Source organism: Nicotiana sylvestris, chromosome 11 (genome assembly GCF_000393655.2).
Source record: "Nicotiana sylvestris chromosome 11, ASM39365v2, whole genome shotgun sequence".
Lineage (NCBI taxonomy): Eukaryota > Viridiplantae > Streptophyta > Magnoliopsida > Solanales > Solanaceae > Nicotiana > Nicotiana sylvestris.
In genome coordinates, this window is record NC_091067.1 from 69,290,696 (window position 1) to 69,362,784 (window position 72,089).

The window sequence follows — 72,089 nt, forward strand, 5'->3', positions numbered from 1 at the left end:
CCCTTCAAATGAAAGCTAGCATTGTCCTCAATGCTAACTAACCAAAATAAGCACAAAAATGGAAAGAGTGGAAAAAGAAACTCCCTATTGGCCCTCCGTCTACATAGGGTCCTGAGTCTGGGTCCCTGGGTCCTCGATCTGCTCGGGAACCTATGACTGGATCCTTGAAATCTGTGTATCTACTGGGACCTGGGCCTGGACTGAGTCCTAGGCCTGTACTGAAATTTAGGGCTAGCTAGAGGAACCTCCCTGCGGGTCCTCCAACTCTATAATAGCATCGTCAGTATGAGGAATCACCCTCTTCCTCTTAGGTGTCCTCTCTGTCTCCTACTCTGGCTGGGGTTGGGATGTGGGAGCTGGGTCATGCAATAACAGATCCAGAAGAAAGTGATCAGCCTTCAACCTCTCTACTTCCACCCTTAACTCCTTCACCAACTCATTTGAAGCACGAGTCTTTCTCATTTTCTTTGCCTCCTTATCAAGCTCCTTCAATGCCTTTCCATGAGAATCAATAGCATCCATGATCTATTTCTGGTTATTCAGGAGCTTCTTCTGGTTGTAGGACCTGTGGCGGAGGAGGTACTGACTATGCTGCCACTGAAGTATATAGTACAGATAGCTTAGAAGTGGCTGTCTGCATCCAGTTGTTGATACTGGCAAGGGTCTGGCTTAGGCGGTGGTTGGTCAAAGGATATGCAGTGGATGAGGGGATCTCTGGAGCTGTAGAAGTGGAGGGTCCTGGGCCATGTCTGCTGTGGCAGAAGGAGGCTGAGTAGGAGCCACTACTACTACTGGCTCTTTAGATTGGCTAGTTGAAGTAGTGACTTTACCCTTAGGGTCCTTTTGGTTGTCGGGACCCTTGGTGCTGTACTAGGAGAACGATGCCTTTGCTTTCACTTTCACATTGAATCTCCGCTTCTCCGCATCTAGGTCCTCAAAGCACATGATCAGGAAATTGGGGAAGGGGTAGGATCTATTTCCTTCGTTCACGACCCATGTAATCACCCTCGACATCACATTCCCTATGTTGATCGGGTACCCTGCCATGATGGATGCCACCAATATTGACCGGGAGATAGGAAGGGAGTTTTCGTGAGTGGTGGGGTCTAGACGACTACACACAAATGTCTCCCACCCATTTGCTTCAAAGTTAAGGGTCCGCCTCAGAATTTTTACCCCCGCTGTCAACCATGCTGGAGTGGTACCTTGGATTGCCAAGTACCCAACTAGCCACGTATAGGAATCCTACCCCAAAGCTACCTTGTCTAAATACAAGGCCTCATACTTCTCCGGGAAGCCCGGGTAATCATTTATCATCTTGCCATCAAATTTCACTTTCAGATTTCGCACCTTAGTCACTGTGGTGCCCTTTTTTATTTGGAAACATTAGTGTAGAAATCCCTGACTAAGTGCTCATTGGCATCCTCCACATGGCCTATGAAGTAGTCCCAGTCTGCTCTCTCCCTGAACTGCCTCAACATATTGGGGTTGTGAGGTAAAAGGTCCCGAGTGATGAATTTCCGCTCAGGTATTAACTTTCTCTCAGGCCACCATTCTCTGAACTTGTGGTAGGCCACCTCACTCACGAACCTGTCCTGCCATGCCTCCGGGTTCCTAGTTCTATTTTCCCCTCCTACTTGGGGCTCACCGCCTCCTACTTCTTCTCCTTCTTCTTCTATAGGACACTCCCTAGATAGTGAAGCTGTATGTGAGGTGGAATATTCATTGTTACTGCTTGCAGCTAAGCCCTCAGACGACTCAGAAGATATGCGCACTGATGGTTGGGCAGGGTAGAGCCCAGAGGTGTATCCCTCAATCTGTTCCTCTCCGACCAGTTAGGAACATACTCTGGCACGTAGTCTGAGTCATATGCCTCCCGGGAAGGCTCATATTCACTCCCGGATTGGTCAATAGCTCTATCAACATCCTTTATGAGCCTTCTGGTGTTTTTGATGTTTTGCTGGGCTTGCAGGGTCAATCTAATCATTACTTGTCCCCTAATCGGGAGGACTCTCCTTTCCTTTTCTGTTTATCGCCTTTGCCCCATGATTTCACCATGATTTACAAAGAACATTCACTTGAGTTTTGTTAGTATCAGCAGAATCAGTGAAGCATTGCAGAATAAAATTACAGACATTCAGAATTTGCAGACTGCGGACCACACAAAATGAAGTGCTGCTACAAAGAAGCTACCGCAGATCGCACAAACTGCACCGCGGTCCGCACTGCGGTGGGGATCAGACTACCCACTCTCTGAATCTAGGCACCTTAGACCACACAAAATGTATTGCGGTCTGCATTGAGGCACCGCGGACTGCAGAAAATCCATTGCAGTCGCGGTCCTCAATCACTAGCTTTCAAGAATTTCACCACCGCGGTCCGCACAAAATAGCATTGCGGACTGCACAGAAGCACCACCGACCACACAACAGCCACCGTGGTCCGCGGTGAATACCCAATAGCAATACCAACCTAGGGTTCAAAGTTTTCATGTTTTTAGCCCAATTTTTCACCTATTATTAATCTTATAGGTGTTGAATCAGTGTTTTAACTAATTTAGTCCTAATTTAAACATTATTAAACAAACCTAGGGTAAGAATTAAAAGAAAAAAAGAAGAAAAACTAAGAAAATTAAAAGTTAAAAGAAAATAACAAAGTTAAAAATTAACAGAAGTGAGATGCAATGTTGATTAACTAGACTTAGTAGTTGAATTCGTGCAATTAGATGAGATGAACAGTGATTTTTTAGCTTTTGAGTGAAAAGGGTCGAAAAGTTTAAACTGAGGGCCTCAGGTCCTATTTATAGAAAAAGGAACTGGGGCCTATCTCACCTACCCACTGCGGACCACACAAAATGGTACTGCGGTCTGCGGTACTCAGAAACAAGTGGCACTAGGGAAATGACTACTGCAGACCGCAAGAAATACAATGTGACCATAGTGGTCCTTCGCGGACCGCACAAAATGCATTGCGGCCGCGGTGGAAAACTTCAGAGACTTATCATCTTTGACCAATCAACTCTGCGGTACGCATCTAGTTTTTGCCCCCACAATAAGGCCTTTGCGGCCGCATAAAATGCATTGCGGTCCACATATTAAACTTTAGATAGTGTGCATTTTTCCAACTTAGTCTTGCACTACATCAAAACAATCCTACAGCAACTCACAACCAGTTTGTCCAAAAGTAAATCCTATGCTACAAAGAAAAACAAAAAGAAAGACACATGGGTTGCCTCCCAAGAAGCGCCTGATTTAACATTGTGGCATGATGCAGGTTACCATCAAATCACTTTAGATGGAGCAGTGCCACCACATGGTTGTCATCAATATTGCTCAAGTAGTGCTTGACCTTGTGCCCATTAACTCTGAAAACCTCCCCATTTTTGTTCTTCAAGTCAAGTGCACCAAACGGAGTCACAAACACCACTTCAAAAAGTCCACTCCATTTCGAATTAAACTTTCCCGGAAACAGACGTAAACAAGAGTTGAACAAGAGAAGAAAATCACCCACTTTGAACTCCTTGCCACGAGCATATTTATCATGAAGGTACTTCATTTTGTCCTTGTACAAGGACGAACTAGAGTAGGCATGTAATAGGAACTCATCAAGTTCATTAAGCTGCTCCACACGAAGATTTGCTGCCACATCCCATTCAAGATTCAGCTTCCTTAAAGCCCACATGACCTTGTGCTCTAACTCAACCGGTAGATGGAAAGCTTTCCCAATCGCTAACCGGTACAGAGACATACCAATCGGAGTCTTGTAAGAAGTCTATAAGCCCATAGAGCATCATCCAACTTATTTGACTAATCGGTCCTATTTGTATTGACTGTTTTTGACAATATACTCTTGATTTCCCTGTTTGAGACTTCAACTTGGCCACTCGCCTGATAAGGAGTAGAAACTTTGTGATTGACACCATACTTTGCAAGCAAAGTGTCAAAAGCTCTATTACAAAAATGAGACCCCCTATCACTTATGATTGCACGAGGAGTGCCAAACCTAGTAAAAATGCTCTTCTTGAGAAACGCACCAACACTCCGGACCTCATTGTTAGGTAAAGCCACGACTTCAACCCACTTTAAAATATATTCAACCGCCACAAGAATGTATGTGTTCCCACACGAGCTAACAAACGGGCCCAAAAAATCAATGCCCCACACATCAAAATATCAACTTCAAGAATGGTATGAGAGGCATCTCATCTTTCTTCAAAATTCCACCTGCTCGTTGACATTCGTCACACATCTTCACAAGTTCGTTTGCATCTTTGTACAAAGTTGGCCAACAAAACCCGCAACTAAGAACTTTTGAAGCCGTCCTCGCCCCGCCATGATAGCCACCATAGGGAGAGAAATTATAAGCCTCTAAGATACTCAATTGCTCCTCCTCCGGGACACACCTTCGGATCACACCATCCGTGGAAATCTTGAACAATTACGGCTCATCCCAATAGAAATCCAAACTATCTCGTTTAAGCTTCTTCCTTTGGTTAGAAGAGAGATCACACGAGATTATACCAGTCACAAGGAAATTATCCACGTCCGCAAAACATGGCATACCATTCATCGACACTGAAAGGAGTTGTTCGTCGGGAAATGAATCATTAATCTCAAGGCCATCACGAGTCCTCTCTTCCTCCTCCAAGTGGGACAAGTGGTCCACCACTTGGTTTTCACTACCCTTCTGGTCCATAATCTCCAAATCAAACTCTTGAAGTAACAAGACCCATAACATTAGTCTAGCTTTGGAATCCTTCTTCGTCATTAAGTACTGGAGTGCGGCATGATCGGTGTGAACTATGACCTTGGCACCCATGAGATACGACCGAAATTTCTATATTGCAAACACAATAGCCAGAAGCTCTTTCTTAGTTGCCATGTAGTTCACTTGAGCATCATTCATTGTCTTGCTTGCATAGTACACCGGATGAAATATTTTGTTCACTCTTTGACCCAGAACTGCCCCAACCGCAACATCGCTCGCATCACATATGAGCTCAAAAGGCAAGCTCCAATTTGGTGCGGTGATAATAGGGGTGGTGGTCAACTTGTGCTTGAGAAGTTCAAAGGCTTGTATACATCTCTTATCGAACGAACTTGGCATCTTTTTCCTATAACTTGCATAAGGGATTCACTACCTTCGAGAAGTCTTTGATAAATCTCCGGTAGAACCCCCCATGCCCAAGAAAACTTCTAACTCCCTTAACAGAGGTAGGGGAGGGAGCCTTGAAATCACATTAATTTTTGCTTTGTCCACCTCTATACCATGCTTTGAAATTTTATGCCCAAGAACTATGCCCTCTTCAACCATGAAGTGGCATTTCTCCCAACTAAGAACAAGATTGGTTTCTTCACAACGGGCCAACACTCTATCAAGATTTTTCAAACATTCCTCAAATGAATCACCCACAACACTAAAGTCGTCTATGAACACCTCCAAAATATCTTCCACCATATCGGTGAAAATGGCCATCATACACCGTTGAAATGTAGTCGGTGCATTACACAACCCAAAAGGCATCCTAGAAAAGGCAAATGTGCCATATAGACAAGTGAATGTGGTCTTCTCCTGATCTTCCGGAGCAATCAAGATTTGGTTGTATCCAGAATACCCATCCAAGAAACAGTAGAAGGCATGCCTAGCAAGTCGATCTAACATCTGATCAAAAAAAGGCAATGTAAAGTGATCCTTGCGGGTCACTTTATTCAACTTGTGATAGTCCAGGCATACCCTTCACCCGATGACGGTCCTAGTAGGAATCAACTCATTTTGCGAATTTCCAACCACGATCATACCACCCTTCTTCGGCACACATTGCACCGGCGAAGTCCAAGAGCTATCAGAGATGGGGTACACAACCCCGACATCTAACCACTTGATCACCTCTTTTTTCACAACTTCTTGCATTTCCTCATTCAACCTCCTTTTATGTTCCAATGAGGGATTTGCATCATCTTCCAGAATAATCTTGTGCATACAGAATGCGGGGCTTATCCCCCCGAATATCAGCTAAAGTCCATCCAATTGTCTTTTTCTGCTTTTGAAGCACCGCCAATATGGCATCAACCTGCATGTTAATAAGACAAGAGGAAAGAATAACTAGCAAAGTTGAACTAGGGCCTAAGAACTCATACCTGAGGTATGGAGGCAACGACTTCAACTCCAACACCGGAGGTTCCTCGATCGAAGGTTTTGTTGGTGGAGTCTTTCTATTCTCAAGGTCTAAAGAGAGTTTCCTAGGCTCATAAGAGTAAGATCCCATTCCATGTAAAGCATTCACACACTCCACTCGGCCTTCATCGCCATTCACATCAAAATTCAATAATACCGCTTCTAGAGGGTCCTCCACATTGATCATCACACTTGTATCATCAACTATAACTGTCGTGACAAGGTCTACGAAAGAGCACACCTCAAAACTGTTGGGCTGCTTCACTGACTTGCACACATGAAAGACCACTTTCTCATCACCCACCCGGAAAGTGAGTTCCCCTGCTTCCACATCGACTAAGGCCTTCCCAGTAGAAAGGAATGGCCTTCCCAATATGATTGGAAATTCATAATCTACCTCACAGTCCAAAATCACAAAATCAGCTAGCAATATAAATTTGTCCGCCCGGACAAGAACATCATCAATAATACCCAATGGTCTCTTCATAGTTCTTTCCGCCATTTACAATCTCGTGGAAGTCGGCCTCGGTTGCGAAATACCCAAAGTCTTGAAAACTGAATAGGGCATCAAGTTGATACTTGCCCCCAAATCATATAGAGCTTTAGCAAAGTCTGCACTCCCAGTGGTACAAGGGATGGTGAAAGCACCGGGATCTTATAGCTTCGGGGCCATTTAGTGCACTATTGCACTAACTTGGTGGGTCATCTTGATAATTTCACAATCCATGGATCTTTTCTTTGTCACCAAGTCGTTAATGAATTTCGCATAGCCCAACATTTGCTCTAGATCCTCCACCAAAGGCACATTAATGGATAAGCTCTTCATCATGTCAATAAACTTTTTAAACTGATTCTTATTTTCTGCTTTGCGATCCTTTGAGGATAAGGTGGAGGTGGCCTTGGCAAAAGAGCCTTAGTTTTAGGCACAACCATTTCCGGCATGTCTATTACTTGTTCCCTAGACGGGTTCATGTCATTCTGAGTCTACACCTCAGCATCTTGAATATCAATCCTCACTTCTTCATTCACGTTCTCATCAATCACATTTTCAACCACCAAATGAAACTCATCTTCTTGCAACTCAACTTCATCACTCAAAATTTATTTTTGTTTGGAGGCATTCACATCACTGCCTCATCCACTCCTTGTAGTTACCGCCATAACATTATTGTTCCTACCCTTGGGGTTAACTACTGTATCACTTGGTAGAGCCCCCTTAGGGAGAGTATTTAAGGATTGAGAGATTTGGCCTAAGTGAACCTCCAAGTTTCTGTTCAAACATCATTTCAATTCTCCCCATTTTGTTGTTAGAAGAACTAGGACCTTGGGATAGAAATGGGGATGGATTGTTCGGTTGTTGATACATTGGGGGCCTTTGAAAGCCTTGCCCTCTATTTCCTTGATTACCATTGTTCTAACCTCCCTGATTGTTGTTACCACCCTAGTTGTTGTTGTTGCCATTCAATTACCCTGATTGTTCTGATTTCCCCAATTGGAATTTTGGTTGTTGTTCCCCCAATTACTATTCCCTTGTTTTTGTTGATTGCACCAATTGCCATGGGTCTCCATTGTTGTTGGTTGGAAGAGTTGCCTCTTTGGGCTTGGTAGTTATTTACGTATTGCACCTCTTCATTCTGCCCATTATAACCATAATCTTGGAATCCACCACAATCATTGTCAAATTTATCCAAACTCCATTGGTTTTGTTGACCTCTTTGTCTTCTTTTGTTCACTAGCATGTTGACACCCTCCGTAGCATTTACTTGGCGCGGATTTTGAACCTATTGTAACTTTGCCTTTGCTAGCTGGTTCATTGTAGTAGTCAGCTCTGTTATAGCCTGCCCATGGTCATGTAGCTCTTTGTGCAAGTGAGTGATCGTGGGGTCACCCTATGACACATTGGCTCTACTTTGCCAAGCGGAGGACGTGTCAGCCATCTCGTCAAGAGTGTCACAAGCCTAATCATAAGATAGCTTGATGAAGTTATGCCCAACAAGTTGGTTCACTATGCACTGGTTTATTGTGTTAATGCCCCAGTAGAAGGTCTGTTGGATCATTGCCTCAGTCATATCATTGTGGGGATATTCCTTTACCATGGTTCTATATTGCTCCCAAATTTCATGTAATGGTTCGGTGGGCTCCTGCTTGAAAGCTAATATCTCTTCTATCAATGTTGCCATGTGCCCCGGTGAGAAATAATTTGCAATGAACTTATCTACCAACTCATCCCAAGTAGTGATGGAATGGTTGGGAAGTCGCTCAAGCCAATCCAATGCCTTCCCTCTAAGTAAGAAAGGGAATAATCTCAACCGAAGTGCATCATCGGATAGATTAGTTTGCTTGCTCCACCAGCAGGTATCCACGAAACCCTTGAAATGTTTGTAAGCATTTTGATTGGCAGTGCCCGTGAAATACACACGCTGCTCCAGCAATGTCAACATCACATTTCTAATTTGAAAATTGCCCGCCCGAATTCTAGGTGGGACAATTGCACTAGCATATCCTTGATTGGGAAGCACTCAAAGAGCCACTCTTGGAGGTGGCGGGGGAGGGTCTGGAATATTATCATTGGCCTGGCGGCCTCTCCTTTCGCCTTGAGGTACAATAGGAACCTCATCATCAACATTGCCATGTACCTCCTCCCCCGGCGGAAGATGTCCAAGAGGTGGGTTGTTTGCTGTCATTTTGTACTTGAAGTTGTGACACACACAAATTAGTAACATAGAAGGAAAGAAGAAAAATACACAAAAATATTTAGATAGATAGCCGAAACCGTTAGCTCCCCGGCAACGGTGCCAAAAGGTGATCGGTGCCAACCCTGCACTACTACAAATTAGCGAGAGTGGTCGAAGCAGCTTTTACCCGAGATGGTTGAGATCAATTTCCATAGGGAGCTAGAAATGGGAATTGGGTTCCTATCTAAATTGGAGATGCATAATTGCACTTCTAATCATAATTGGTCTTTTGATTACTTCTAATTTTATACTAATAGGATGCTAATTTAAGCTAAGAATATGATACTTGAAAGGTTGTCTAAATAGTTAAGAAGACACTAGGGAAGTGCCTTTCTCCTAGGTGGATACTTTATGGGTTCTCGAATCTAAGGCAAGGTTGTCATGTTAGGGATTACGATATAACCAATGCACTAAACTTCTCACTCTAAACTTCTCTTAGTAGTTTGAGTGATTTTGCCCTAATTGACTTTCTCAAGACCAATTGGGTATGATAATTTGTGCAAGCAATTGAGGTTCAAGTCGGGTATTACTATCTCTATGTTTAACCCTTTAATTAGGGCTATCAATCTCTTGAATATGCCCCAATTCTCTGTTGGACTAATTTTCCTAGACTCAGGTTCTCTTTCTCAAGAAGAACCCAAGTCAAATAGGCACAAATTAGTGTTTGCAACCACTAATTCAACATTGAAATCACAAATTAGTCCAAATATCAAACACCCATAGAAATTCAAGCCTTAAAATACAAGACCTATCAAATACCCACACTAGGGTTGAGCCACAACCCTAGCTAATGGGTCTAGCTACTCATGATAATAGAAGAAAACTTATAAATAGACGAAGAAAAACCCATAATATTTAATTACAAGCTAATACTTGAAGATTCAATGATAAAACTACTCTAAAATTACTCAAAATGGTTAAGAAACCCTATTCACGAGCGCAACTGAACGGTAATATATAACTGATGACCTAAAAAATGGGAAAAGAAACTATTTATACTAGGCCTAATTTTCTAGACAAAATACCCCTGTGGGGGTTGTACGGCACAAAATTGAGTGCGACACAGTGAGGCTTATTGGCTTTAAACTTTGCTCTCTGAACTAGGACACCACGGGGCGCACGAAATGCACCACGGTCGTGGTGGCTTCTATTGCGGTCCGTACAAAAAGGACAGCGGACCGCATTGGCATTAAGCTCCAAAACATCAACTCTCTGAACTCCTTCATTACGGACCGCGCAATATCGAGTGCGGCCGTAGTGAGTCCATTGCAGTCCTCACAAATTGCTTTGCGGCCACATTACTTGGGTTTCTGAAATAAGCACCTCTCTGGATCTCCTCTCTGCGGACCACACTAAATGGAGTGTGGCCGTAGTGGACCTGTTGCACTGTGCATGGACTTGTTCTTGGTACTTGTGCATGTTTCACTCCTTTTTGAGCTGGTTTTGACTAATTGTCACCTTCTTGTCCAAACCTTGCAAACAAGTACAACATGTAAGCCTTTGGGACTATTTGGTACTTATTTTTAATCAAAACTCAAGTAAGAAGGAGTGTAAAATGAATCATACTCCCTAGTTATCATGTACCGTTGGGGATTGTGACTTAGTCCATCCTGTATGTCTGTTAAGTCGCGTATTTGATTGAAAACTATTTAATATCATTGTGTTTTGGAAAGTATTACCATATTTTGGGCTGAATGCCATATTTGCACCTTGTGCCAACTGTTTTGGACCCTTAGGGGATTTTTACTACTATTCCTCACTTTTTTAACTTCATACTTGTACTCAGTCATGCTGTATTATACTATTTTTATAAGTCAGCCATATTTACTCTGTTTTGACATTTTAAATGATATTTTGGGTTGAGCATCATGTTTTACTGTTGCCCGAGTGGCTCGAGAGATTTTTGACTTAGTGAGGCCGATGGACTGTGTTGTGAGAATATTATGGGATCGGGCTGCGCACCACAACAAGTTGTACCTTTCATGATTTTGAGGCCGAGGGCCTGATTTGATTACTCCACGAGATGGCTTTTTATAATTATTGGGAAGTAGGAGCCCCTCTGGAGTTTGCACACCCCCCGTGAGTGCGGGTATCCAGTGTGAGATGTGATATTGCCTGATGGGTTGTTGTTGTTTCATGTTATTGCCCGAGAGGCTAATACAAGTGATTGTGAGGTAGCCCGAGGGGCTGGTTCTGTTGATATTTTGCCCGAGGGGAAGTCGTGGTACTTATTTTGCCTGAGGGGTTGTTTTACGTTTCTATCCTTTTCTCACTATTTTCATCACTCGTTTGAAACTATTGAAAGATGTTTTAAAAAGGGTTTTCTGAATTGAGATGTTTTCACGTGTTTTACTGCTTTACTACATTGTTCTAGACTTATACTGTTTTATTGTAGCGTTATGCTGTGGTTTACGTGTTTTCTTACTACTCAGCTGCCTTTACTTTTATTACTTACTGAGTTGGCGTACTCACATTACTACCTGCACCCTATGTGTAGATCTAGGAGTCTCAGGTCATGCTAGCGGGTGTTGATTTGCCTTATAGCAAGCTTTCGGAGTTGACTAGGTAGCTTCTTGGTGTTTGAAGCCCAGTGTTTCTCCTTTCTATCTTTATTCCGCTTTGTATTAGCTTTGTTTCAGACTATGTAGTCTTTTCATATTTCTAGACATGTTGTAGTTGCTCATAACTGGTGACACCTCGATGTCGGGCTGTGTTTTGTTTCTGCACTGTTCTATTATACCTTACAGTTTTGGATTTTAGCTTATTAATGACCTTAAATTACTTATGATGATTGTTTGGTTGGTTTTGGGGTTTGTGTTGGTTGGCCTAGTTTCACGATAGGTGCCATCATTACCAGGTTCGTTTTAGGGTTGTGACAAGTTGGTATCAGAGCCTAGGTTACATAGGTCTCATGAGTCATGAGCAGGTTTATTAGAGTCTCGCGGATCGGTACCGAGACGTCTGTATTTATCCTCAGGAGGCTATAGAACCTTTAGGAAAACTTCATATTCTTGAATTCTTGTTGTGCGAATCTGTTGAGCCGAGTACTAAACTTATGTTATTCTATTCTCTCATAGATGGTGAGGACATATGCTTCCGGTCAGGATGGACGACCACCAGTACCACCAGCTGGGGCCACCAGAGGACGAAGATGGGATCGAGGCCATGGTAGGGGTAGGTGTGTAGCCTGCACATCAGCTAGGGCAGCACCTACAGATCCACCAGTCGCCCCAGTTCATGATCAAGTCCCAGTTGTGGGCGCTCCAATAGCACCGGCTCAGGCGCCGGCTGTGCCTATTGTGATTCTAGGCCTTTAGGAGGCCCTGGCCCAGATTCTATCAGTGTGCACTGGCCTAGCTTAGGCGGTTTCAGTTACTACAGCCGCAACTACTTCTTAGGTCGGGGAGGCACTTAGACTCCCATTGCTCACACACCTAAGCTGGTCGTGCAAGGATTTCAGACACCGGGGGCACCTCCAGCCTAGCCGATTGTAGTTGCTCAGGACTATGTAGCTCCTGTAATGCCAGAAGACGAGCAGCGCAGATTAGAGAGGTTTGGTAGACTTCAGCCTCCGATTTTCAGTGGTACAGAGGGTGAGGATCCCCAAAGTTTTTTGGACAAGTGTGAGAGGATTCTTTGTATATCGGGTATTCTAGAGACAAACGGGGTAGCATTTACTACTTTTCAGTTTTCTGGAGTTCCCTTCACTTGGTAGGAGGCTTATGCGAGGCGTAGGCCTATTGGTGTAGCGCCCCTTACCTGGCAGCAGTTCTCCGTTCACTTCTTGGAGAAGTATGTGCCATAGTCCCAAAAGGAGGAGCTGCGCAGGCAGTTCGAGCAGTTGTGATAGGGTGATTTGACTGTGATGCAGTATGAGATGAGGTTCCCAGAGTTAGCTCGTCATGCTGTTTTGTTGGTTCCGATGGATAGAGAGAGGATCAGGAGGTTCGTTGATGGCCTCACGTATCAGCTTCGGATTCTCATGACCAGGGGGAGGGTGTTAGATGCTGCTTTTGAGGAGGTTGTTGATATTGCTCGCGAGATTGAGTCAATTCGTCGCTAGGAACGAGATGAGAGGGAGGCCAAGAGGACACGGGGATCTGGTAGTTTCGGTGGTGCCCCTTTGAGAGGTCAGTTTTAGCACGGCAGAGACCGCCCATTAAGGCATGCTTAGTCGGCCACTCAGGTTATCGTGGGGAATTATCAGGCCATGGTTCTCACAGTTCTCATCAGGTCCATTCATCACTCAGCGCCCTTCCAGTCCAGAGTTCGTCCCGTGCTCCATTAATTCAAGGCTTTTCTATGCCAGGTGCATCTTCTAGTTATCTCGGATCTAGGGGTTCCCTTCAGTCCCTGTCTACAACACCAGGGAGTTGTTATTAGTGTGGAGAGTTGGGTCACATGTGAAAGCAGTGTCCTCGTTGTCTTGGAGGTTCATCTCAGCAGAGGAGTTAGCCATCGACTTCGGCACCAGTTACTTCACAACCCACCCAGTCAGCTAGGGGTGGAGGACAGTCAGCTAGGGGTCGCCCCAGAGGGGGATGTCGATCAGGTGTTGGTTAGGCCCGTTTCTATGCACTCCTAGCTAGACCCTGTTATGCCCCGCAATATTACGTCGATATTTTATTCCGCAATATTATATTACGATGATGTTACGCTTCGCATTATTAAATTACTATGATATTGCACCATGTAGTATTATACGTTGAATTTGTTGTAAAGTAATTGATATCAGTCCAAGGAAAAGATTATTTGGGGATTATAAGGATTATACTATTTTACAAGTGATGAATAAATTCGTGAAGGTGAGAGGGGAAGCAAGTCAAAGAAAATAAATTTTCGTCCAAGTTTGAAACTTTAAGATAAAATGCGGTCCGAGCTATAATACCCGATATTTATGGACTAGTACCATAAAAGGTATCACATGACCATGATAGTGAGGTGTATAAGGTGTGTTAAAAGTGAGTAATATTTTAAGTAATTTGCGATAATTCCTAATTATGTAGGTAATTGATTAACTACCGGGTAATGGAATATTCTAATTATTTAATTGATTATTAAATAAATTTTAAATCCTTACCCACCCCACGTGGAAGCAAGGTCTTGTCAATATTGATGACTCTTACAATTAAATTGAAAGGTGGAAAATATTTTATAATATTTAGCCAAGTGGTTTTGCTATACAACACGCCACTTTAGTCCTTTGGATTGTGCCGTTAGCCAACTTAGTGTTTGATACACAATCTGCTTTGTGAATTGAATCCTATTTAATAACATAGCTATATTGCTCCACTATTACACAAACATTTCACTTGACATTATAACAAGGAAGAAGTCTTTCCTGTAGAAAATAACTTCTACAAAAATAACTACTTTCACATGGTCTCACAATTAATTGCAAAAACAATCATGAGTTTTTCTCTCCAAATGCTTAAACATAGAGTATCTGCTCCAAACGCCTGAGTCGTTCATTTGTTTTATTTCATCAAATTATATTGGATTCTTTTTGTTAATCAGTGGATATCACGTAAGAATTCAAGAATTCAAGAATTCAAGGATTCTAGCAAGAAAATTACTTAAGCATCTTAGCAACGTGACTCTAAAGAAGCCCGATATAATCTTTCTCAAAAGAACCGGTTCAGGTATGTTAATGTTATTCTTCCTTTCTTTTTGGCATGATCCAAATGAAACGAGTAAATGCACAACTTTCGTAAATGACTCTATTCGTAGAAATGCTAGAGATACTTAATTCTTGATTTCCCATAAGTCTTATTATTCTATCGTCTGTTCATGGGTCTCAGAAACTACGTAAGTTGGTAAAGTTTACTTCATGGTTTTAATCAGAGACATAATGGTCTTATGACATTCCGAGAGGTTTTATTGACATACTTCTCATGCATTGCATTCATTTATACATGTACATTGACCCATGACCAGATGTCGTTATATACGCGTATATATGTATATATATGTATGTGGGATATGGGAAAAGGTTACGGCATTATATAGGCACCACCACCTGATCAGCTGGTATACAATGATGATGTTTCCCACAATGACTGAAATATGACTCAGACGGCATTATATACGTGTATATATGTATATATATGTATATGGAATATGGTAAAAGGTTATGGCGCTATATACACACCACCACTTGATCAGTTGGTATACGTTAATGATTTGCCCACAAGGCTGAGATGATATGATGGGATGTCCTCAGAGGCTTGACGATGTTATGAACACATGTACCTATGCACGACATAACATACATACGCATATGCATGACACTATGAGTATTTCATTATTTATAGAGTTATTCAGACTTACATGTCGAGTCTCTTACCCCATGTTTCTCTCATGTTTATTATTTACTGGTTTTCATTCCTTACATACTCGGTACATTATTTGTACTAACGTCCCTTTTTCTTGGGGACGATGCGTTTCATGCCCACAGGTCCTGATACACAGGTCGAGAGTCCTCCAAGTAGGCTATCAGCTCAGCGGAAGGTGTTGGTGCGCTCCATTCATCCGGAGTTGCTTCTTTGTCAGTATGATTAGTACATGTGTTGATTGGTATGGCACGACCCTATCCCGACCTTTATGATATTATGTATTCTTAGAGGCTTCTAGACAGATGTCATGTATACAAATACTTGTATGGCCTTGTCGGCCTATGTTTTGAGTATATAAAGAATCATGTCGGCCTTGTAGGTCTGTACTTCATATGTATAAGTTTGTATTCTCTTATGCTTTACTCCGGTTCATTTACTTATGATAGAATGATATGAAAGATACATTATGTTGGTACTCGGTTTGGGTCGTGACAGACCCGATGCTATTGCTTCAGATGATGTTATTACAAGTATTGTCTCAGTCTACCACAAATATGCCTCTGTGTTATTTGATCCCCGTTCTACTTTTTCATATATGTCATCATATTTTGCTCGTTATTGGATATGCCCCGTGAGTCTGTTGTTTCATCTGTTCATATATTTACTCTGGTAGGCGATACTATTATTGTGGACCGTGTGTACCGGTCATGTGTAGTGATTATTGGGTGTCTGGAGACCCAAGTGGACCTTTTGTTGCGGTGTATGGTGGACTTTGATATGATATTGGGCATGGATTGGTTGTCTCCGTGTCATGCTATTTTGGACTATCATACTAAGACAGTGACGTTGGCTATGCCGGGTGTGCTACCGATTGAGTGGCGAGGTTCAACTAATTTTGTCCCCAGTAGGGTGATTTTGTTCTTAAAGGCCCAGCGGATGGTTGGGAAAGGTTGTATTGCATATTTAGCCTTTGTGAGGGATGTCAGTGCAGAGACACCTAGTATTGAATCTATTCCTGTATTGAGGGATTTTTCCGATGTGTTTCCTGTAGACCTGCCTGGCATGCCATCGGATAGGGATATTGATTTTCGTATTGATCTGGTGCCGGACACTCATCCCATTTCTATTCCACCGTATCGTATGGCACCAGCGGAGTTGAAGGAGTTAAAGGAGCAGTTTCAAGAACTCCTTGTTAAGGGGTTTATTCGGACTAGTGTGTTGCATTGGGGTGTGCCTATTCTATTTGTGAAGAATAAGGATGGCACGATGAGGATGTGCATTGATTATAGGCAGTTGAACAAAGTAACAATCAAGAACAAGTATCCTTTGCCTCGTATCGATGATTTGTTTGACCGGTTTCAGGGAGCAAAATTGTTCTCCCAGATTGATCTTCGTTCAGGTTATCACCAGCTGAAGATCAGGGACTCGGATATTCTTAAGACATCATTCGGGACCCGATATGGTCATTATGAGTTCCTGGTGATGTCTTTTGGGCTGAGCAACGCCCCAGCAGCATTCATGCATTTGATGAACAACGTGTTTCGGTCTTATCTCGACTCGTTTGTCATAGTTTTCATTGATGATATTCTAGTGTATTTGTATAGTTAGGAGGAGCACACAGAGCATTTGAGAGTTGTGTTACAGAGATTGGGGGAGGAGAAAGAATATGCAAAGTTCTCCAAATGTGAGTTTTGTCTCAGTTCAGTGGCTTTCTTGGGGCACGTGATATTCAGTGAGGGCATTCATGTTAATCTGAAGAAGATAGAGGTGGTTCAGAGTTGGCCCAGACCGTCCTCAGCAATAGAGATTCACAACTTTCTTGGATTGGCGGGTTATTACTGTAGGTTTGTTCAGGGATTTTCGTCTATCGCATCACCCTTGACCAAGTTGACTCAAAAGGGTGCTCCATTCAGGTGGTCGGATGAGTGTGAGGAGAGCTTTTAGAAGCTCAAGACTGGCTTGACCACATCTTTAGTGTTAGTTTTGCCATCAATTTCAGGTTCATATATCATGTATTGTGATGCTTCGAGAGTTAGTATTGGGTGTTGATTGATGCATGCGGGTAGAGTTATTGCTTATGCTTCTCGTTAGTTGAATTCCCATGAGAAGCACTACCCTGTTCATGATTTCGAGTTGGCATCATTGTTCACGCATTGAAGATTTGGAGACATTATTTGTATGGTGTGTCTTGTGAGGTGTTTACTGATCATTGTAGCCTCCAGCACTTGTTCAAGCAAAAAGATCTCAATTTGAGGCAGCAGAGATGGTTTGAGCTGCTAAAGGACTATGATATCACTATGTTTTACCATCTGTGGAAGGCCAATGTGTTGGTCGATGCCTTGAGTAGTTGGCGTATATTACTGCTGGACAGAGACCTCTTGCAGTTGATGTTCAAGCCTTGGCCAATCGATTTGTGAGGTTGGATATTTAGGAGCCCAGTCGGGTATTGGCTTGTGTGATTTATCGCTCTTCCTTATTTGATCACATCAGAGAGCGCCAGTATAGTGATCCTTATTTGCTTGTCCTTAAGGATAGAGTTCAGCAAGGCGATGCAAGAGATGTGACTATTGGTGATGATGGGGTGTTGAGGATGCAAGGGCAGATATGTCTGCCCAATATAGATGGGCTTCGGGAGTTGATTCTAGAGGAGTCCCATAGCTCGCAGTATTCCATTCATCCGGGTGCCGCAAAGATATATCAATATCTAAGACAACATTATTGGTGGAGGAGAATAAAGAAGGACATTGTGGGATTTGTAGCTCGGTGTCTCAATTGTCAGCAGGTGAAATATGAACATCATAGACCGGGTGGCTTGCTTCAGCGGATGGATATTCCAGAGTGAAAGTGCGAGCGGATTACCATGGACTTTGTAGTTGGACTCCTACAGACTTTGAAGAAGTTCAATGCTATTTGGGTGATTATGGATCGGCTGACCAAGTCCGCACACTTCATTCCTGTGTGTACTACCTATTCTTCAGAGCATTTGGAAAGGATCTGTATCCAAAAGATTGTTCATTTGTATGGTGTCCCAGTTTCCATCATTTTAGATAGAGGTACTCAGTTTACTTTGCAGTTTTGGAGGGTCGTGCAGTGAGAGTTGGGTACTCAGGTTGAGTTTAGCACAACCTTTCACCCTCAGACGGACGGGCTATCCAAGAGTACTATTCAGATATGGAGGACATGTTGTGCGCTTGCATCATTTATTTTGGAGGGTCATGGGATCAGTTTCTACCACTCGCAGAGTTTGCTTATAACAATAGTCATCAGTCGAGTATTTAGATGGCTCCATATGAGGCTTTGTATGGGAACGATGTAGATCTCCGGTTGGTTTATTTGAGCCGAGTGAGGCTAGGCTTTTGGGTACAGACTTGGTGCAGGATGATTTAGACAAGGTGAAGGTGATTCAGGAGCGGCTTCGTACAGCGCAATCGAGATAAAAGAGTTATGCTAATAGGAAGGTTTGTGATGTGTCCTACATGGTTGGTGAGAAGGTTCTATTGAATGTCTCACCTATGAAGGGTGTTATGAGATTTCAGAAGAAGGGTAAATTGAGTCCTCGATTCATTGGGCCTTTTGAGGTGCTTCGGAGGATTGGGGAGGTGGCTTATGAGCTTGCTTTGCCACCCAGCTTATCGAGTGTGCATCCAGTATTTCATGTTTCTATGCTCCGGAAGTATATTGGCAATTTGTCTCATGTTTTGGATTTCAGCACGGTTCAGATAGATGATGATTTCACTTATGATGTGGAGCCAGTAGCCATTTTGGAGCATCAGGTTCAAAAGTTGAGGTCAAAGGATATAGCTTTAGTGAAAGTGTAGTGGATAGGTCGGCCCGTGGAGGAGGCTACCTGGGAGACCGAGCGGGAGATGCGGAGAGATATCCTCACCTATTCGAGGCTTCAGGTATGTTTCTTGACTCGTTCGAGGATGACCGTTTGTTTAAGAGGGGGAGGATATAATGACCCGGTCGGTCTCTTCATGAGTTACAGCTTCGTTTCTCCCATTTCTACTACTTTATGTCTTGTTTAGCTGTATTATGTGGCATCGTGTTGGTTAGTTTGGGTTCGGAGAGATTTTGTAGAGAAATGAGACACTTAGTCTCTTAAGTTGGCCTTTTAGTTGGAAAAGTCAACCGGAAAGTTGAATAGTGAGAAAACGATCACGGAATTAGGTTTTTATGATTCAAATAGCTTCGGGAGGTGATTTGAGACTTAGGAGCGTGATCGGAATGCGTTTTGGAGGTCCGGAGTATATTTAGGCTTGAATTGACGAAATTGGAATTTGGCGTTTTCCGGTTGATAGGGGAGATTTTGATATAGGGGTCGGAATGGAATTCCGGAACTTGAAGTAGGTCCGTTGTGGAATTTATGATGTGGGTGCAAAATTTCAGGTCATTCAGACGAGGTTTGATAGATTTGAATTGTATTTACCGCTTTGATAGTATTTGAATTGTATTAAAATGCGTTCTTACGCTTCCCTTCTGAGTCTTCTAAAAATATGGTGCACACGTACGCGTGGCCATCTTTTTGTTAGGAGTCATACCAAATAGAACGAGGTTGGGTCAGTAACTAAGCCTAGTAGACTTTCGTGCTCCCGATACGTTGCCCCCACCTCGGCTCGAGTTGTCCTCTCAGGTAAGCCAGGTCTAGAACACAACCCCAGGTCCAAACTTAGAATAACATAGTCTCATGTCGGATCCCTAGTAGGAACGTTTGTTTGCATCACGTGCATTTGACTTTGGGGACTCAACATAGGGGTTGGGTCCGTCTAGGGCAGGTGTACCCAAAAATAAAAGATCATCTTGATGCCTCTTATGTGCTACATGTTCCATTCTTCAAGGGTAAAAAGGGGTCATTTGGCGGACTAATGATGGTTGAGGGTAAATGAGAGAAAAGAGGGTGAAGTGTGAAAATAAAGCAAGTAGGCCCAGTTATTTTTTTCTTTCACATTTTTTAAGAAAAAGACAAAAAAAAATGAAAAATCCCAAAAAATATTTTGCACTTTCCCATCATTTTCCTGGAAAAAAAAATCAAAAAAAAGGGGAAAAGAAAATCCAAAAAGAGTTTACATACTTCATCATTTTTTCAAAAAAGACAAAAAATATGTTTTCTCCAAATTAGTTATTTTTTTATTTCTCACCCGTATCCAATCTTCCCGAACTACGCATACCTGATTCTCGTCTTTCGGGGAGCGATACGTAGGCAGCCCACATAGGGTCCGGTCTTCCTAGTGAGTCTTAGGTTCTTAGCTTCGCGGGGTCTTAGCCAAATATTGCATGTCTAGCCACTTTTTGCCACATAGGCCGTTTTGCCAAAATAACTTTAAACATGTCTTGCATGTGTCCAACAGGAAGTGTTATTGTCTCACATATTATTCTAAGTTTTTAACTCTATTTAGTCTTATTTTTCTCATACAGGTGTGGATTTACTCACCAGAGCTTGAGCATGACAGACGCCCTAGGACTATCTTGTTAAGATCACTCATTGAGGAGTTTCTTAAGGAGATTTTTTTTATGCTTTGAGTATGTTTTTCTTTTTATGTCGTGTTTTACCTTCTAATTTTGTACAGTAATATCGGGTCTTTTAGGTGATGTTAGAGTCTGTCATAGTCTAGTTAAGTTTGTTGAGTCTTTTGTAATTAAACTTCCTATTTTATATTCGAAAAATGTGTTATAAATCAAAAATCCAACAAAAAAAGAGATTTTACGTTTTTATATTTTCGTTAGAAGTTTTCTTTAGAATACCAATTCTAGAAATTAAAAAAAAATCTTTTGAGGTGGTTTCCCTTTAGGAAACTAATATCTAGAACTCAAAATAAAAAAAATTGCTTTTATATTTTCTTTAGTATATTAAGACTAAAAATTCAAACAAAAAAAAGAATTTTCTTTTGAGGTTCTTCTTTGTGAAAATAAAAAAAAACAAAAAAATATATTCTTTTTATTTTCACTAGAACTTTAGGACATTATATATAGAAGAAAAAAAACATACTTTGTATTTTGTTTATCCTTAGCGTTCCTCCATTAGGTAATCAAAAACAGAAATCCAAAAATATTTTTTTTTTCTTTTCATTTCTGATTTCTCCTTTCGAAACTTTTCTTTAAGATATCAAATGAAAATTCAAAATATTTTTCTTCGGTTTATTCTTTAGATTTCCTTCCTATAAAAGAAAATCAAAAAATATTTTTTTCTTTTATTGTTTTTTCCTTAATAATTTCTCATAGAGTAATCTGTTTCAAAAAGAAAAGATATATACTCGTTTAAGCATGAGTTTAGAATAGGTTATAGAATATCAAGTCTAGAAAATTCAAAAAAAAATTGCTTCTTTTATTTCTCTTTTCTCATCAGAATAGTCATTAAGGAAAAAGAACATTAGTAGTTTAGTCTACTCTCAATTTTCCAGAACTACGCATGATTTGATTCAAGAGGGACATGATATGTAGGCAACCTACATAGGGTTCAATCGAATTATTCAAAAAAATAAAAATAAAAATCAATCAAGAAAAAAGAGAATGAAGTTATGGGACGTGAGAAATGAAAGGAAAGAAAAGAGCGATAAGCAAAAGAAAAGAAGAGAAAGGAAATAAAAACCAAGCGGTACTAGAAAGGAAAATGAAGAAGGAAACGGGGCAAGAAGAGTGAAATTGGGATGATGCCATCTGACCTTCGCACCCTCGAAGTCATTTTAAAACCACTAACTGTGACTAAGTGCATTGCACAAAAAGTGAGATTATCTTATGTTAAATACCCTAACGCTAACATGATGACTTCATTTGTTCCTCTTTGTTATCTTCATTATAGCAGAAGGGTGGTTGATTTGTGGTTCTTAAAGTGATAATTCTTCTCTACAACATAAAGTTGAACGGTAGTGGCAGATGATAACAGAATTGAGTTGGTTGATACTGGTGCCCAAAAGCAATTGGTTGAATAGGACAATGGGTTGGTTGAAGAGATAAGGATGTTAAGACAACACATAACACACATGTATCAGGCTTGGATGACTGGGAAGACACCACTCCCGCCACCACCTAGCTTCCTAGATGCTACCCTTATCCAAACTCTGGTCATAGTGCCAGATGATCCCCCATATTCTCCAGATTCTCCCGCTTATCACAACTTTCTCAACCACCCTAGTAGCTCCATCACTCGTCCTCCAACTATCTTTCCCAAAAATTGCTCTCCTATCATATCCACTATCGTCAAGATCACAACTTCTCAACAATCTTCCCTTCATAGATCCAACAATAAACACCCACTCAAAACTCATTATGCCGAATACTAAACCCCAGAGCTGGCCCACCAGGTCCCGAACTCATATGATCATACCTCTCAGAATGAGCCTCATGTTGAGAATGAAAAGTTCACAAGGAAAGAGGAGCGAGGTGAGATATCCAGAAAGCTGAAAGGTATAGAGCAATCCTTAAAGAACATGTAAGAGAGGGGAAATCAAATTAACGTGTCTTACAATGACTTATGTATGTTCCCTGATGTTCATCTTCCCGCGGGGTTTAAAATTCCAAAGTTTAACTTGTATAATGGACGTAGAGATCCAGTAGCCCATTTGAGGGGTTATTGCACTGCAATGAGAAGTCTTGGAAGGAAAGATGAGTTATTGATGGCATATTTCAGTGAAAGCCTGACTGGGGCAGCCTTAGAATGGCATACTCGTCAAGATGTCAGCAAGTGGCATATATGGGATGACATGGCTCAAGATTTTGTTCGACACTTTCAGTATAATATAGACATTATCCCAGACCGTTCCTCCCTTTCTAAGATGGAAAAGAATCTCAATGAGAGCTTTAGGGAATATGGACTTAGATGGAGGGAACAAGCTGCTCGGGTAAGCCCCCTGGTTGGTGAAGAAGAAATGGTTGAGCTTTTCCTATAAGCTCAGGGGCCCGCCTACTTCAGTCATTTGTTCCCGGCCTTGGGTAAACCTTTCAATGATGTGGTAAAAATGGGTGAGATGGTAGAGGAAGGAATCAAGTCAAGCAAAATCATGAGTTATTCTGCATTGAAAGACACTACAGAAGACGTTCAGAACATCTAATTAAGTTTGGGTGGAAGAAAGAGAAATAGAAAAGATGTTGTTGAGCCCCGCCAATGACAGGATCCAGTGGGAATTACTACTCAATGCTTTCAGCCTCAATATCAACCCCATGGATATCCCTGTGCTCCAGATAATCATCCACAATGCTACTTCTCTCCACAAAATCCCCAAAGTCATACCTTACTTTCCCAGTACTCCATCCACAATGTACCACCATATGCTCCACATCCATAGGACCCGCGATGGTCTGTACCATTTCAGCAAATATCTTACCTGCCTCCTCAAGCATATCAAACACCTACCCGTAAAAGGTTCCAGTCGAGGCTAGAGTACAAAATGAAAAGGCAATAGGAAAAAGAAAAAACCTTCACTCTTATTGGAGAATCATATGCCAGTTTATTCCAAAGGTTGAGGCAATTGGACATGTTGAAGCCGATTCAGACAAAAATTCTAAACCCTCTTCCAAAGAATTTTGATTATTCTCAAAGGTGTGCATATTGCTCTAATGCCCCGGGTCACAGCATAGAAAAGTGTTGGCATCTGAAAAGAGCAGTTCAAAAGCTTATTGAGGCATGTGACATTGTCGTGCAAAATTCAGATGCAGTAGACACTAGCCAAAATCCATCGTCTGTTCATAATGAGACGCATATATTAGGCATGATTTGTGTTGAAAAGGAATATGAGAACTTTTCTGAGATCCTCGGAGGGCCACTTGCCACAAATCTTTCAGCGCTATCAGTCTCGATTCCAGAAGTTGATCTTAAGAAAGAGCCAGCAAAAGGGACCCAAAAGCAATTTGCTAAGGTCAATGTGATGGAGACTTGTGAAGGTCCTAGTACTGTTGATGCTAAACTCAGTGGCTAAGATGTTGAGCTTGGTGATTGGAAAGATGTTTCTTTCTTGGCTAGCCAAGGAGGAGTCTTGGTGGTTTATTTTGTTGTCATTTTGTTGTCCGGTTTATTTTAGGGTTGTAATTCGGATATTGTCTTGTGGCTCAAACCCTTCTATCCTTTTATTTTTCCTAGTTCGTTTGGTCGTGGTAACCCCTTTTAGTGTTATCTATGTTTGTTCCAGGGTTGTAACCCCAGTTTAGTTTGCTTGTTTTGTTGTTCAAAACCTTTCACCGTTTGTCTAATGCAATTTTCTGTTTTTTGTTATTTCTAGTCATTTTTGCTTAGTTCTCTTCTCCTTTTATAGTTATTTTCATGCTTGCTCTAGTGGCATGACATGCACGTATAATTCTAGGCCTGGTCTTAAAAGTTAGTTTAATCATGAAGCAATGAAATAATTTTGAAGATGATAGGGACATTTGAGGGACATAAGTACAGATATGGACATTTTGAGATCATTTAAAGCCTGAACTGTGTGAAACTGGGGCAGATAATTTGGGAAGCTAATAGGATGACAAGATTTTGTTACAAGAGGGTACATCCCAGACAATTTTAAGCGAGCAGTTTTGAATTCAAGTGCACCTCAATTTACAAGATAAAGTCAAGAGAGTGTGCTCCAAATTGACGGAGGATATCCATTGTGAAGAGGGAGTCACCCAATGAGAGTTTTGTACTTGATAAGGCACTAAAGAAAAGTGGAAGGCATATCAGTGATATCAATACTGAAGCTGCAAAAGAAATGTTGTACTTGGCATTTTCAGGGATTGGGAGGCCCTTTTTCAGTTACCCAAATACTTTATGCCATTTCGAACCCTTTTTGAGCATGTGCTAATTTTCTTACCTTCCCTCTTTTGGAATCAAGTTAGAGTCCAAAAAAAAAAGTTCATGTCCCCATAGGTTTATTTTAGAAAATTTATTCTAAAAGAAAAGTCAAAAATAAAAATAAAAACACAAAAGAGAAAAGAGAAAAAGAAAAAAGAAAGAAAGAAAAAACAAAAAGAAAAGGAAAGTAAAATAGCAACAATAAAGAGTAGTCTTTTGAATTACGTTCGACCTGATTCTTGTCACCACAAGATACATACGTAGTTTTAAGGTTCGGTAGCACCAAATAAAATATTTCATAATCCCACGAAGTCGAGAGTGGGCAGACTTTCTTAGAAATTCCATCTCAAAAAAAATAAAAAATAAAAAAATCAAATTCTCTTGTTTTAGAAATTGGGGCAAAGTTTTGAAATGCTTTTCAAAAGTTGTAAATAAATTAACCCTGTTGTCTTAGTTATTTTGAGCCTTTATTATATCCTTTCTTTCTAACCATGTCCAAAAGCCACATTACAATCCAAAAGACCTCAGAGATAATCTTTGAGAGTTCTGAGTCAGACATGCCAGGAGCATATGATATTTCTATCATGGTTAATGCCTTGTCGTCTGCAGAATCAGAGGAAAAAAGAAGAAAAGAAAAAATAAGAGTCTTATCGGTGAAAATCTTCGCACCATAAGGCGATGGTAAGTTGAGAGAAAGAACAAAATGAGAGAGGCTTGATGGTGAAAACCCTTCGAGCACTACAAGTCGAATAAGGACTGTGAATCAGATAGGATAATCGGAGCATTGACGCCCAGTTTCACGGCGAAGTGGTACAACAAGAGTTGAATATTAGACTTGCTTGACATATTAGGCCATTTAATCCAAAAGTGCATGCCATGGTCATTAGAGTTGGTATCCACATCTGATAAGTTTCTACTTGGTGATTTTCCTGTTAGATATCATTTCATTCCATTATCCCTTACTATGTTCCTCTTGATTTGTTTAAGTCCTCTTCTTGAGTCTGTTTTATCAAAACAAGTGAGAAATGACTTCAAAATTTGCTACCAGCTTTCCAATTGCACAAAGCGGAGTCTAGCTAGTACATCAAAGTGGTTTAAGTCAGGAAAGAGTAGTATGCGCACCGTGTTTGTGACAATTGACGTGCTTTGGGATTCATGTGAAATACAAAGGTTCGGTAAATGTCAACTCATGAGCGAAAAGTAAAATACAACAGATAGAGGGTATTGGTCTTGAATGGATCAGAGGTGTTTACTATGATAAGGGTTGAAAGAGAAAGTGGTTAATTAATAAACAAGCAAGGTATTTCAAGTTGAAATCAAGTTATCATAGCAACTGACGGAGCAATCTCCCTCAAAGTCAAGGCCACAAACCAACCATCATGTTTAAACTCACAAGTTTTCTTTGTTTGAAATAAGGACAAAGAATATGTCCAAATCAAAGCTTGGAAGATTGAATTTTTCAAGTGCAGTGCCCAAATTTGGTTAGCACAAAGGTTGTTTGAGAACTTGCTAGGCATTCCCCTGGTTGAGATGACCATTACCTCCTAGGCATTCTCCCTGGTCGGAAAGGATTTTAGTTTTCCTTAAGTTCAGAGGTCCCGCCTGCAAAATAGGGTTTGTTTTAGTTTCCTTAAATTATTAATCTTTAGCATTCCTTAAGTTCAGGGGTCCCGCCTGGAGAAAAGGGTCATTTTTAATTTTCTTAAGTGATTAGTCTTTAGTTTTTCTTGAGTTCAGGAATCGCTCCTAGAGAATAGGGTCAGTTTTTAGTTCCCTTAAGTTGTTAGTCTTAGTTTTCCTTATGTTCAAGGGTCCCGCCAGGAAATTAGGGTCAATTTTAATTTTCTTAAGTTGTTAATCTTTAGCTTTCCTTAAGTTCAGGGGTCCCACCTGGAGAATAGGGTAAGATGTTCCTTAAGATTTCAATATGTAGTTTCTCTTAAAGTTCAGGGGTTCCGCCTGGAGAATAGGGTCAATTTTAGTTTTTTTAAGTTGTTAATCTTTAGTATTCCATGAGTTCAAGGGTCCCGCCTAGAAAATAGGGTCATTTTTAATTTTTTTAAGTAGTTAGTCTTTAGTTCTCCTTGAGTTCAGGGATCCCTCTTGGAGAACAGGGTCAGTTTTTAGTTCCCTTAAGTTGTTAGTCTTAGTTTTCCTTACATTCAGGGGTCCCGCCTGGAGTATAGGGTCAATTTTAGTTTTCTTAAGTTGTTAATCTTTAGCTTTTTTTTAAGTTCAGGAGCCCTGCCTGGAGAAGATGGTCATTTTTAATTTTCTTAAGTGGTTAGTCGTCTTTAGTTTTCCTTGAGTTCAGGGGTCTTACCTAGAGAATAGGGTCAGTTGTTAGATTTCTTAAGATTTCAATATTTAGTTTCTCTTAAAGTTCAGGGGTCCCACCTGGAGAATAGGATCAACTGTTAGTTTCCTTAAGATTTCAATATTTAGTTTCTCTTAAAGTTCAGGGATTCCACCTGGAGAATAGGGCCAGTTGTTAGTTTCCTTAAGTTTTCAATCTCTAGTTTTCTTGAGTTCAGGGTCCTGCCTGAAGAGTAGGGGCAATTTTTAGGTTAGTCAAGATTAGATTATAGTTTTCCTTAAGCTCGATCTCACAGGAGACACACATCCTAGTCGAGTTTTATTTTTACCCTCATCATTGCATCTTTCATCAATAGCGTAGGTGATTTATAGTTTTACTAACAACTCACAAATCTTCCTAGTGCAAATTGGGGTAGAAAATTTTATTTGTTTTGTTGTTTGTGATTGGAAGCACCCACCTGGAGAACAAGGTGCAACATTTCAAAAATCGGTTTAGATCCAAGTCAAAGAAGCACCAGGAACCCGCCTGAAGAACAGGGTCAACTTTCAGTTTACAATTTCAAGTTAGAGAGGCATTAGGAGCCCACCTGAAGAATAGGGTCAGTGTTCAGGTTTCAATTTCAAGTTCAAGAGGCATCACGAGAATCCCGCCTGAAGAATAGGGTAAACTTTCAGTTTACAAATTCAAGTCTGGGAGGCATCGGGAGAACACCGCTTGAAGAATAGGGTCAGCTTTCAATTTCAAGTCAGAGAAGTGTCAGGAGAATCCCGCCTGAAGAACGGGTCAACTTTAAGTTTATAATTTCAAGCCAGAGAGGCATTAGGAGCTCACTTGAAGAATAGAGTCAATTTTCAATTTTTGAGTTCAAGAGACATCAGGAGAATCCCGCCTGAAGAACAGGGTCAACTTTCAGTTTTCAAGATTGAAGTCAAAGGTAGTAGGGGTCCGCCTGAAGAACAGGGTCAACTTTTAGTTTTCAAGATTCAAGTCAAATACAGTAGGAGTCTGCCTGAAAAATAGGGTCAACTTTCAATTTTCAAGATTCAAGTCAAAGACACCAGGATCCAGCCTAGAGAATAGGGGCAATTTTTAATTCAAATCATAAGTAGCACGAGCCGCCTGAGGAACAAGGTTTTCAAGCTCAAGCCTACTCCAAGTTCAAGTTTCTTTCAAGTGCAAGCAACAGGATACCCGGCTGAAGAACAGGGTCAACCTCAAGTTTTCTTTATATTCAAATCAGCAGGATGCCCACCTGAAGAACGAGGTGAATTGTCGGTTTCATGTTGAAGGAGCAAGTAAAGATTAAAGGAAGATTCAAGACAAGAAGTAGATAGGATATTGTATTTTTATTTTATATTTTTCTGTAATTTTTCCTTTTATTTTGATGTAATCGCGGGAACCACGGACCGGAACCTAGACGGCACCTCAATCAGCTCTCCACCTCAGTACTCCATCGCTCTTCTCACTTCTGAACTACACGTGGCCTGATTCCTTTATAGCCATGGATATGTAGGTAGCTCAGCTACTAGAGCTCGGTCACATTCTCCTTTCTTTTAGCTTTTGGTCTCTCTAAATAAGAGTCGGGTCAAAAAACCTGTCTAGTCTTTCTTTGTCTGAAAATACTTCGTGTTTCCAATCAAAGAAGGGCAGTGGTAGACATGTAATTTTTGACCCTCCCCAAGATTTTATACATTTTAGCATTTAAATATTTAGTTTAGGTCTAATAAAGTTATTTCAACTAGCTTTGACTCTTTTACTTTATTTTTATCACAAAAATAAAAATTACAAAAATAGTTTCATTAATGTTTTGTAGTCATACTATTTTACTAGGATTTTTTATATATAATCTTGAAAACATACCAAAATAATCTCACAACATAATACTATTTATTTTAATTAATTAAGGTTAGTTTTATATTTTTATATTATAAATATTATATAATTTTAGAAGGAAGAGTTAGTTTTGGGTTGGTTTATCCCATTTTAATGAATTTTGTAGTCCATTTTTATTTTTTGGCCCAATTTTAAGTCCCAATCAGACCAAGCTCATACTCCCTTAACCTAAAAAAACCATTCTTCTTAACCCTAGACATGAGACACAACAAAAAGGACCTGAGAAAAAAAATCATCAACCGTTTTTTAGGGAAAAAAGCCTTGAGCACCCTTTCTTCCTCATTAGAAAACCCTAGAGAACTCCCTTGAATGAACCAGCCGCAACTCCCAAGAACAACCATCCCTCAACGTATTCTTCTTCTTCGGACCGAAGAGAACAAGCAGCGACACAAGGCCCTTCAACCATGTCTTCTTCTTGGGCTTCACCCTGAACGAACCTATAGCAACCTAATACACAAAAGATGAGCCATTTTCCATCATCTGACCACACCCTAGATGAGCAACTTAATACACACAGCAAGAGAAGCAAGCACCCTTCTTCTTCAAGATTTTGTCTCACGACCAGCGACCTTCTTCTTCGAAAGAAACGAGGAGTAGCAGACCACCCCCAATAGAGAACGACCTCCCTCCCTCGTTTCGCTTTCATTTGATTCTATCTTGCTGTCGAGCTGGCCAAATTCCGGTGGGCCTTCATGGCGGCTGTTCCAATAACTCCAAGAAACAAGCGGAAGCCCTCCCTTTTGAAGAACCTGAAAAACTCTAGTCCTAATCTCTAAGATTCAGCAGCTAGAATTTCACAAAAAACAGTGACGAGAGGGAAAAGATGACTTCGGCCATTATGGTCATTTTCTTCTATTTTTATTCTTTTTCTGTTGTTACAATCGCACACAGTTAGGTAAAAAGAACGGATAGAATTGAGGAGGAAAATTTGGGTTTTGATTTTTTGTTTTCAAGTATGGAAATGAAGTTAAGTCGAGTTTGATTGGAGTTCGTCGCAGATTAGAGGTCCCCGTTAAAGTTGAGCTTGTCGTTTGTGGTTCCTGACGGAGTTTCTGTTGCGATGTTTGTTTTCCGTTTGGTTTAGATGTCGGAGTTTGTCACATTTGTACGTTTTAGCCAAAAAATCAATTTGGAGAATATGTCTTGTTGAGGTCCATAACTCTCTCTCTTTAATCACAAGTTTAATACTGTGTTGTGATACTTATCTATATAATTACTTGTGCTAATCCAGTTGATTGACTGGATGTATTATTGCTAGTGTGTCATACTGAATGGCTGATTTTTAGTTGATTTGTGTTGAAATGAAGGATTTAGGAAGAACAATAATTAATGAATCTTGGAGAAACTGTGATTTTAGTTGTTTGTCCATGGGAAATCCGCTCTTGAAACATAAAAGTAGTTGGACCATGGGTTAAATTAAAAATGAAATGAATAGTAGCAGAGAGACGAATTTCATGGACATTTGTTTTTTTTAATTATTTTTTATATGATTTCTTTACTTTGGGATCATTATTATCTTCAAGCACGCTCTTAATTAATCTATTATCGTGATTGTGTACACGTTCGCGTTATATAATTAGGATTCTAAAAATAAATTCAAGGTATGCGTTCGCGCAACTTCGACCAAATTTTCTTAATAATAATAAAGTGTGATTAATTGTGGACACGTACGCGTGACATGATTTTTACGTGCCAAATGAAATAAGTACACGTACGCGTGACTCATCTTAGGATAATTTCCTAATTAAAAGTGGTAAATGCACAAAGGTTTTAAAATAAGTTATTAGACAATTTAATTAAGCCAAGTATGATTAAAGCGACCGTGCTAAAACTATGGAATTCGAGAATGCCTAATACCTTCTCCCGGGTTAACAGAATTTCTTACCCGGATTTTTGTGTTTCGCGAACCATAAATAGAGTCATCTTCCTCGATTCGGGATTTTAAACCGGTGACTTGGGACACCATAAATCATCCCAAGTGGTGACTCTGAATTTGAATAAATAATCCTGTTTCGATTATTGTCACTTTAATTGGAAAAACTCTCTTATATCCTTTTCCGGTAAAAAAGGAGGTGTGGCAGTTGTTGTTTCATGTTATTGCCCGAGGGGTTGATACGAGTGATTGTTAGGTAGCCCGAGGGGTTGGTTCTATTGATATTTTGCCCGAGGGGCGGTTGTGGTGCTTGTTTTGCCCGAGGGGTTGTTTTACGTTTCTATCCTTTTCTCACTGTTTTCATCACTCGTTTGAAACTATTGAAAGATGTTTTAAAGAGGTTTTTTTGAACTGAGATGTTTTCACGTGTTTTACTTTTTTAATGCATTGTTCTAGACTTATACTATTTTGGTGTGGTGTAATGTTGTGGTTTACGTGTTTTCTTACTGCTCAGCTACCTTTACTTTTATTACTCACTGAGGTTGCATACAGACATTGCTTCTTGCACCCTGTGTGCAGATTCAGGAGTCTCGGGTCACGCTAGCGAGTGTTGATTTGCCTTCCAGCAAGCTTTCGGAGTTGACTAGGTAGCTGCTTGGTGCTTGCACCACAGTGCTTGTCCTTCCTATCTTTATTCCACTTTGTATTAGCTTTGTTTCATACTATGTTATTTTTTCATATTTCTAGACGAGTTGTAGTTGCTCATGACTGGTGACATCCCGATGTCGGGCTGTATTTTGTTTTCGCACTGTTCTATTGTATCTTACATTTTGGGATTTTAGCTTATTAATGACCTTAAATGACTTATGATGATTGTTTGGTTGGTTTTGGGGTTTGTGTCGGCTGGCCTAGTTTCACGATAGGCATCATCACGACCGGGCCCGTTTTAGGGTCGTGACATACAAGAATATCAACAATAATAATGCATGTAAAATGCTGAAAAAGGAAGATGTTTCAACAATAATAATTTCGCCTCAACGTGATAATGACTTTCACAACTTCAACACCAATAACTCAACAATGAGAGACAATGTATAACCATGATTCTAAATAAGAATAACTCACAATGGAAGAGATAACATGTAGCAATGACTTCAAATAATAGAAATCAACAATGAAAGAAATAACATGAACAATAACTTCAATTAATGATAATCAACAATGAGGAGATATCATGTAACAATAAAAAAGGCAACAAGTTCAACTAAAGCATGAGAGCAATTTATCAATTAGGAGGTAGAACAAGTGTTAACGAAATCATTTAAGGCATATAAGGATAGACTAACACAAGTAATAATAGATTGACTAGGAGAATTTAGAACATGATATGGTTTCGTATAATCCGTGTACATACTCCTCACCTTGCGTATACGGATTTCACTTAGCAAAATTGAATCAAATAGTACAAATCCTAAGAGGTAGTTTGATTAGCGAAAACACACACTTAAATTATGCTCGCTAATCAAAGATAGTATAGTATAAGATCATATCCACGGGAATTTGATTTAAACAGTATGCTTGTAGTTTCTAGCTTGATTGCTATCCAAGAGGATCAACAATTGAGATTTATATGATTACTAATTGAAATCAACTAAGAATCTAAAGTTATTGACTAGTGACTATCGAGACAAGGAATAAGTAAATAATGTTATCAGTGGGAGAAGATAGGGTTTTGGCAGGATAGGTGCAAGATAATTGTTCGGGATGTAACTCTAGATAATTCACTTCTAATGTTCAAGTGAGTCTCTCGAATTCACTCGATTATTAGTTCGAACGTTCAGCAGAAACTCCTCTCTCGATTAAGTCACAACCTCATAATATGAACCAAATTAAGCACTGTGAAGATATGTAAGAATGCGTAGTGGATTGGTCTTTAGGAAAACCTCTTTTGATTATTCTCCTAACTGGGTTTTATCGATGATTCAACTAGCCTCTTTCAATTACTTAGTAGAACCTATGAACTCAACCAACAATTTCATGTAAATATATCATAAGTTACGCCTCTCTCGATTACATGAACTAGTGAATATAGATGCAACAATTAAATCTTCCAAAACACTTCAATACATAAAACTAGAGTTATAATTCACAAATAATCATCAATACACAAAATCCATCAAACCCTAAAAGGAACTAATCCATAGACATGGAGAAATACATCATAGATATAATTAAAGTATAGAAACACATAGATTCGATCCAAACTGAGGCTTGAGTGAGGAAGGAATGATGAAATCCTTGTGCTTATATTCTTCCAACTCCTCCTTAGCCTCCTTAGGTCAAAAGTCTGTCAAAAGTACAGAAAATAATAGTTTTTCATATATTTATACCAAGTAGGGTCAGGCCCGGATGAAACCACCCTTTCCTAGCCGAAAAAGGAAAATAGCTCTGGGAAAAATGCACAGGTGCACCGCATGGGGAGACATGCCACACTCTGTGCTTGTGGGACTTATTAGAGAGCTCACAAAATTGTCAGGCAGTTAAATTTACACTTCCAAGGTACACACCACGCCACCCCACGCGCCGTGGTAGTGCATATTCTTTAGAGTACAACTTCAGCCTTGATTTTTTGATGTCCAGGCTTGATCCTCAACCCCCCAACACGATCCCGGCTTAATCTCTTAGGGTTTTACTCAGACTTCAAATCTCCAAATAGCTCGAATTAGCTCCACAACATCTACATAACTCAAAATCAGTCCTACAAGGCATAAAACACACAATAAGTGCAAAACACTACCAATTAAAGCTCAAACACAAGTAAAGTGCAATGAATTAGAGTGCAATAAGAGATTAAAATATGGGATTATAGCCTACCATCAACACCCCACACTTAAACCATTGCTCGTCCTCGAGCAATTAAACTACACTTCATATAGACACGGTCTTTTTAAACAACTCTCCTAACTAATCACACCAATAATAATTAAAACAGATTAAGAACAATACCGTAACATCCTCACCTCAAGATTTGACGCAAAAGAACCACACATTTTTCACTTCCCTCTCACTTACTCTAATAGAGGTCAATGACATTACCTTTCCTACGTAAATCAAGTGCTCTCTCACAACAATAGAGAGTAGTTCTACACACAATAAAATTCAAGAACTCAAGATAGAAAGAATTCACTCACTCTCAGAATTAAAATTCATGTGCCACAAAGGATGTACCATAGGCTTGCCCGTAGTGTACTATTCTACTAATTGAGCTGATTCAGTCAAGGAAAAGTAGGACTTTATTTGGTTGTAATGTAGGCTGCGGGATGGGTAGGATACATTTGGATATAAGAGTGACTACACCTCCTTAAACACTTTAATACATATAGTTAGCCATTCAAAACCCCACACTTATGTCAGATCATAACTCCACATTCACATCAATATACATCAACTCCCTACTTCTTTATGCATAGTTACATCAAGAGTTACCTCAATCAAGGAACGGTTTTTTACAACCATACAACTAATTTTTTTTTCCTTTTTTCCAATTCAAGTGGCTCCTACTTTTTCAAAATGGTGTACATTTATCCTTATTTCAATAGTTCCAATCAAAATCCACACCAACACCCCAAACTTTAACTTTTACAAAGTTCATAACAAATTCAAGTGCTTACGAGAGGTAATGGTTCAAATAGAAGGTCAATTCAAACAAATGGATAAGGCTTGTAATGTGGTTGACAAAGAAACAAGATTACAGGCTCAAAGGGGTTAGCTAAGATACACAACAATTAGTTGGGTAAAAGCATATAACTAGCTCAACAAAGAACGGCCTATATCACTTCCAAGTGTGAATAAAACTAGTATTTCACTTTGCAAACACAGGGGCAAGTTTTAGACATAAAATTCAATGCATAGAATAACACAAAACCTCACACATACATGAAACATAACTCACTCGAGATTAGACTCATCAAGACACTCTAGTCAAAGTAGTTAAGCAAAGTTAAGATCATACAATTTAAGGTACTTATGCAAGAGTCAAAAACTGAGCCTAAGCGTCACAACTAAAGCACTCAATATTCTTGTCGCGCCTCCGGTTTTTGACATTCGTGGGGGTAATAACTCATTTCCTTTTGAGAATTGGGTATTTTGAAGATTCGCCACCTAACAGATTATGGTGTGTTAGAGCACCTAGAGTGATTAACTTTTAGACTAGTTTGCATTACCAGAGATTTAGGGTAAGGGCTCGAAATAATCTTGAGGGTAAGGTGTTAGGTACTCCTCTTGGTCCACAACGGTGGATCCCGGCCGAACTTATACTTATGAATTATTCCTTTAACAAATAAATTGTTGACCACATACTTGCAAATAAGGAAATGTTTTGGATACTGTATGACTCAAAGAATTTGAACAAGTTGCCTATAAAAGAGTAAGGATTAAACATCGGGAATTGGGAAAGAGGGGTCCTAGGTTGGTTAGCCTATAGGATCACCCCACAGAATGCTCGGTAACACTCCACAATGAGGGGCTACACGTGACATTAGCGTATAGTCATCATATCCTTTTCTACCCAAATCCCTCCCCTTGGTCATAGCCTAACGCGTTCTAGAAACCTTTAAAATGTCCTATGCGTGCACTACCCGTCCCTTCCTTGTTGCCCTGAGGGTATTTTCGGACCTCTACTTTCGGACAGTTCTAAAACTTCCTAAGGTTTTAAAGGATAAAAGTCTAGGCGTCAATCAAGAACAAGTAGGACTGCATTTAAAGAGAACAAATTACAGGCTCACAGTAACCTCCACAAATATAACAAGTAAATGCATGTCTTCAAACAACCGTCGAGTATTTAAGAGAAAATCCTAGAACATGATATCTAGGTGAGCAAGGATTACACAATATTGAGTTAGGAAAAAGTGTCAAAATCCTATTTGGCTTGCCTACTGATTTAGACCTGTAAAATTTGAACAGTTTTAAATGACAAAGCACAGTTTCAGAGTTGCAAAATTTAAATCACCCTATAGGCTTGCCTAAACGCAGAACAGTGATGTCCTAAGAGCATGATATCTACATTGATGCAGTAAAAGAGTGAACAGTTTCTTAACGGACACTTGGGGATCCTATAGACATGCTTTCTAGCGCTATTGATTTAAGGCAGTATTTGAAAACTCATTTAAAGAAGAGGACAGTTGAGTAAACCAATTCAGAATGAACTAACATGGATTAAACTGATTTGTTCAACTAAACTAATTTTTTAGTTCTATAGGCAGGATTTCTGATTTCAAGTCCTATAGGCATGATATCTAATTGTTAAGAGCTGATTTTTGAACTTATAGGCATGATTTCTAGTGAGACAAATGTAAATACATGCTGTAATAAAAACTGAACTCAAACACTTTACACTCTATAGGCATGATATCTAATTATGAAGTTGATTTTAACCCTAGAGACATGATTTCTATTATTGAATGCCATTTAGATCATATAGGCATAATTTCCACTATTGAAGCCATTTAGATCCTACAAACATGATTTCTAATATTGTGAAAGCAAAGCAAACATAGCAAGTGCATTAACACAATCCTTTAGGTATGGTATCTACCCGAGTTACCCAACAGATATGTAACAACCCACCTCTTTTCACTAATCACCCCAATGTTGTTTACAAATAATTATTACAGACCAGCTGAATAAATTACATAAACAAATAAAGAAAAGAAGAAGTTATCTATAGGGAGCTTAAAGTAGGCCCAAATGACTTCCAAGCCTCCAATAGCCCCAAATGCCAAAGTTCCATAGACAGTATCATGTCTAGGTGTGTCAGAGTTCCCTAAGGACCTCAAGGATCCCGAGCAGTGCTCACACCTAGATTTTCTAAAATGGTAACTGATTTAGGTGGTGTGTGGAAAGGCCAGCTCTGACATGCCAGAGTTTAGAGAGATTTCAAGGGTCTCAAGGCAGTACACATGCCAGAGGGGCAGAACCTAATATTCTAGGAGTAATATGAGAGTGCTAGACATAGTTTTGAAATGGTTTTGATATAAAACAATGTTGTAAAGGACTCAAATAAGTAAAGAAGTTTTATGAAAAATAGGAGTTGATTAGTAATAAAATAGTTTTGAAAATAGTGAACTTATGAGAAATCAGCAAACAGTTTAAATGGCACCATTCAGACACAGATTTCACTCAGGGGGTATGGGAATTGGGGACACATAGAACATTTAATGTAACAACAAGAGCACAGAAGTTTCCTTTTTCAGAGTTCTTTATATGATTTAGTAGGCAATCAAATAGTTGAGAACATAGTTATACTAGGCAGAGTTTAAACATAGGGTCAGAAGTACTTAGGGAGTAGTAAGTAACCTAATAAAGTAGATTACTATCAAGAGTTAGGTAAACATACAGACAACCAAACATACATACATGGAGTAGAGTCAATTTAAGACATGCTAGAGAAAGAAATAGATAAGTCATCAGACATGTTAATCATAAGTTGAATAGGTAGCACTCATATATGCTAAGTGAAACCTGGATTTAAGCGTTCTAGTTACATATAGAAAAGCCAAGTGATAGACAGGAATAAGTAAACTAATGCACTAAGAGAACACATAGAGTTTTGAACTTGTAATTAAATCCAAACATACCACTTAAGGAGAGAAGACACAAAGTATAGAGCAGTGTAGTGCAATGACTAGCCTTGGCTTACAGCCGGCTAGTTCAATGGGAGTAGCAAGTAACAGAAAAAGAGTAAAAAGCTTTAAGTATAAGAGAGAGTTTTTGAACTAGTCTCGTTGTTGTTTTGAACTTAGAATAAGGGGGAGGGGGGTTATATAGTAACCAAAAACTTAACAAATAAGGTAAGAGATCAATTAAGTAGAAAAATCAAGGAAGTCATATGTAAATCAGCAAGATCTTCCCTCAATCAAGGGATAATTAAATCAACGGTAAAACTTGCTAATATTTAAGGAAAAGAATCAAGTAAAGTTTAGGTATAGAATAGGTAATTAGGGGTAAATTAATAGTAGTTTAATTAAGAAAATAAATCAGTAATAATCAGCGGAATACAAACAAGGCAGGAAAAATAATTAAGGCAAGCAAATTCAATCAAATTGAGTAAGGAGGTAAGAATCAAATGTTTAAAGGAAAGTGTTCAAATTAAACTAGGAAATAAGGGATTCAGAGTAATCAAGAGCTCAGAAAGTCATGGAAGTCAGCACGTTTGGCATATAAAATGAGGTAGAACATAAATAGTCAGGATTTCACATAGCTTTAACAAAGCACATAGTTAAATGACATTGATTCACTGAGAAAGATCAAGCATATAGAATTAGTGAAAGTGTTGAACTAAGAAATTCAGTAGAAGTATTTTAGGACAAGAAAATCATGGGAAATCAGAAGAAACCAAAGCAAGAACACAATCAGATGTACTAATATTCAGAAACCAGACGAAGAACCCCATAAATTAGGGTTTCCAGTACAAATGGTGAAGGTTGTAGCAGACTCATAGAAATTAGTCAAAATATGTGAGAAGCAGAAGTTTAAACACAAAAATCATCAAATAAATTTTAAAAGAAATTTCGGAAACCCTAGTTTTAGGAAAAGATGAAAATCACTTAAAAATCACTCGATTCTTGTAAAGAATCCCAAGGCTGTTGTAAAACGCACATAAAGCAAACCCAAATTATCTTAGATCTGTACAGATCTAAGAAGTTTAGAAAAGAAGTTAGGGTTTTGAAGAGAACCATAGAGAGGTGAAGGAACATGTTTAGAAAATCATAGATCGTAGTCAATATAGGACGATCTTACTCAGAATTACACCGAAATAGCCTGAAACGGGAGAGGGAGGAGCCATAGATTCAAGTCACTAACCCTGGTTCCTTGAGGGCCTTGGAGATGGCAAGAATGATGTGAGGGAGGCCGTTGGAGGCCTGAGATGTGGTGAGAGGTCATCGTAGACGGCCATAGATGAGTGACAGCATTTGGAGATTAGGGTTTAGGTTGAGAGCATTTCAGAGCAGAGAGGATTAGTTGATGGCGGTATAAGGTGGGAAATGAATTAGGGTTTTGGGGTGTAGGTCGGTTTATTTAAGGAAAGGGGAGACCTGGACCGTTGATCAAAATGATCAACAACCAGGATTTGGCTGGGTATTTAAGTTGGGCAGATGGGTATTGGGCCTGGGTAGATTTAGGTTTAAAAATTGGGGTGGTATTGGGGATAGATTTGGGCTAAAATTGAAATAAAATTAGGCTATATTTTAAATAGCCATTTTAATACTATATAATTTATAAGAAATAATAAATGATTTCTGAAAAATAATTTTGTGTACTTAAAATGGTTTAAAATAGTTATTTAACATTTTTAAAATATAAAAGATCATTTAACGCATCAACAATGCAATTATACATTAATAGGGCTAGTATTCTAAATATATGCAAATTAGCTTAAAAATGTAAATCCAATTATTAAAATGCACTAAAATATTTAAACAATATGGCATAATTATAGAATTTAGATGGCTAAATCACTAGAAAAATAATTTGAAGGATAATTATTGAAAATTTTATAAATAAAAAAGGGAAGAAATAAATCAATTTGGAGCTTTTAAAAATTATAAAAATTGCATACAAAATTATAAAAATGCCCATGCATTCTTATAATTTCATATATGCTATTTTGAAAGTATATATATATATTAAAAATATAAGAAAAAATTGGGTATCAACAATTCTCAATGTACAATATAATCAAGAGACATTGTAACGACCCGACCGGTCGTTTTGATCATTTGCACTTTGCTCGCCAGCACTTGGGCATGACTAGTCTCGTATGATGTATTATGATGATCCTCATCTTGAAGCTTTAAGTTTGAAAGGTTTGACCCAGTCTTGACTTTTAGTATTCGATCTCGGATTTGAATTTCTATGATTTGGTTAGGTGATTTTGGACCTAGGAATGTGTTCGGAATGTATTTTGGAGGTCCGTGGTAGATTTAGGCTTGAATTGGTGAAATTGGAAATTTGGCATTTTTCGGTCGGCAGTAGAAATCTTGGTATCGGGGTTCGAATGGAATCCGGAAATTGGAGTAGTTCCGTTGTGTCATTTGATAGGTTTTTGGATTGGTTGCGGAATTCGGAAGTTTGGAAATTAGTAGGCTTGAATCTGAGGATGATTTGACGTTTTGATATTGTTTTAAGTGTTCCGAAGCTTGGAATAAGTTTGAAAGGCGATATGTGACTAGTTGGAAAGTTTGGTTGAGGTTCCGAGGTCCTCGAGATGGATTTGAGTGGTTTACGGGAAAGTTTGGCTTTAAGTGTTGCTGCAGATTTTGATGTTTCTGACATTTCCGCACCTGCGGATTAGGGACCGAAAGTGCGAGGACGTAGATGCGGTAAGGAAACCGTAGGTGCATGTTCTAGCCATCAGTAGAAGAACCGCAGATGCGGTTTATGGGCGCAGATGCGGTCTGGGTTCTTTAAGTGATTTTTCGCAGATGCGCACCTGGGACCACAAGTGCGGAATCCCTGGGTCAGAAAGTATATAAGTTCCACTTCGCGAAATTTAGCCCATTCCACCATTTTTGAAGTCGGGATTGAAGCTCTTGGAGGGTTTTGAAGAGGGAATCTAGGGGAAACTTGTTAATGTAAGATATTTGAATTTAATACTCGATTCTACGATAATTTTCAGTAGATTAAGCTTGGAATTTGTGGGATTTAATGGTGAAAATTGGGGAATTAGGGCTTGGAAATTGAGAGTCAAAATTGGGGATTTGAGGGACCATTTAAGGTCCGATTTTGATGATTTTGGTATGTATAGACTTGGGAGTGAAAGGAATTTCTAGTTTTGCGATTTTTGTTGGATTTCGAGACTTGGGCCCGGGGGTCGGGTTTGAGAAAATTCGGTATTTTGGGTCTAATTTGATAATTTTCGGGTGGGTCTTGTTCCTTTGGCATGTATTGATGATATGATTCTAATTTTGGATAGATTCGGGGCGATTTGAGGCCGAGTCAAGAGGCAAGAGCATCGCGGTGTAGATTTTCATCCGGTTTGAGGTAAGTAATGATTGTAAAGCTTGTCCTGAGGGTATGAAACCCGGATTTCACATCGTTTCACTACTTTAAGGCGACACACATGCTAGATGACGACTGTGGGGGCGTGCACCGTTAGTGATTCTGACTTGATCCGTCCCGTATAACTATTAAGACGCGTATTTGATTGAAAACTATTTGATACTATTGTGTTTGAGAAAGTATTACTATGTTTTGAGTTGAATGCCATATTTGGGCCTCGTGCCAACTGTTGGGACCCTTAGGAGATTTTACTACTATTCCTCACTATTTTGACTTAATATTATTACTCAGTCATGATGTGTTTTACTGATTTCATAACTCAGCCTTATTTACTCAATTTTGATACTATAAATGATATTTTGGGCTGAACGCCCTATTTTACTGTTAGCCTGAGTGGCTTGAGAGGTTTCTGACTGAGTGAGACCGAGGGTCTGTGTTGTGAGGACATTGTGGGATCGGGCTGCACGCCGCAATAGGTTTTCACTGATTCGTGATATTGTGAGGCCGAAGGCCTAATTGATTTATGCCATGAGATGACTTGTTGTAGCGCTTGGGCTGTAGGAGCCCCTCCGGAGTCTGAACACCCCCAATGAGCACGGGTACCCAGTGTGAGTGATGTAATATTGCCGAGGGGATGATCTTGAGTTATGTTGTTGCCGAGGGGCCGATTACAAGTGATTGTGAGGTAGCCCGAGGGGCTGGTTCTTTTGATATTATGCCTGAGGGTAGTTTATGATACATGTCTTGCCCGAGGAGATTGTTGTGATTTATGTTGACTGAGGGGCTGTATACGAGTGAGTTTTACCCGAGGGACTAATCATGTTTTCTATATTTTTACTCACTATTTTATCACTTTGTTTTGAAAAGTTGTTGAAAGACAATTTCAAAGAATTTTTACTGAGATTTGATTTTAACGAGATGACTTGATTTATATAATGTTTTAGAAAACATCATGTACTTACAATGGTGTTATGACGTGGAGTATGTGTTTTCTTACAGATCAGTCCTTATTTACTTTTATTACTTACTGAGTTGTCGTACTCATATTACTCCCTACACCTTGTGTGTAGATTCAGGTATTTCTAAACCCGATAGCGGGTGTTGATTTCTCAGTGGCAGGTTCATCGGAATTAACAAGGTAGTTGTCTGGCGATCGCAGACCTGCTTTTCTCCCTCCTTATTCTCCCTTAGTGTATCCAGTGATTTTCCCGGCCATGTTGGTCTTGAGGTTGTCAGACGGTTGTAGTAGATGCCCAAGACTAGTGACACCCCGATACTGGGCTTGTGTTGTTTTCCACACTTGTGATTTAGACCCTTGTTATGGGATTTTATTTAATTATTAGTTTAAACGTCCTTATTTTTAAAAAATATTGATTGGTTTTGGGATTGTGTCGGCTAGCCTAGTTCCATGATAGGCGCCATCACGACCGGGTTGGTTTTGGGGTCATGACAGACATTTGCCTTCAATTCAAATCATAGCACAAGGTTTCCTACTCCTAAAAAATAACACTAACTATACCCGGTTCAAACAAAACTCTTGGAAAAGAACCACGACAGAAAGAAAAACGAAGGGGAACTTATTATACTACCTAACAAAATAAAATCTTTTTGTCTTTTTCCTTTGACTTTAATCCCTCAAGAAACCTGTCGACGATATCCATCGTCGGAAAAAATCAAAAACTTCAAAAAAAAAGATCTATCTCTAACTTCTACAATTAACAAAAAGAAAACTAATATACATACATACAAATATCCCCCACCCTACACTTTAAGTTGTGGTATATCCCTATGGTACAATTAAAAAGTATAAGGTAAAAAACATAAGGTAAAGGAAACTTCCCTAATATCCAGTCGGGTTCTGAGTCGAGGTCGGGCTCCATTCCTTGCGCTCGAACTAATGCACACATCCATGCGGAGAGCTTTGTCTCGGCCTTCTTTGGGTACACCCCAAACTTATCTTTCTCGCTCACCGCAACCTTCTCTTTCGAGCCCTTTACTTTCCACTCAACACTCGCAGCTGGTTTGTCTTTTGTGTCCCCTTTGCTACATCCATCTTAAAAGTCACAGTCTCCTCACCCACTCTAATCATGAGTTCTCTCTTATATATCTAATATATCTCTGCCCATCGCTAAGAATGGTCTTCCTAGGATGAGGGGGGCCTCCTTATTTTCCTCCATAATTATCACTATAAATCCACAGGAAATACAAACTTATCCACCCGAACTAACAGTTCTTCCACTATCCATGCAGGTGTTGTAGTCGTTTTGTCTGTCAGTTGCAAAGATATGGGTGGAGACATTATCTCTCCAATCTCATTCTCTAGTTTCCTATAGATAGATAGAGACATTAAATTAATTGAGGCACCAGAATCACATAAGGATTTATCAAAATTAATAGTTCCAAAAGAGGAAGACTCCCTGGATCTCCATACTTTTGAGGGAGTTTATTTTGAAATATGGTGTTGCAATGCTCTATGAGCTTAACCACTTAGCTATTCTCTATTTTTCTCTTCTTCGTAAGGATCTCTTTCAATAATTTAGCATAAGAATGCATTTATGAGGGCACTTTTGTGAATAGTAAGTTTACATGAACCTATTTCAGAACATCCAGAAATCTCTCAAACTAATTGTCCAACATTACCCTACTTAGCCATTGGGGAAAAGGTAAAGCAGGCATATGTTTGCTCTCCTCAGTTTCCTCCCTTCTCGTGTTTTCTTCCTTCTTCTTTTTCTCAACTTCCATCTAGCCTTTCTTCTTCTTATCAATATCTCCTTTCAGCTTCTCCCCACTTTCTTTTTCAAGTGTGATGTCTTTTTAGATTAGGGTGAGGTCTTTCAGAACTTGTCCACTTCTAAAAACATTCACTATTTTTTATGATTTCTTTCAGAATCAGTAGGGAGAGTAACTGGAACCCTCTCAGCTAATATCGCTGCAATCTGTCTCACTTGCTTCTCTAAATTTTGAATTGTTGCCCCTTATACTTTAAATCTTTCTTTAGTTTTCACAATAAAAGCCTTCATGAGATCTTCTAAGCCAGATTGATTAGGCTGTTGAGGATGAAACTACTGCCTTGGCTAATTCATGAAACTAGGAGCTCCTTGTCCCTAGAATCTAGGGTTTTGTTGCCATGCATTTGCAGTACCTCCAGGTGAACTCCATGAAAAACCGAGGTGCCTCGGACCCATTGCTAAAATTATAATTTCACACAACATTTACTTCCTCAGTTGAGGCTTGACACTTATGAGTAAGGTGTCCTCTTCCTCATATATCACAAGTTGCGTGTGGCTCATTTTGTATCGTGGCTAATGCCATTTTTCGTATGTATTTAGCCATAGTATCAAGCTGTACCTGCACAGATGTATAAGCATCAACTTGGTGAACATCAGTTGATCTTCTTCTTCTAGCACTCTCAGAGGCCACTAATTAAAATCTTCAAATAACTCATCAAGAATTGTAAATATCTCCTCTGGAGTCTTCTTCGTCTAAGGGCCTCCAACTACATTGCTCAATGTAATATGCGAGGTCGGTGTCAGTCCTCCCAAAAGTCCTGGAGTTGCATCCAGAGTTCAATTCCGCTATGTTGATAATTTCTAACTATCTCCTTAAACCTCTCCTATGCTTCAAAAATAGTTTCAGTTTCTTTCTGGGAGAATTTTTGAATTTCTCTTCTAAACTTGCCTGTCTTAGCTGAGGAGAAATATTTATCAAGGAATTTTCTGGTCATCTCATCCCATGTTCTAATCGATCCATTGGGCAAGCTTCAAAGCCACTGCTTCACATCATCTTTAAGTGAAAAGGGGAATGCCCTTAAGTACAATGCATCTTGTGACACCCCATTGTATTGAAAGGTGTTCATAATCTCATTGAAGTCCATTAGATGTGTGTTTGGATCTTTGTTATTCTTCCCTCTGAAGACACAATAGTTCTAAATGATTTTAAGCAACCCTTGCTTCAATTCAAAGTCTTTAGCTGCAATTGGAGGTAGTCTAACACTTGATAATCCTTGATTGTATACCGTTCTAGCATTATATCCAAGTGATCTCCTAGGGGGAGCTATATTTCTGAATTGGTCTGCAGCCAAGGGTTGATGTTGATTAATTATGTGACCCTTCTCTTCTTCATAGATAATCTGTGTAGTTCTAATAGCTGCTTCCTCAGCATTCCTTGCAGCTTGTTATCATTGTTGGGATGCCTCTCTTGCAGCCAAATCTACCTCTTCATCACTGTTTCTGGCTATAGTTTCTTGGGTTGAGGGTTGCCCAAACTTTTCTAATGTCTCGGTGAGATCTCTTTTCTTCTTTAGCTGTCGCAACTATTTTTCTAACTCTGGCTCATATGGTAACACTTCTTTTGTAGAAGCTCGAGTCATGCACCAAACGTAACCTGTAACCTGCGCAAAGTCAAAGAATACCAAACATAAAAAGGGAAAATAAAAAAAACAATAAAAAATTCCTGAATTAGCACTACAAACTATTTCAAATACTATTGATTGCAAATACCAACAACGACTCCAAAATTTGATGGGCGCAAAAAACACACACTTAAATTATACTCGCTAATCAAAGATAGTATAGTATAATATCGTATACATAGGGATTGGATTTAAACAGTATTCTTGTAGTTTCTAGCTTGGTTTCTATCCAAGCAGATCAACAGTTGATATTTATATGATCACTAATTAAAATAAACTAAGAATCTAAAGCTATTGACTAGTGACTATCGAGACAAGGAATAATCAAATAAGGTTATCAGTGGGAGAAGATAGGGTTTTGAGAGTATAGGTGCAAGATAATTGTTCGGGATCTAACTCTAGATAATTCACTTCTAATGTTCAAGTGAGTCTCTCGAATTCACTTGATTATTAGCTCAAACGTCTAGCAAAAACTCCTCTCTCGATTAAGTCTCAACCTCACAATATGAACCAAATTAAGCACTGTGAAGATATGTAAGAATGCGTAGTGGATTGGTCTTTAGGAAAACCTCTTTCAATTATTCTCCTAACAAGGTTTAATTAATGATTCAGCTAGCCTTTTTCGATTACTTAGTAAAACCTATGAACTCAACCAACAATATCATGCAAATATATCACAAGTTATGCATCTCTCGATTACATGAACTAGTGAATACAGATGCAACAATTAAATCTTCCAAAAGGGTTAAATACATAAAATTATAGTTATAACCCACAAACAATCGTTAATACACAAAATCCATCAAACTCTAACAAGAACTACTTAATACACATGGCGAAATTAATAATAAATACAATTAAAATATAGGAACACATAGATTCGATCAAAACTCAGGTCTTTAATGAGTAAGGAATGATGAAATCCTTGTGTTTGTATTCTTCCAACTCTTCCTTAGTCTCCTTAGGTCGAAAGTATGTCAAATGTCCAGAAAATAATGATTTTCTATGTATTTATACCAAGTAGGGTCGGGTCCGGACGAAACCACCCTTTCCTAGCTAAGATAGGGAAAATAAATCTGGGAAAAATGCACTGGCCTACTGCATGGGGCAACGCGCCACATGGTGTGCTTGTGGGACTTATCAGAGAGCTCACAAAATTGTCAGGAAACAGAATTTACACTGCCACGGCTCACCACGCGATGTCGCACGTGTCGTGGTAGTGCATATTCTTTAGAGTACGACTTCAACCTTGATTATTTGATGTCCAGACATGGTCCTTGACCCTCAAACTCGATTCCGACTTAATCCTTTTGAGTTTTACTCCGACTTTAAAGCTCCAAATAGCTTGAATTATCTCCACAACATCTACATAACTCGGAATCACTCCTACAAGGCATAAAATACACAATAAGTGCAAAACACTACCAATTAAAGCTCAAACATAAGTAAAGTACATTGAATTAGAGTGCAATAAGCGGCAAATATACGAGATTATAGCCTACTATTGTAGTTCCCCACACAAAGTTAGGGAAGACACTTACCTCAACTGGGACAAACCAAAAATCGAAAATAATCTTTCCTTAAAATCCACCTCCACACGGCTCAAATCTAACCAAAATTGACTTAATATCATCAAACAATACTAGGGAATTCAATTGTAATGGATAAAGCTAATATCTTTACACTTTTCCCAAAAAGTCAATAAAAGTCAACTTGGGACTCGTCTAGTCAAAACCTGGGTCTAATGGTAGATCTCATCTACTCATGACCCCACGAATTCATATATGTTATTAGTTTCAAAATCCAATTCTAAATCGACTCTCAAAACTGAGTTTCATATTTTTCAAAAAACATTATAAAGTTTCAAAATTTTCACTTTGATTCACATGATTTTGATGTTAAAATCTAAGATATGCTAATGGAATATGATTAGAAATAGATTAGAATCACTTACCCAAGGTTTGTAGGTGAAAATCCCCTCTCCAAATTGGCTCCTACTGAGTCTAGGCTTCACAATGAGAGAATGAGTTCAAAAATCCTGTCTTCCAAGCACTTTAACAAGTTGCAAATGTCGCATTTACGACACAGGGTTTGCATTTGCGAACCCTCACAATTGCGCACTAGAGATCGCATTTGCGAACCCTGATAACCTCAGCATTCATCGCAATTGCAATAGAAGCATCGCAATAACGAACTGGTGGGCATCGCAAAAGCGAAAAATTGTTCGCAAATGCGAACTAAGGTGAAATCTGGCAGTCTTCACAATTTCAAAGGGGGAGTCACCATTGCGACATCAGAGCCCCCATTGTCATCTTTGTAATGAGACTAGGGTTTAACTTCTATTGCTTAATATGGTAGATGTTTATGTGATTTTGGGTCGAGCAGACCTACCGGGAACACCAGGTGATAGGGACGTTGATTTTGGTATTGACTTGGCACCAAGCACTCAGCCCATATCTATTTCACCATATCGCATGGCTCTTGTAGAGTTGAAGGAATTAAAAGAATAGTTGCAGAGATAAATGTTTCATTAGGCTGAGTGTTTCACCTTGGGGTGCTCCGAATTCTATTTGTGAAGAAGAAAGATGGTTCTGTGAGGATGTGCATTGTCTACATGTAATTGAAAAATGTCACCATTATGAACAAGTATGCACTACCGCTTATAGGTAATTTATTTAATCAGCTTCAGGGTGCTAGGGTATTCTCGAATATTGACTTGAGATCGGAGTACCATCAACTGATGATCAGGGCTTCAGATATATAAGATGGCTTTTAGGATCTGTTATGGTATTATAAGTTCTTGGGGATTTCTTTTGGGCGGGCCAATGCCCCATCATCTTTCATGCACTTGATGAAAAATATGTTTCAACACTATTTGGATTCCTTTTTCATAGTGTTTATTGATGATATATTGGTGTATTCTCGCAGCCGGGAGGATTAGCAACACTTAAGTATTTGGCTCCAGACTTTAAGGGAGAAGAATCTATATGCTTGGTTCTCCAAATGCATGTTCTGGTTAAACTCGTTGGCATTATTGTGTCAGGTGGTGTCCAGTAAGAGGATTAAGGTGGAAATGAGGAAGATTGAGATAGTTCAGAGTTGGTCCAGGCCTTTTACCACTACCAAGATTAGGAGTTTCCAAGGTTTGGCGGGGTATTATCGCCATTTCGTGGAGGGTTTCTCGTCTATATGAGTCCCATTTACTAAGATGACTCAGAAGGGTGACCTATTCAAGTGGTCTAATGAGTGTGAGGAGAGCTTTTAGAAGCTCAAAACTGCCTTGACTCTAACTTCAGTTCTAGTTTTGCCTTCGGGATCGGGTTCTTATACAGTCTATCATGATGCGTCGTGAATTGGCATTGGGTGTATGTTGATACAGGACGGTGGGGTGATTGCCTATACTTCGCATCAGTCGAAGCTCCACGATATGCATGATTTATAGCTAGCAGCTATTGTTCTTGCGCTGAAGATTTGGAGGCATTATCTTTGTTATGTGTCTTGTGAGGTAAGATGATTCCCAATTTTGCCCTCATATTTTTATAAATATCATATATACTTTAAAAATATTATTCCTGCATTATCACTAATTTACAAGGGTCATATAAGTATTTTCTATAATTTTCCATAGTTTTTAAAGCTTTAAAATTGATTTTCTTGCATTTAAATTGTTCATATATTTACTAATTATCCTATCAAATTATTTTACGATGACTCAAGCATTCAAATTTATTATTACATCCACATATATTTTTATAATATTTTTACTTCATTGGTATTTTTGAGCTATTTATATTTTTTGTAATAATAGCCTATATTTTATAACTAATTGCATTTTATTATTTTATTAGGGTCAAAATAACTTTTTATGTGTTTACAGACTTCCATTATTATTTTTAAATACTTATTTGTTTAAATAATATTTTTATACTCATTTAGCTATTTTATTAAAAAAAATTCTATTAATTTCATTATTTTAAAATCTGGCCCAACTTATGCCTAATTTTCAGACCAATTAAGGTCCAAACAAATGAACCCAACCCCAATTCACCCCAGAAGCCCAAAACCAAGCAACCCAATAAGCCTGCCCATTTGCGACCTGACCTTAACCCACCCCATTCATCTTTCGATCTTGACCGTTTAACTTAAATGATCAACGGTCCAAATTAAGTTGACCCCTTTCCATATATCCCTCCCCACTAACCATTGAGACTCATTCCCTACTTCATCCATCTCCACTTTCTCTCTTCTTCTTTACAAACTCTAGCCGTCGTATCTCTAAATCCTCCCCGAATCCGGCCCAATATGGAATCTATTCATGATTCTCTTGCCTTATTCTGCTACTACTCATGCGTTCATGGTATTACATAGTATTTACTTAACTTTGGTAAATGCTACCTTTCAAGACGGGCCTAATTTGGATCTAACTATGTGAAGATTTGGCCGATGTTTCATCTATATATACTCTACAATGAACGATTCTTGCATCTCCTGCCAAATTCGCGGTCATTCGAGTCAACCAGGGTTTGAAGTTTCTTTTACCCCTTTATCAGTTATGTTAGGGATTGCATGTTATTTTTTCTTTCCTTTTTTATGTTTAATTGACTGTTTTCCTTGTTTGCCAGTCTTAATCTATCGCTATATAAACCCCTTCCCCTTATTCCCCTAGGAAGACCTTAATCGCTGCTATTACTCTCTCATTCTCATTTTTCTACTATTCTGAAACTTGAAACCTTGGCCACCTGAAAGCCAAAACCACTGGAGTTCGATTGTTACTTTTTATCAGTGTAAACACTGCCCAAGGTTCACTTAAAACCCTTGGGAACTTTGATGCACTGAGATTTCGAGAGCCTTGTTATTCTCTCTTTGCTTCTAATAATTGAGCCGCTGCTGAAAATTATGTTTCTCGTTTACTTGTTCATAATTTGTCACTGGTGAGTATCCTTAACTCTAAAATTTCGGTCTCTTTGGGTTCATGCTCTATAGACTAATGTTACTTGAACTTCTGTGATCCTTCTACTGTGCTACCTTTGTTTTCAATCATGTTCGCCTTAATATCTTTCTGCAGTTTTAATGCCCCAATTCTATTTAGGTTCTAATCTTAGAATCATGAGTTGTTAACTAAGGTTATTCTTGCTCTTTTTATGTTTGCATAGTTCGAATGTTAAACCTGATCAATGCCTGGTGTGAGTATATCTTCATACTCTGCTTTGGATTCTTGTGTTAAAACTTACTAGTAATTCCCGGGGCACAAGAGCTCCTGGGTAAAAGACCTATTAGGCAACGCCCAAATTTTAAAGGCTAAGGCCATTCCCACTCGGGGATTGTAATATTAGGCAAGCCCGGATAACTCAGGATAACGAGCCCACTTGGCAACACCCGAACTAAAAAGGCTACAACCATATTAAAACGGCTCGGAGACGTCGAGACCCGTACTAAAAACAATAAGGCCTTAAAATTTCTCAACCGGTTCTAAAAAGCTACCCTCAGCAAACTATAATCTAAAAAAGTATAAGTACTTTGGGAAAATTTCCTGTCACTCCAAACCCCCATGATGCCTTAAAACAAAATAATGTTGAAAGCAAGGCTTGTTTGAACCTCCGAACGCAAACTAACTATTTCATGCTAAGGAATTGTAATCTTTGCAAATATAAATGACAATGCAAAGGGAAAAACTCAGAGATTATATATATATATATATATATATATATATATAATATCAAAATATTTTTACAAGGACCAAAACGGGCCCCATACAAATTTTTACAAAGGCCAAATGGCCTCAATCAAAAAGCAAAAAACAAAAATATTTTGTTACATCCCTTACTTTAAAATTAGGATGAGTCCTAGTAATCCATATGAGCTTGAAGGGACTAAGACAATTCATGAAGTTATAGAGGATTTGCGACTATGTTATCGCAACACTCTGTAAGTTTAACAACATTGATACCGATACTGATATATATATATATATATATGGTATTTTGAGTGGAATTTGTAAGAAAAAAATAATAATATGAAAAATATAATTTTATATAGTTATTAATATTACTATTTTCGTATATGTTTTAAATTATACACATAATATGAGAAAGCTTTATGAGATTAAGAAAATTAGAAGTTGAGAAAATATATGTATTTTTACATGGATATTTTAATGAAATAATAGTGTATGTATTTTTATTTTGTATGATACCCCATGACCATCATAGTTAATTAATAATTAGTGGGTGATTAATTAAGATGTTGGATAAGGCCTAAAGGGCCTCAAACGTGGCAGCCCCTCCCTTAATATTTAGATGACTCTTAAGAGTCTTGCAAGATGTCATATTTTTGAAAGTTAAAGTGGCTTAGTCACACTCATTCAAACACATTTAAAAGTTTGTGGCCATTTTGATTCATTTGGTCTCTTAAGACTTTCAAAAGATTCAAAGTACTGTTCTTTCCATTAGAGATTCACGTTAGAAAATATTTAAGGGAAATCATATCATCTTCCTACTACAATACCAAATAAATATGATGGAGCACTTGGTAAGCATATGATTTATGTTACTATTGTGAGTGAATTTGGTGTGCTCTCATTCTTGGAAAGCTTATTATAAATGTGCACCCTTCATTTGGTATGGAGAAGGAGTAAATAAAGTTCAGCACCCTTAGTTAAGGATAATTCTTTGGGAATTCATGCCTTGAGGATAATTCTCTTGAATATGATCCAAGTTTGAATGTTTATCTACGACCTTCTCGAGTTCTTATGAGCAATTAATGTATGTTAATGCTATCGCGTCTTTCTTTTTTGTCAAGATCCATATGATACAACGAAAAAAGCAAGCACGCAAGTTTCAGAAAGGATTCTATTCTTAGAAGTACTAAGGTTGCCAATGTTCCTGATTCCCGATATGTCCTACTACCATATTGTATATTCATAAGTCTCATAACATTCCAAGAGATCATATTGACTTACTTCATTATGCATTGCATTCATTTATACATGTGCATTTACCCATGACTCAGACGGTATTATATACGCATATATATATATATATATGTATGTATGTATGTATATGTATATGGTATACATATATATATATATATATATATATATATATATATATATATATATATATATATATATATATATATATATATATGGAATATGGGAAAAGGTGACGGCGTTATATACGCATCACCACCTGATCAGCTGGTATGCGATGATGATTTTGCCCACAGTGGTTGAGATGATATGATGGGATGCCCTCAGAGGCTTTATGATGTTATGTACATATAGACCTATGCATTACATGACATTTATACGCATATGCATGATACTATATATATTTCATGATTTACAGAGCTATTCAGATTTACAGGTTGAGTCCTTTACTCCATGTTTCTTCCATGTCCTTAATTAATGTTGACTTACTATTATGTTTCAGTTCTGCCTTACATGCTCTATACATTATTCGTACTGACCTCCTTTTATTGGGGGCGCTGGATTCATGCTTGCAGGCATAGACAATCAGTTTGACGAGCCCTCATAGTAGACGAGGATATCATTTAGCGAAGAATCAGTAAGACTCCACCTCATTCGAAGTGCAAGCGAGTCTATGAGTCATCATGTCAGAATTTTGCTACAGACTTATGGGTAGGCCGGTACCCTGTCCCATTTGATGTCAAATAATCTTAGAGGCTTTGTAGACAGAAGTTTATTTTGTACAGTATATTAGAGGCCTTGACGACCTATATGTATTCATGTTTTTTTAGAAAAATAGTTCAGTGATATAGTATTTCCCACTTATAGTTATACACTACGAGTTGTTTCCATCTTGGTCCACCATGGTCAAAGAAAGAATTAGTTATAGAATGGTTCGCTCGGGCCAGTATGGCACCGAGTGCTAGCCACGCCTCCCCGGGTTTGGGGCGTGACATGTTTGAAAAGAGCCTAAGTGGCCTAGTCTTAGGCCACTTAGGACTTGCCCAAATCTTCAAAGTCTTCATCATCCTTGGGATTGTCGCTTCACGTGATTGATGCATCGGCATCGGCCTTACAATCCTTGGGATTGTCGCTTCACGTGACATGTTTGCAAAGAGCCTAAGTGGCCTAGTCTTTGCCGGGGGCCACATCATCACCTTCGGGGTCTCCTCCACCCTCGGACTTGCCCAAATCTTCAAAGTCTTCATCATCCTTGGGATTGTCGCTTCACGTGATTGATACATCGGCATCGGCCTTACAAACAGCAACCATTTCATCGGCTTTGACTTTAACCACCTTGGCCTCTGACTTAGCCGTCTCAAGCTCCTTGGCCAGATTTTCTCAATCGGAGATGATTGAACTCAGTTGAGATTGGAGCTTCTCAATCTTTTTGGCTTGCACCAAGGCCTTTTCCTTTTACAGTTTGAAGTTGTCCTTCATCCGAAGCCAATTGTACCTATGCAGTCTCCTTTTTCGAGGCTAAGCGGTCCATGTTGCTTTTCCATTCTTCGGACTCGGCCTTTACCGCATCCACATCTGCCCGGATTTGCTCGATTTGATCAAGCTTATGTTTGACCTACGGGTTCGGACAATTAGTCATCGCATCTGACTCCTTGTCATTAACCTCAAATACTCTTCTTACTTGTTCGACCAGTTCGTCATGCTCCTTCCGAGCCACCTCTAGCTCAGCTCAGAGGCTCTTAGATTGACCTTTACTTTGCTCATTGAGAAGTTTGTAAGCATCTCTTTTCTCAGTGAACCCTCAAATCTCGACCTCGTATTGGTTCAGCTTTTCCCGAAATCATAGGAAAGTATTGTGATGAACTATCGAGGCCTACAAATACAGAAAAAGAAGTTATGATCATCTACAAGTTGACCTAAGTACAAAATAGGAATCAACAAGAGGTATCTGAAGTTACCCAGTTTAACGCCTGTCGAGCTTAATTGAACAGGAGGGCACTTCCACCTCGTTCATCTTAGCTTGGTCCTTCTTGATCACCAAGCACCAAAGGTAACTAGCCACCCATACGGGGGAAGAAAGGACCCGAGCATACTTCAAAATAGAGATAATGATCGATCGCTTCCATTCAGGATCCACATTTGGAGCTGGGAACCGGTTGTTTAATTTTGGTCTTAAGGAAGGCCCACTTGTTCCCGAAGATGGACTCTTCCTTAGAGCCTCTAAGTCACCTAACTCGGTGATGTCCTCCGTGGTGGTAGAATCCACACTGTCAAAAAAGCCGGAAAAGGGGTCATCTGCTCCATGGGCCCTCTCGTTAGGGAGAGGTTTCATTGCTTGAGCCTCGTTGATCATAGACATAGTAAACGAAGGTGACTCAGTGATGTCTATCACACCGAGTACATCCTTCGAGGCTCTACCCTTATCCCGGGAAGCCTCGACCATCGCCCCCACACTGGCCTCAACCACAGCCTCCGTATTGTCCTTGGCCACGGCCTCCACATTGGCCCTGACCACGATCTCCTCGTCGGCCTCCATGGCTCGAGGCAGATCAGCCTTACGTCTCTCTGACTCGGAGGCCCCTCGTAGCTCAAACCCTGACCTTACATGGGCCACCAGTTCAGAAGTTTCTTCATCTTCTGACTTGTCATTCAGCCGGTGGAGTGAGTCCGAAGAGGGCGCTTGAGTGCTGGTGCTATCCTTAGATTTGCACACCAGTGTTCTCTTTGTTTTATTCGTTTTCAAGTTCGAAGAAATCAGAGCCCTTATTCTTTTTTTATTCTCACCTTGTCTCGAAGTAGAGGACTCGGTAGGGCAATCCTCGTCACCAGATGGAGGCCTCATTACAACATCCTTGAAAAGACCTGCAAAGGGAAATGAAATGAGTGAGACCTCAAGCAACATAAAAGAAACCCAAAATGTTATTCACTCAAGAAAGAAAACCCACTGCGAGAATGGGCCTCCTACCGGCCTTTCAAGAGTTCATGCCATACGCGCTCGAAATATGGCTTTTGGGACACGAGGCCCTTGACCCACTCCTTGAGTTGAGGGACTGTGTTCGGAACCCAAGCAACAGCTGCATTGCACCAAACACTGATAAGAAAGAAGGAAAAGAGAGTAAAACATAAAATTTTGGGAATAACGAAACTTTACTTACGTTTTACGTTCCACTTCTTGGGGAACGACATGTATTCGACTGGGATGAGGCTCGAGGTCCTCACTCCGAAAAAATAGCCTAGCCAACTTCGATCCTGATCTTTATCGATGCTCGAGAATGGAGATTTACTAGCTCGGCATGCAAGTTTAATAACCTCCCTTCGAAAGAGTCGGGGACTATATAGGCACATAAGGTATTCAATGGTGATTCTCCAAAACGAGTGTCACGACCTAAACCGATAGACCGCGACGGGCACCCGGTACCTTACTCAACCGAGTACCAATATAACGTATCTTTTCATGTCATACTATCATAAATAACTGAGTCGGAGAGGCTGCTATGGAATAGGTAGAATACAACATATAATACCAATCTATACATAAGACATACAGCCCTATAAGCCCAAAATAACCAATCGTACCCAGAATATAGGCTGACAAGGACATATAATATCTTATGCACTTGACATCAGTCTACAAGCCTCTAAGAATACAAAAATTTCATAAAGGTCGGGATAGAGTCCCTCCATACCAAACAAGCAACTACGGGCAACCAAACAATGCACGTCTAAATTATACTAACCAAATAAGCAACTTTGAAGCAAATGGAGCGCACCGACATCTTCCTCTGAGCTGATAGCCTACTTGGAGGGCTCTCGACCTGTCTATCGGGAACTGCGGGCATAAAACGCAGCATCCCCAGACAAAAGGGACATTAGTACGAATAATGTACCGAGTATGTAAGGCACATAACTATGTACATAAAAGACATGGAAGAAATATAGAGTAATTGACTCAACTTGTAAGTCTAGAAAACTTTGTAAATCATAAAATACTTATAGTGTCATGCATATGCGTATGAACGTCATGTCGTGTATAGGTACATGTTTCATAATATCATCAGCCTCTGAAGGCATCCCATCATTTCATCTCAGCCACTGTGGGCAAAATCATCAACATATACCAGCTGATCAGGTGGTAGTGCGTATACAATGCCATAACCTTTTCCATATCACATATATATATATATACACATACATATATATGCGTATATAATGCCATCTGGTCATGAGTCAATGTACATGAATGCAATGCATGAAAAGTACGTTAATAAAATCTTTCGGAATGTCATAAGACCATTTTGCCTTTGAGTAATATCATAAAGTAAACTCTTCTCAACTTTCATATTTTTTGAGACCCATGAATAGATGATAAAATATTATGACATATGGAAATTCAAGAACATAGATATCTCTAATACTTCTATGAATAGAGTCATTTATGGAATTTGTGCATTTGCATGTTTCGTTTCTGTCATATAGATCATGCCAAAAGAAAGAAGGGATAGCCATAACATACCTGAACCAATTCTCCTGACAATCCCTTTAACACCCGTTGATTGCGACAAGACGTGATGGCAAGTAGGGAAAAATCCATGAAATTGTACGTCACTGAATTCTTGAAAGCTCACACTATTGAATAATGTAACATCACGTTTTTTAAGAATGAAATCTTCATATTATTAAGTGTCTAATGTTCTGGTTGGATAATTGAATTTTAGGTGTGTCGCGCCCCCTTTTTCCTTCCGCGGAAATCGGGTTTATGACATTTTTTGCTATGGGACGACTCTTTCCTTTTGGGAAAGGGGTTTTGCAATTTTGAAGAGTTGCCACCTAACAATTTTTAAGGTGTGTTAGGGCATTTATAAGGTTCATTTATTTGGTAACCAGAGATAGGGGTAAGGGCTTGAAATTATCCTAAGGCGAAGGTGTTACGCACTCCTCAGGATCCACTAGTGTGGTTTCTGGCCAGACTGTTTGTGTGAATTTGTACAATTAGCAAATAGACAAGTAGGACTCAAATAGTACGGGGTTTAGGTTCACATACACAAGTATTCGAAAACAATTAGTGAAAAGCGGAATTTGAAAAGAATTACAATCTAAAACATGCTTATGAATGTAAATGGGGTGTCCTAGGTTTGTTTGTAATATGGATCACATCAATGCAATACCCAGTATGACACTCCTCAAAAGAGCGTCTACACGTGGTATTAGTGCACCGGTCATCATATCCATATCTACTTTTTCCCACCCCGTGAAGGTAATTAGAGCGAAGGTTGGTCTCGACCCTTATTGCATGTTGTTACCCATCCCTTCCTATCAGTCCCGGAGGAATTTAAGACTCCTATCCTATAAGAAAGAGGTTCTAGGCAGACCCTTAGGTCTAAAGGCAAAATACTAAGGCGACATACAAAACAAGTAGGACTGCATTTAAAGGGGAAATCACAGAAATAAGTAGAAGGCTAAGATATACCTACACAAATAATGCACATAGACAGCATGACTCATAAACAATTGAGGTCCATATTTAAATCCTAAAGCATGGTATCTAAGTAATAAAAGAAGAACTAAATCGTTACCGGTTTTAGCCGGAAAGGCCATAGATCTTACTCGAACAACCATGGATGGCTGGAAAGTAAAAGACCATGGATAGAAGTTGAACAAGATCTGGACTAGATCTCTTCGAGATCTTTCCATGAAATCACGAAAACGGGAAACCAGGAGATGTAGGAGACAAGTATACGTCTTAAACAGCCATGGGAGTCCATGAATTATGTGAGGATTGAAGGTATTAGGGTTCGTTTGGGTGGCGGCGGCTAGGGTTAGCTTTAGGTTTCAGAGAGAGTTGGAGAGGAGAGGGGATTCAAGGGCGGCGGATTGTAAGAATGAGAGGGTTTGGGGGGTCGTTTGGGATTAATTATGGTAAGGGGGAATAGGGGCCGTTGATCTCTAAGATCAACAGCCAGGATGTGAGGCATTTTGGGTCAGGTAGGATTTAAATTGGGTTAGGGTCGGTTTTAAATTGAAAATGGGTTGAAAAATTGGGGTTTGATTTGGGCTATAATTGAAAGCCAATTTGGCTATAAGTTAAATAGCCATTTCTTCCCTATATAAATTATAAAAAATAGTAAATAGTTTTTTCGAAAACTAATTTAAAGGGCTAAAATAATTTATAATATATAATTAATAATTTAAAAATACAGGATTCAATTTTATGCGTATAAAATATAATTAAATCTAAAAAGGGCTAGTATTGTAATTATGTGCAATTTAGTTTTAAAAATACTTAATGAAATTGTAAAAATGTGAAAAAATTATTTTAACAATATTTTGGCATAAATATAGAAATACAATAGAAGAATTATGAAAATGATAATTTTGGAAATAATTATTGGGGATTTTATGGGTAAAATGGGAGAAAATAAATCAATTTAGACCTTTAAAATTATGGAAAAAAATAATAAAACACTTGGACATGCTTATATATGCATATGTATGCTATTTTGAAGGTATTTGGTATATTGAAAACATATAGAGAAACATTGGGTATCAACAGCTGCCCTTCTTTACCCGGGAAGAATGAAAGAGTTTTCGGATAAAGAAATGATGGCCAATTTTGACCGAAAAAAATAGTTTGAAGAGGTTAGGCCGCACCCTGGCTTCTGAGCTGCTTACATATCCCTGGTTTTGCAGGAAACAGGTCGTATGTAGTTCAGGGTTCATCTGCGGAGTATGCTGATAAAGATATTTCAAGATCGAATGCAATATCTAGGGCCAGGTGAGTGGACGGTTTACGGAAATGGTTAGGTCTTATATGGATGAGGGAACTTGAGCGGGATCGCTCCTACTGGGGTAGTCGTTGCTCGCTATCTTACCTGCAAATAGAAGTAATACAAGCGTATATTATGCATAAATTTAAACATGATACAAATTTCCGTTGGACCATGAATGTTGTCTTTGGACGGTTAGGAATGGCATCCTCAGATCATGATATCCTGGGCCATGAAGCATATGATAAAGGATTCACAGGCCATGAAATGATGTTCCCGGGCTATGAGGATGGTGCCTCCGAACCATAACGCCTTTGAATAATGATATGCAAAAAATTAATAGAGATCCTCAGGCCATGACATGGTGTTATCGGGCTATAAAGATGGTGCCTCCTAACGATGACGCCTTTGGATGAGTTGGCGCTATTTCAGCGTATGAAAGATGCAGTAGTATGATGCAGACAAGACAGAGCTTAGTCTTGCGAATTGAACGGCAGAGCTTAGCCCGTAAGAAAAGCGAGATAAATAGTGCTTGAGATGGCGCTTAATTTCGAAGAAAATTGGAGGCAGAGCTTAGCGTCAGAAGGCAGAATGGTAGCCTTATGCAATGCAGATGGAGATAACGTTTAGTCTCGGAAGGCAGAATGATAGCCTTATGCAATGCAAATGCAGATGGAGACGGCGTTTAGCCTCAGAAGGCAAAATGATAGCCTTATGCAAGATTGTAAGGCATAATGGTAGCCTTATGCAATGCGAATGCAGATGGAGGTAGAGCTTAACCTCGGAAGGCAGAATGGTAGCCTTATGCAATGCAGATGCAGATGGAGACAACATTTAGTCTCGGAAGGCAGAATGGTAGCCTTATGCAATGCAGATACAAATGGAGACAGCATTTAGTCTCGGAGGGCAGAATGATAGGCTTATACAATAAAATAACAAGTGACAATAGAGTTTTCTTAGTTGACAGCAGATTGCGGCATTGTGATTACTAGGAACATTGTGACATACAGAACATCACTAGTGTGTACTGATAGCAAATTTTGGTAAGTGCAACGATTCTGAGAATGGTATTTTGAACAATGTTTGTCTCGTGGGTGTACAATATGTTTAATGATTTCAAAATCCTAGTGCCTGCATCCAAAGAAAATCTTGATTTTTGTAAGGGCAAAGGTTAGTTCGTATCCCCGCTGGCTTTTTCTTGACTCGTTCGGCTTTGATCTAGTGATACCATCTGTATTATTGGGGTAGTGTTGCTAAACAAAGCAGTTTCAATAACAAACATGCATGATTTTGTAAAAATATGACAAAAATGTATAGTTAAAAATAGCTTTTAGATGAACCGACGACTATGACGTGGATCAGGACATTGCCTCTCTTGCTACGAAATTTTGAGGGTCCTCAAAATTCTGCCCCGATTTGATGGGTTGATATTTCTGACTGTTGCTCGTGCGGTGATCGGCTGAAATTACTTCGGAATTTTGAAGGTCCTCCTAAAAATTCTGCCCTAATTTTCAATTGCAGGGGGAAATGAAATTTTTATTGAATTGTGACCGAACCCATAGGGCTGCCTACGTATCCCCTCTTAAACGGGAATCAGGTCAGGCGTAGTTCAATTTACATGATATAAGAAAAAGCATAAAGATTACACATAGTAATGCTTGACTGCGTCTGAATTAATCAGTTTTGGCAGACTTCTCCGTCCATTTCTGTAAGTATGAGGGCTCCTCCTGTCAAAACCCGATAAACCATGTATGGACCCTGCCAGTTGGGAGAGAAATGCCCTTTCTATTCATCTTGATGCGAAAATATTTTCTTCAACACTAGCTACCCCAGTGTGAACCGTCATGGCTTGACTCTTTTGTTAAAGGCTCTGGACATTCTGTTCTGGTAGAGTTGACCATGGCAAACTGCGTTCATTCTCTTTTCGTCTATAAGGGCTAGTTGCTCATAATGACTTTTTACCCACTCTGCGTCGTCGAGCTCAACTTCTTGTATGATCCTTAGGGAAGGAATTTCTACCTCAACGGGAATGATAGCCTCTGTACCGTAAACCAACATGTAGGGGGTTTCCCCAATTGATGTGCGGACTGTGGTGTGATACCCCAGTAGAGCAAATGATAACTTCTTGTGTCGCTGTTTATGCTTCTCTATCATTTTTCTCAATATCCTCTTGATATTCTTGTTGGCGGCTTCTATAGATCCATTCATCTGAGGCCTATAGGCTATGGAATTCTTGTGTTTTATCTTGAAAGATTCACACATAGCCTTCATCAAGTCGTTGTTGAGGTTGGAGCCATTAACAGTAATGATTGACTCTGGAATTCCGAAGCGACAAACGATGCGGTCGTGGACAAAGTCTACCACGACTTTCTTAGTCATTCCTTTGTCAGATGCTGCCTCAACCCAATTGTTGAAATAGTCAATGGCTACTAGGATAAACCTGTGTCCATTGGAAGAGGCAGGCTCGATTGGTCCAATAACGTCCATTCCCCAGACGGCGAATGGCCACGATGAGCTTGTTGTGTTGAGCTCGCTTGGAGGTACCTTTATCATGTCTGCATGTACCTGATAGCGGTGGCATTTCCGGACATACTGGATGTAGTCTGTTTCCATAGTCATCAAAAATTAAAAACCTGGAGTATCTTCTTTGCTAAGACAAAACCGTTCATATGTTGACCGCAGGTCCCAGCATGAATTTCCTCTAGTAGCCTGGATGTTTCCTTTGTGTCGACACCTCTTAATAGTCCCAAATCAGGTGTCCTCCTATACAGGATTCCTCTGTTGTGAAAGAAGTTGTTGGACAATCTCCGAAGTGTGTGTTTCTGAATAGGATTAGCAAGCTCCGGGTACTCTCCTTTTGCCAAATATTCCTTGACATCATGAAACCAAGGCTTTCCGTCTGCTTCCTCTTCGACATGGGCACAGTAAGCTGGTTGATTATGGATTTTCACCGAAATGGGATCAATGCAATTCTTTTCTGGATGTTGTATCATAGATAATAGGGTAGCCAATGCATCGGCAAACTCATTCTGGATTCTAGGAACATGCTAGAATTCCGTCTTCATGAACCTTTTTCTCAATTCCTATACATGATGCAGATACAGGGGTATCTTTGAGTTCTTGGTTGCCAATTTTTCTCGTACCTGATGTATAAGTAAGTCTGAATCTCCAATCACTAGCAGCTCTTGAACGTTCATGTCAATGGCCATTTTGAGTCCTAAGTTGCAGGCTTCATACTCGGCCATATTGTTGGGGCAGGGAGTTTGGCAGAAATCGGATAATGCAGACCGGTTTTTGATACTAGGACTGCTCCTATGCCAACTCCTTTGAAGTTTGCTTCTCCATCAAAGAATATTCTCCAACCGTCATAGGATTCCCCAATGTCTTCTCCTATGAATGATACCTCTTCATCAGGAAAATACGTTTTCAGGGGTTCGTATCCTCCATCTACGGGGTTTTCAGCAAGGTGGTCTGCTAGTGCCTATCCCTTGACTGCTTTCTGAGTTACGTAAATAATGTCGAACTCACTCAACAGGATTTGCCACTTGGCTAGCTTGCCGGTGGGCACGGGCTTCTGAAAGATGTACTTTGAAGGATCCATTCTCGATATGAGATATGTAGTATAGGCACAGAAGTAATGTCTTAGCTTCTGAGCTACCCAAGTCAAGGCACAACAAGTGCATTCCAATAGAGAATACCAGGCCTCGTACGGGGTGAACTTCTTACTGAGATAATAGATGACTTGTTCCTTCCTCCCTGTTTCATCATGCTACCCCAGAACAAAGCCGAAAGCTCCATCTAACACTGCAAGGTAGAGTAATAAGGGTCTACCTGGCTCAGGAGGGACTAAGACTAGTGGTGTTGACAGGTACTCCTTGATTCTATCGAAGACTCTTTGGCAGTCCTCGGTCCATTTGGTAGCGGCGTCCTTCTTCAACATCTTAAAGATTGGCTCACAGATAACTATAGACTGCGCTATGAATCGGCTGATATAGTTAAGCATTCCTAAGAAACTCATCACATCCTTCTTATTCTTTGGAGGTGATAGTTCTTGAATGGCTTTGACTTTTGATAGATCCAGTTCTATTCCTCGGCTGCTTACAATAAACCAAGCAATTTCCTAGCAAGAACCCCAAATGCGCACTTTGCGGGGTTTAGTTTCAGGTTGTACATCTGTAGTCTATTGAAGAAATTCGTCAGATCTTCCATGTGGTCGGTGGACTTCTTGGACTTGATAATAACATCATCTACATATACCTCTATCACCTTGTGTATCATATCATGGAAAATGGTAGTCATGGCCCTCATGTAGGTGGCCCCTGCATTCTTCAGGCTAAATGGCATTATCTTGTAACAGTACACTCCCTACGGCATAATGAAAGCCATTTTCTCAGCATCTTCCTCATCCATCCAGATCTGATGATAACCAGCGAAGCAATCTACGAATTATTGTAGCTCATGTTTAGCGCAATTGTCAATCAGGATGTGTATTTTTGGCAAAGGGAAGTCATCTTTCGGACTGGCCCGGTTGAGATCCCAGTAGTCGACACAAACTCTGACCTTCCCATCCTTCTTTGGTACTAGCACAATGTTGGCTAACCATATCGGGTACTCTACTACCCTGAGAACCTTAGCTTTGATCTGCTTATTGACTTCTTCTTTGATTTTTAGACTCATATCAGGCTTGAACTTTCTGAGCTTTTGCTTTACTAGTTGACACATTAGATCGGTTGGCAGTTTGTGAGCCACAATAGATGTACTCAGACCAATCATGTTATCATATGACCAGGCGAATATGTCCTTATACTCCTTTAGAAATTTTGTGTATTCCTTCATCTCTAATGGTGATAGGTGAATGTTGATTCGTGTTTCCTTGATGTTTTATGCATCTCCCAGGTTGACAATTTCGGTCTTGTCTAGGTTGGACTTAGGTCTGTTCTCAAAGTTCTCAACTTCTTTGACAATCTCGTCAGGTATGTCATCTTCCTCTGAATCAATGTTCATTTGTTGCGTTGTCCCATTGCATGTCACAGTCATTGGTTCATCAAGATAAGTAATAGTAACGCTGTATGGGTAAAGCTACGAGAGAAAATGATAGCAATAAATATAAATTCATAGTAAAAAATCAAACATGCTTTTGATAAGTTGAATAACTGTTTTGAACATTGAAGGTCTTATTGCGGGAATTGGAAAATGCAAAAAGAAAATTATTTAGTAAAAATAATGAATAATGCTTGTTTTAGCCTTGCTACCCCGAGGCACGTCGGGCTTCGGTTGTTCTGATGGTCCAATTCTTAAGATTGGCCCCTTTGCTAACAGCCTGTGTGGAAGGGCCTTCTTCCCCTCCTCCTCGAGAATAACACAACAGTTCATATCACTTTCCTCTAAAAATAAGTTCTTCACTGCTACAAGTGCTTCTTCTTCGTTTGAACCATAAATAATGTTAGCATGTTGGAAAATCTATTCCAGATGCGGTATTGGCTGCTCCAGTGGATAGTAAGGATCGCGCCATGGTGGTGACCAGTTGTTGAATTCTTCCTAGGTGTAATCATATCCCAGAACGAAAGTACTGCCATGTTTCTTGAGTTTTATGGGTTTAGAGATTCCTTGGAGGTTCTTGCCGAGCCCTTTGCTAGGTTCGTACCACTCCAACTTAGTATACTCTCAATTTTTCTATCCCACCATTTGGCTTTCTCGATAGCATTGACCTGCTCAATGTGGTGGTAAGTTTCTCCACCTAGCTTCTTTCTTCCTTCGATCACCGGAATGGTCTGGCCACTGTATATAGGGTTGTTACCGTCGCCGTGAATGATCATTTCCTGGTGATTCCATTCGAACTGTACTACCTGATGCGGTGTTTATGCTACGGCCCTAGAAGCATGAATCCATGGTCGTCCCAGCAGCAAGTCGTTAGATGCTAGTACATCTATCACCTGGAAATCGACCTCAAACCAGGTTGGTCCCATCTGTAAGCATGGAATAATCTCACCAATGGTGGACCTCTGAGAACCATCGAAGGCTTTTACATTGATTGCTAAATCCTTTATCTCATGCAGACCTTTACCTAACTTCTTGAGTGTTATGAGCGGACAAATGTTAAGACTGGAACCTCCATCAATCAGGATTCTGGTGATGAAATAATATTCGCATTGCACGGTGATGTGCATTGCTTTGTTGTGCCCCAGCTCTTCAGGTGGCAGCTCGTCCTCATGAAAGGTGATCATATGGCTTTCCAGAACTTGTCCTACCATATTAGCCACTTCCTCGCTAGTTATGTTACTTGGTACGTACGCTTCATTCAGCACCTTTAACAAAGCATTCTTATGTGCCTCAGAATTTTGTAGCAAAGAGAAAATAGATATTTGTGTTGGCTTCTTGTTTAACTGGTTGATGACCGAATATTACTTGTCCTGTATTTTCCTCCAAAGGTGGTCCGAGCCTGTCTCAATGAGGGGCGGTTGATTGGAGGCATGCCTGCTTGATTCAGCTAGATGTTCAGGGGTATAGACTTTACCAATTCTCGTCATACCCTGTGCTGCGACAGTTTCTTCAATCCTGACCTTGCCTTTCCTTCTCGCCTCGGCTGTATATTCCTAGGGTACGGTATTTGTATAGAATGGTGTCATGGTTGACATCGCCACTAGGATCAGCACGGCTATCCTCACTCCAAACGAAACATGTGCCTTGGGTGGCAAAACCGCAACCTCAAATGGTGCGGGTGCATTTGCCGAAGACACGAATTCAACCTCAATTGGTGTCAGTGTCTTTGCGGGTGGTGCTGCTTCAAAATCAAGAGGTACAGACATATTTACCTCAGCATCCTCGGACAGTTGGATTTGGACTATGATTGGGTTAAGAGTAATTGTCGGTTTCTTTGGGTCATTACCTTCCATGATCAACCTGATTGATCCCTCGGGATCCCAATCATCTTCTATTTCAATCATGTGGATACCTCCACCCTTATGGTCTAACAAAGGGTTGTTGAGGACGTTTGGAGCGGGTTCCTTTGCCACAATGATCTTCTTATCAATCAAGGACCGTATCTTGTCTTTCAAGGAGCGGCATTCATCGATGGTGTGCCCTTTCATGGCGGAGTGGTATGCACAGGACTTGTTTGGGTTAACCCACTGAGAAGGATTCTCATGGGTTGCATCAGGGATGGGGGTGAGATAACCAGCAGCTTTGAGTTTCTCATACAGTTGGTCGATGGGTTTGGCGATGGATGTATATTGTTTTTGAGGTCTGCGGTCAAAATTAGGTCGGGATCTAAGGAAATTTTGGCGTGCAGGGGGTGAATGATAATGGGATGGTTGAGCATTATAAGTTTTGTAGACATGAGTGGGTTAGGTGTATTTGGGTAAAGTAGGTTGATATTTAGGAGGTGGAGATGACTGATAAGTTGGTGGCGGAGCTTGGTATGAGGGTGAGGGTGCTTGGTATGGGGTTGGCTAGTATGTGAGTGGAGGTGTTGGGTAAGTTTGGTATTTGAGAGGAGATTTGGTCCTTTGTGCAACCATCACAGCCCCTACGTCCCTTTTCTTGGACACACCACTGGACTGTAAAGCCTTATTTGTAGCTTGCAAGGCCTCGAAGTTTGTAACCATACCGCTTTTAATACCTTCTTCAATTCTTTCACCTAATTTGATAATGTCGAATAACTTGTGGTTCTCAATCATCATTAGTCGTTCATAGTACTGCGGGTTCTGGGCCCGGACAAAGAACTTGTTCATTTGCTCCTCTTCTAAGGTAGGTCTAACCTTAGCAGCTTCGGACCTCTAGCGAGTAGCATACTCGCGAAATGTCTCAGTGGGATACTTCATCAAATTTTGGATATAGAACACGTCTGGTGCATTCTCTATATTAAACCTAAATCTATCCATAAAGTCAGATGCCATGCCTACCCAACTTGACCACTTCCTGGGATCTTGGCTGATGTACCAAGATAACGCATCTCCTTTCAAATTCCTCATGAACAACTTCATGCAGATTCCTTCATCCTTCCCTACTCCAACCAACTTGTCGCAATATGTCCTCAAATGGACCATTGGATCACCCGTACCATCAAACATTTCGAACTTAGGAGGTTTGTACCCCTCAGGCAGTTCGACATCAGGCTGTATGCAAAGATCCTCATAGTTCAGCCCATCAATTCCTTTGCTTCCCTCAATGCTCTAAATCCGGCTGGTCAGTTTCTTAAGTTCCTCAGCCAAATTCCGGATAAGAATATCCTTTTCATCAGACTCAGGTATGCATGAGATAGGTTGGGTGGAGTGTGGCATGGTCTTTACGTAGATAGGAGTGTTATGGTGGCCTAGTGTATGGGCGTGGAAATGGTCGTTTGCAGAGTTTTAAGGTTCTGGGATGAGTAGTGGAGTGTTGATTGGTCTATGGCAGGTGTTGCATTGGTTCTTTGTTGGAGCAGCGTGATGGTGAGGAGCGGGATAATTATGTTGTTTTGGGATATTTTGAGGAGGTGTAGGGTATGGAGTGTTGGGGAAGTTGATATCTAGGGTGTTGAGGGAAAATGATAGGTTTGCCAGATTCCGAACCTGATCGAGCTCTTCCTGGAATTTCAACAGTTTATATTCATGTTGTGACACGTTCTCGTTAGGAATCCGAATACCCTGGCCATCAGTGTCCTCTACCCGTTTAGATGTGTTCTCCTTCCTGATGTTGTTCAAATCTTCCATTTTGTTCTTGCCTTTGTCCTTTCCTTAAACGGGACTAAGAGGAGGAGTGGGTGGAGGGCCCTTGGATCTTGTGAAATAAGATGATGATGCCAGAGTGCATGAACTAACCTTGGGGGAAGGGAATAAATAAAAATAAAAATACAACAAAAGGTAACCAAGTCAGGGAGCATTAAGAAAAGTATTGCAATATTTAAACACATAGTGCGAGAATGTAAAACGTGTCCTAATTTGGGAACCTCTTTGTGCCCGAGGTAGGCCTAGCGACAAATTGATTTGGTGAACTTAGAATGCTAAATGCCTCATTTTATTGATAAGAAATAGACTAATCCCAAAAACGACACTAAATAAGCAAGAAATAAAAATCACTAATGGCCATTGGCCTTATTCCATTCAAAAAGCGAAAGAGTAAATTCCTATCTATTTGGTCCCAGAAGGACCTTCCTCGGGTTGAATGCTTTCGTTGATCAAATCCTCCAGTTTGCATAGGTTCACCAGTAAAAATGCCTTTTCCAGGTGTTCTCCTTCGTTTCCTTCAGTGTCCTGGCAGTCGGTGACTCTCTTCCTCACTTTTCCTTCCAATTCCAACAGACTGTATTCCAGATATTTCAGCTTTTCACTAGCTTTGGCGACCCTCTCTTTCCACTCATTGATTTGTTTATTTGATGGAAGACTCATCCACCAGTCTAGCAAGAGTAAGGGCGTGCTAACCATACCGAAACTGGAGACCTCGTGCCTCATTGTATGGTCTCCAAAGCACATAATGTGGACGACATAACTGACCCATGGACTTTGGACAAGGCTATCTTAAAGGATCATTATGTGGATGACATAACTGACCCGGCTGGTTTGACCATGATGCATGCACAATTTAAATAGAGTAAGGTTTCAATGGGGTTTTAGACTAGTACCCTTGAGCGGACAACTCAAGGGGGAAGGCACGGAACTGTCGACTGCACCGCTGATCGACTAGTTTTACCGCAAATAAGCCTTTCCGAATTTAGGTGGTAATGATATAGGAAGGGCACAACCATTTATCAAGCGTTGTTATAGTATTTTTTTGGCAAAAGTGAAGTATGATGTTGAGCATGATTATGCAATAATTAAAAGCATGTTGACATGTATTTGAACGTTAAGAAAGCATTAAATACAGCAGTTTCATAATTTAAAGTTGTTATAAAGAGAAGAAACAAGAAAGATATGTTAGTTTTACTTTTGAAAAAGAAATTAAACAAGTAATTGCACATAGGGAGGGGTACAAATTCACAAAAACAATCTAAAATGGTAAAAACCTAAAAATCCCCAGTAGAGTCGCCATGTTGTCGCGCCCCCTTTTTCCTTCCGCAAAAATCAGGTTTACGACATTTTTTGCTATGGTACAACTCTATGATTTTTAAGATGTGTTAGGGCACCTATAGGTTTCATGTGTTTGGTAACCATAAATAGGGTAAGGGCTTGAAATTATCATAAGGGGAAGGTGTTAGGCATCCCTCAGGATCCACTAGTGTGGTTCTCGGCTAGACAGTTTGTGTGAATTTGTACAATTAGCAAATAGACAAGTAGGGCTTACCCGATCACATCAATGCTATACTCGGTATGACACTCCTCAAAAGAGGGGCTACACGTGGTATTAGCGCATCGGTCATCATATCTATATCTACCCTTTCCTACCCCGTGAAGGTAATTGGAGCGAAGGTTGGTCTCGACCCTTATTGCATGATGTTACTCGTTCCTTCCTATCAGTCCCGGAGGAATTTAGGACTCCTATCCTATAAGAAGGAGGTCCTAGGCAGACCCTCAGGTTTAAAGGTAAAATATTTAGGCGACATACAAAAAAGTAGGACTGCATTTAAAGGGGGAAATACATAAATAAGTAGAAGGCTCAGATATACCTCCACAAATAATGCACATAGACAGCATGACTCATACACAATTAAGGTCCATATTTAAATCCTAAATCATGGTATATAAGTGATAACAGGAGAACTAAATTTATCACATGACTCAGAAAAGAAGTCTGAATCAGGTTTGCCTACTAATTTTAACAGTTGATAATTAAACAAAGGCAGTTCCAGCTTTATATGACCTAAGGCTTGCCTAGGCGTAAAGCGATTTGCAGTAGTTATTCAAAATTATTGAAAGACGGTTTGGAAATTGTTTTTACCTAAAACATGCTATTCTAATCAAATCCAGAGATTATTACCAGTTATTTTAAATGGGATAATCAGGTGTGAAGTTGTTTTTACCTCTTTTATAATCAGCAATATACACCAATTGTGAATGCAGGTGCAAATAATTTCCTAAAATATGGTATCTAACATGTATGTATAAAACTCATGATGCAGGATTTCTAAGTGCATATGGCAGGATTGCAGAATTTCCTTAAAGCAGGATTTCTAAATGCATATGACAGGATTGCAGAATTTCCTAAAAGCGGGATTTCTAAATGCATGTGGCAGGATTGCAGATAATAGTGAAGTGTCAATTATTAGCAGATTCTAACACAAGTGTCAATTATTAGCACATTCTAACACATGATTTTGTAAGGGTACACATGCTGAAACAGTAAACATGAGACCTAAGGGGCATGAATTCTAATGCATGTATGAACCCTAAGCATGGTTTCTATTGCTCAATTAGGAACGTAAACCAAATAACATGTTTTCTACCCTTAACAATTGTAACATAGATATTTACCCCATCCCTTTTCACTAGCCGACCCCAATCTTTTTACAACAAGTTATTACAGACTAACATTGAAATGAATTACATAATGAAAATAAGAAGTTATACTATAGGAAGCCTGATTAGGACTTGCTCTCTTAGTTATGTAATCTATCATCTCAAGTGACAATATTGTTCATAGCTTTCCCTCATATCTAGGTGTGTAAGAGTTCCCTAAGGACCTCAAGGGATCCCAGGCAGTGCTCACACCTAAATTTCATAGCCAAGACAGAGTAAGTGCAGTGTGGAAAAGCCAGCTTTCATGTGTCCAAGTTCAGAGGGAGCTCAAGGGTCCCAAGGCAAGGCTTACACAAAAGGGGTAGAACCTAGTATTCTAAAAGTATAGTGAAAGTGCAGAACACATGTTTGAAAGGAGTTTGTTTAGAAGCTAGACTGACAAGTCCATTTTGAAAGCAATCAGTAACAAAGATGATTGAAAGCAATTGTAGTAGTGAACCAAACTCAAACACCTTAAGATGGGATCACACATAGAATCAATAGTCACATAGGGGGTCAAGGGATTTGGGGATACACAGACATTTGATTGTGAACACATAACCCCAACAAGGATCTTAAGACTGGTTAGGATATGCTCGGCAATAGTTGATACTGGCATAATCATAAACCAGTCAGAAAGAACATAAACCCATGGAAGGGATAGGGATTTGGGATTCATAAGATGGTAAGTACACAGTATGTGATTGACAAGGCATGCTTTGAAACACACATAAGGGAATGCATTAATCTAAAGGGAAGGGGAGACATAATAGCATGCTAGTAATGTAACTCAACTACAGGTTTCACAATAGAACCACAAGTAGAAGTATACCAGAGATGAGAGAAGATGAGGCAATAAGAGAAGCATATTGTTGTTGAGGCTTTAAAATTAAACTAGGACATACCAGTTAAGGAAGCAAAGTGCAGAAAAGTAAAGCAAGTAGAATTCCACAGTCTAGCCTTGGCTTTCAGCCGGCTAGACAAGCAGTAGACAAGTAGTAGGGAAAGAAGATTGAGTGTGTATGTATGTGTTCTGAACTAATTGTTCGTGTCGTTAAAGAAGAGAGGGTAGAGTATTTATAGTTTTTGAAAACTGGTAGGAAAATAAGGTAATAAGTACTGACTTAGCATAATTATAGAAATAATACAAGTTAGAATCAATTAAAGACCCAGACTTCCTTTAATTAAGGAGCCATGGTTCAAACGGGTACAAGTTGTATTAGATGAGGAAAAGAATTGCTTGTAAGATTGATTTTACCATAATAGGAATAGTAAAAGCATGTAGCATGCAATAAGGACTAAGTACAGAATAGTTTCAACATAAGGAAAGTACGCGTTAATTAACAGCATATTTGTGCACATAAACAAGGTAGAGTACAATTTGATTCTGAAAATTAGTTCAAAGAATCACGAATGAGATTGAAAAATTAAAGGG

General features: G+C 39.6%; 1 non-coding gene across 1 annotated transcript; it reads left to right on the forward strand.

Annotated features, from left to right (window-relative positions):
* Positions 1-44,715: 44,715 nt before the first annotated feature.
* LOC138882469 (small nucleolar RNA R71) lies at positions 44,716-44,819 on the forward strand. Its single transcript, XR_011404072.1, has one exon. It is a non-coding gene; the product is annotated as a small nucleolar RNA R71 (small nucleolar RNA).
* The last annotated feature ends 27,270 nt before the right edge of the window (positions 44,820-72,089 follow it).